Here is a 72,089-nt window from a genome sequence, read left to right on the forward strand (position 1 = left end):
TTCTGTTTGCTGGCAATTTGCTGGCAAGCCTAACGGAGTTACACAAAAATTGCCGTTAAGGTATTTTGGTCCACAAATCTAAAGAGAATTTAGATTTTAAGTCATATAAAAGACGTTTATTAATTGGATTTTCTTGCGCGCCTAGACGAGAAGTTTAGGATTCCTCTTTAATTTAATTTAATAATCTAATTGAGGAATCGAGAACTGCACTGAAAAAAATATTGTCGTGAGGTCAAAGATTTCAAGTCTTTACAATACGAATGCAAATTTTGCTTAGCATAGAAGACGCATTTCTCTAGTATAAAGATTTTTTTCCTTGGCCATAGCTCGATAAACTTTTAAATGAAGTCGTATTGTCCTTATAATTAAGTGATTTGATTTAAAAATGGATATCATAACATGAAAGAAAAAATGTTTGGGCTAAGGTCAACTTGACTTTAATAATTTAGAAAAAATCTTTAAATTTATTGAAATTGTCTTTAAATTTGTTGTCTTTTTGCATCTTGACTACAAAGCAAAAAGTCGTTCATATAGGACATGTTTTTCAACACTTTATTTTAAAGACGTTTTTTACTTGAAACACATCATAATTTCTACTAGAAGTCGAGTCTTAATTTGGAAAATAAAGTCGTCGTTAACTTGTTTTTAAAGGACTTTGATAGCATATGAAGAAAAAAAGCTGAAAAAGCGAAAAAATGAAATTTGCTTCCTAGAAACAAGTACACAAAACCCGATTTTAAAAGAGAATTGTGTCTTAAAAGTATCCTTACTTGCATTCTCCGCTTCTTTGGCTCGGAATCAATACCAAATTTTTTAAAGTAAAGACAAAATCTTTGGAACCGGACATGCTTTTTTTTCAGTGTGATCATCTTGGGGGAGTACGTTTCCTTAAACTCACCTGAAATTCTCTATCAAGTAATCCGCTTCGTTACGGGGTTTCCAAAGGCAACCATTATATTTAATCCATGGTGGTATGTATTTAACATGCAGCCCATCCGAATGTGCGACCGGATATACTTATTTTTACATCAGTTCATTGAATAAATTTTCCCATTGACAATTTCACATTTCATTTGGAAACACTCTAATTAAATTTCCATAATCCCCTTTAACTATAATGCTTCACTCAAAATCCACTTTGATGATTACCCGCCATTGACATTCGCCGACAAATGTCATTTATTGAAATACAAAAAACACTCACGAATAACAAAAGGCAAAAAGCAACAATTAACTTATTTATAAGGATTTAAACAAAAACTGAATAAAGTCAATTTACATTTTGGTATGACATTTTCAGGGTAATTTACATAAAAGCTGGCTTTTGTAATTTGATGTACTGAAAAAATAAAAGCAGAGTACTCTGGTCGTTTGTAGCAACTAATCCTCCAAAATAACAACAGCTGTAGCTAACATTGAAATCTTTGACAAAAACTATTAAAGTATCATTTAACAAGTAAACCAATACAATTTTAAGCATTATCATAAACGCACCTTGTGATGACATTAGCGCGACAATACACGGGGGCGGAAAATAAAAAGAAATTATATTAGAGTTCTCTTCAGAATTTATTTAATAAAAATAATTCACACAATTTCAATTCAATATCGCTAATAATATTTATTTTATCATACAAAAGAAGTCCTCTTTTTATACCCTTCACCACTACTGTGGTACAGGATATAATAAGTTTGTGCATTTGTATGTAAGGCCAAGAAATAGTGGTCATAGACCCATCTTTTAGTATACCGATCGGCTTAGAATTAAATTCTTAGTCGATTTAGCGATGTCCGTCTGTCTGTCCGTCCGTCTGTCTGTATATGTAATTTTGTGCACAAAGTACAGCTCGCAATTTAAGTCCGATCGTCCTCAAATTTGGCATAGTGCCGTTTCTTGGGACAGAGACAATCGCTATTGGTTTTGGAAAAAATCGTTTCAGATTTAGATATAGCTGCCATATATATTTATCCCCGATGTGGTCATAGTTAGCGTGTTTATCAACCGATGTTCTTCAAATTCAGTATATCCGAATATTTTACGAGTCTCGAAAAACTTGAAAAATATCAGCCAAATCGGTTCAGATTTAGATATAGCACCCATATATATCTTTCGCCCGATATGGACTTATATGACCCCAGAAGCCAGATTTTTGGCCGAATTTGGTTGAAATTTTGCACTGGAAGTACAATTAGTAATATAGTCAAGTGTGCAAAATTTGATTGAAATCGGTTCAGATTTAGATATAGCTCCCATATATATCTTTCGCCCGATATGGACTAATATGGTCCTAAAAACCAGAGTTTTGGCCCAATTTGGTTGAAATTTTGCACATGGAGTAGATTTAGCATTGTAGCTATGCGTGCCGAATTTGATTGAAATCGGTTCAGATTTAGATATAGCTTCCATATATATTTTTCGCCCGATATGGACTTATATGGCCCCAGAAGCCAGAGTTTTGGCCCAATTTGGTTGAAATTTTGCACTAGGAGTACAATTAGTAATATAGTCATGTGTGCCAAATTTGATTGAAATCGGTTCAGATTTAGATATAGCTCCCATATATATGTTTTTGTGATTTCGACAAAAATGGTCAAAATACCAACATTTTCCTTGTTAAATCGCCACTGCTTAGTCGAAAAGTTGTAAAAATGACTCTAATTTTCCTAAACTTCTAATACATATATATCGAGCGATAAATCATAAATAAACTTTTGCGAAGTTTCCTTAAAATTGCTTCAGATGTAAATGTTTCCCATATTTATTTACTAAAATTGTGTTCCACCATAGTGCATTAGCCAACTTAAATTTTGAGTCTATAGATTTTGTAAAAGTCTATCAAATTCTGTCCAAGTCGAGTGATATTTAAATGTATGTATTTGGGACAAACCTTTATATATAGGATGTGATATGGTATCGAAAATTTAGATCTACAAAGTGGTGCAGGGTATAATATAGTCGGCCCCGCCCGACTTTAGACTTTCCTTACTTGTTTATATCTCGGTAGTGGGAAACAATAGTGCTGATACTCTATCGTATAGCTTGAAACTTTTGATGGTATATGTTCTCAGAACGTTATTTCTTTTGTTTACAGCAACATAAAAGATTCATCTCGCCAATACAAATTGGAATTAATCGTGAACTTTTTCGTGCGACTATTTTTTACGGCTTTCGACGTGGATTAACTCAACAACAGTGCATCGAAGAACTTAATTCAATTTTTGGCGACGAGATCCCAATTCACTCCAATACGAAGTCAGAGAAGGACGTCAAAACCCAACTGATATTGCAAGATCGTCATGAGACCTATCGTGAGATTGTGACAAGGTATTAGTGGGACCACCATACATTCAATAATGCACTAACATTTGATCGTCAAAGAACTTTGTTCGCGTTGGATCCCACACAATTTGAAAATCGGTTAAAAAAGGCTTGTGTCGAAAGAAGAGCTCCTAAAATAATATCGCAGTGCTTCAAAACAGGTCTATGACATCGTGGCAGATGATGAATCGTGGATTTCCGCTTATGACGCCGAAAGTAAACAACAATCGACTATTTCACGATCAGCCAAATCCAATAAAAGTTGCTCTCTCACGAAGCAACTTTTTCCATGTCTTTTAGAAAAAACTGGGCATGTCTCAATCGTACCACTTGAAAGACACAAAACAATCATCTCCAAGTGGTACACAAACATTTGGTACAGTTTTCTTCCAAGATATCAGGAAAACCAACCGAATATGTATTACTCCTCATCACGACAATGCGAGCTCTAACACATCATCTCAAATAACTGCATTTTTGACACCTAAAGAAGGTCGTCAGCCATATAGTCCTGACTTGGCATCGAATGACTTATTTTTATTCCCGCACGTAATAGTTTTAAACCAGAGGTAAACGTTTTGCGACACATGAATAAGTGATTGTAGTATTCAGAATGACTTCTTTTAAAGATAACTCAATAATAATGGCATAAGTGCACTGATGCCCAAGTTTAATATTCGCATTCGTATTTTAAAGATATGACATCTTTGGCATCAGGACAATATTTTTTTAGTGTGCTTTGACACGCATACAAAAGTATAAGATCATTTCGACCAATACATTAAAAAAAGGTTATTTAGATTTACAGATTTTGACCTTCCCTTAAAGATTTTGGCATTGATGCCGAGCCAAAGATGCGGCTACTTTAGAATAAAGTCATTTTTTATTTCTATAGAAATTTTTGTGAAATTAAAAAAAAAAAAACAACAACAATGGTTAAAGAACAAAACCAACAATAACAAAACAAAACGAAAGAAAATTGTATTTCTATAGAAAATTTTCTCAAAATTTTATTTCTATAGAAAAATTTCTCAACATTTTATTTCCATAGAATAGTTTGTCAAAATTTTCTTTCCACGGCATATTTTGTCAAAATTTTAGTTCTATAGAAAATTTTGTCAAGATTTTATTTCTACAGAAAATTTTGTCAACATTTTATTTCTATTTTCTGTATAAAATTTAGTTAAAATTGTATTTCTATAAACAATTTTGTTAAAATTTTATTTCTATAGAAAGTTTTGTGAAATTTTTATTTCTAACAAAAATTTTGTTATGTTTTTATTTCTATACAAAAATTTTGTTAAGTTATTTTTATTTCTATGGAAAATCTGTCAAAATTTTATTTCTATAGAAAATTTTGTCAAAATTTTATTTCTATAGAAAATTTTGTCAAAATTTTATTTCTATAGAAAATTTTGTCAAAATTTTATTTCTATAGAAAATTTTGTCAAAATTTTATTCCTATAGAAAATTTTGTCAAAATTTTATTTCTATAGACAATTTTGTTAAAATTTTATTTCTATTTTCTGTAGAAAATTTTGTTAAAATTTTATTTCTGTAAATAATTTTGTTAAAATTGTATTTCTGTAGACAATTTTGCGAAATTTTTATTTCTATAGAAAAATTTTGTTAATTTTTTATTTCTATGGAAAATTTTATCAAAATTTTATTTCTATAGAAAATTTTGTCAAAATTTTATTTCTATAAAAATTTTGTCAAAATTTTATTTTTATACAAAATTTTGGCAAAATTTTATTTTTATCGAAAATTTTGGCAAAATTTTATTTCTATAGAAAATTTTGTCAACATTTTATTTCTATAGAAAATTTTGTCGAAATTTTATTTCTATAGAAAATTTTGTCAAAATTTTATTTCTATAGACAATTTTCTCCATTTTATTTCCACAGAATAGTTTGTCAACATTTTATTTCCATGGAATATTTTGTCAAAATTTTATTTCTTTAGAAAATTTTGTCAATTTTTTTTCTATAGGAAATGTTGTCAAAATTTTATTTCTATAGAAAATTTTGTCAAAATGTTATTTCTATTTTCTGTAGAAAATTTTGTTAAAATTTTATTTCTGTAGATAATTTTAATTAACTAATTAATTAAAATTGTATTTCTATAGACAATTTTGTTCAAATTTTATTTCTATAGAAAGTTTTGTGAAATTTTTATTTCTATACAAAAATGTTAATTTTTTATTTCTGGATAATTTTGTCAAAATTTTATTTCTATAGAAAATTTTGTCAAAATTGTATTTCTATAGAAAATTTTCTAAAAATTTTATTTCTATAGAAAACTTTTGTTTTTTTTTGTTTTTTTGATTTCAGCTTAAAACCATACATTGACTAAACTACAAGTGTAGCTTAACCAACAGACGAAAAGAATGTTTGTCAAATTTATTTGGGCAAAGCCCTATAGATATAGATATATATTTTGTAAAAGTTTTATTTCTATAGAAAAATTTGTAAAAATTTTATTTCAATAGAGAATTTTGTTAAAATTTTATTCCTATAGAAAATTTTGTCAAAATTTTATTTCAATAGAAAATTTTGTCAAAATTTTATTTCAATAGAAAATTTTGTCAAAATTTTATTTTAATAGAAAATTTTGTCAAAATTTTATTTCAATAGAAAATTTTGTCAAAATTGTATTTCTATAGACAATTTTGTTAAAGTTTTATTTCTATAGAATATTTTGTCAAAATTTTATTTTTATAGAAAATTTTGTCAAAGTTTTATTTCTATAGAAAATTTTGTCAAAATTTTATTTCTATAGAAAATTTTGTCAAAATTTTATTTCTATAGAAAATTTTGTCAAAATTTTATTTCTATAGAAAATTTTGTCAACATTTTATTTCTATAGAAAATTTTGTCAACATTTTATTTCTATAGAAAATTTTGTCAAAATTTTATTTCTATAGAAAATTTTGTCAAAATTTTATTTCTATAGAAAATTCTGTCAAAATTTTATTTCTATAGAAAATTTTGTCAAAATTTTATTTCTATAGAAAATTTTGTCAAAATTTTATTTCTATAGAAAATTTTGTCAAAATTTTATTTCTATAGAAAATTTTGTCAAAATTTTATTTCCATAAAAATTTTGTCAAAATTTTATTTCCATAGAATATTTTGTTAAAATTTTATTTCTAAAGAAAATTTTGTCAAAATTGTATTTCTATAGAAAATTTTGTCAAAATTTTTTTTCTATAGAAAATTTTGTCACAATTGTATTTCCATGGAATATTTTGTCAAAATTTTATTTCTAAAGAAAATTTTGTCAAAATTGTATTTCTATAGAAAATTTTGTAAACATTTTATTTCTATAGAAAATTTTGTCAAAATTTTATTTTCAAGAAAATTTGTGAAGACGAATATTTTACGAAATATACCAAAACATCAAGAATTCTACCAATCTACTAAACAGTAAAAAACCTATCATTTTTAGTAGAATTCTATCAACTGTAGCAACCGTGATTGAGATCTAGAAATTTTAGTGGACATAGAAATTTTAGTGGACATAAAAATTAAACGAGGAACCTCCTCATTAAACCGTTCTTGTTTAATGCGTGCTGGGCGCGATGGAGCTGAGTTCTGTTGGAATGTCCATGATCTGTTTGTTGGCCCAGTGTTTCAATGCTATTTTTAGGACTTTTTCGGCATTTATTTTTACCCCAAAGACGATGAATACGAGCGGGCGCCGTCCATAGGCCTCCGCATATTATCGTCGGCGGCGCTAGAGTTCTGGTGACCAATTGGAATTTTCAGCGATATTTTCTCTCGATATTTTCGGCTAACATGCAAGTTTTCAACCACTGCGAAATGGATTTCAATTAAATCTGACCTTCACTTCTTTTTATACCCTCCACCATAGGATGGGGGTATATTAACTTTGTCATTCCGTTTGTAACACATCGAAAAATTGCTTTAAGACCCCATAAAGTATATATATTCAGGGTCGTGGTGAAATTCTGAGTCGATCTAAGCATGTCCGTCTGTCCGTCCATCCGTCTGTTAAAATCACGCTAACTTCCGAACGAAACAAGCTATCGACTTGAAACTTGGCACAAGTAGTTGTTATTGATGAAGGTCAGATGGTATTGCAAATGTGTCATATCGGTCCACTTTTACGTATAGCCACCATATAAACGGACCCCTGGATTTAGCTTGCGGAGCCTCTAAGAATAGCATATTTCATCCGATCCGGCTGAAATTTGGTACATGATGTTGGTATATGGTATCTAATAACCATGCAATAATTGGTCCACAACGGTTCATAATTATATATAGCCCCCATATAAACCGATCCCCAGATTTGGCTTGTGGAGCCTTTAACAGACGCATATTTCATCCGATCCGGCTGAAATTTAGTACATGGTGTACGTATATGGTCTCTAACAACCATGCAAAAATTGGTCCACAACGGTCCATAATTATATATAGCTCCCATATAAACGGATCCCCAGATTTGGCCTGCGGAGCCTCAAAGAGAAGCAAATTTCATCAGATCCGGCTGAAATTTGGTACATGATGTTGGTATATGGTATCTAACAACCATGCTAAAATTGGTCCACATCGGTCCATAATTATATATAGCTCCCATATAAACCGATCCAGGCTTGTGGAGCCTCTAACAGAATCATATTTCATCCGATCCGGCTGAAATTTGGTACATGGTGTTGGTATATAGTCTCTAACAACCATGCAATAATTGGTCCACATCGGTCAATAATTATATATAGCCCCCATATAAACCGATCCCCAGATTTGGCTTGCGGAGCCTCAAAGAGAAGCAAATTTCATCCGATCCGGCTGAACTTAGGTACATGATGTTGGTATATGGTCTCTAATAACCGTGCAAAAATTGGTCCACATCGGTTCATAATTATATATAGCCGCCATATAAACCGATCCCCAGATATGGCTTGCGAAGTATTCAAGAGAAGCAAAATTCATCCGATCCGGATGGTGTTAGTATATGGCCGCTAAAAACCATACCAATAATTATATATAGCCGATCTCCAATCACACAAAAATTGGTCCATATCGGTTCATAATCATTGCTACTCGAGCCAAAAATAATCTACCAAAATTTTATTTCTATAGACAATTTTGTCAAAATTGTATTTCTATAGAAAATGTTGTTAAAATTTTATTTCTATGGAAAATTTTGTCAAAATTTTATTTCTATAGAAAATTTTGTCAAAACTTTATGTCTATAGAAAATTTTGTCAAAACTTTATGTCTATAGAAAATTTTGTCAAACTAAATTATATACGCGTTTGATCGATCTTTTTTGATTTAATATAACCACGTATGGACTTACAGACAATTTAGTAGACGGTGTTAGGAGGTTTTAAGATACCTTGCCATCGGCAAGCGTTACCGCAACTTAAGTAATTCAATTGTGGATGGCAGTGTTTAGAAGAAGTTTCTACGCAACCCATGGTGGAGGGTACATAAGCTTCGGCCTGGCCGAAATTACGGCCGTATATAATTGTTTATACTAGCTTTGACATTCCACTTGTAATACATCGAAATATTGGTCTCAGACCCAATAAAGTATACTTATTCAGGGTTGTGATGATATTGTCAGTCGTTTTAGCGTTTTCCGTTTGTCTTTTGAATAACGACTTTAAACTTGCAAAAAGTGGTTGTTATTGATATAGGTCGTATGGTTAGCATCTGGCCATATCGGGCCACTTTTAAGCATAGTCCCCATATTAACCGATCCCAAGATTTGACTTCCTCACTTAGATTATTCAGTCCATTGTGATACCACAGGTGGCAAAATAGTTAATACAGACCCCATATAAACCGATACACAAAGTTGCAGCCTCTTGGAAGAGCGAATTTCATTCTATCCGGTTGAAATTTGGTACATGATTTTTGTATATGGTCTATATTGGCACATAATTATATAAACCGATTCCCGGGTATGACCTCCGGAAACTCTTGGTACGTGTTGTTAGTATTTCCCTACTAACAACCGTGTAAAACTTTGTCCATATGGCCGAACTTTCGGTCATATTTACTTGTTTTTATTTAATATAGACCCCATATGGTCTAAATGTAGAAGGCAATGTTAAAAATAAAACTATACCTTGCCAACGGGTTGTGGTAACACATAAGATTCGACCTGGCCGAACTTTCGGTCTACTGTTTTCGTTGAAAATGAACAGTAAATAGCTACGTCGTTAATTTTAAATTTAGGTGAATGGATAAACCTTAAATTAATATTGATCGAACACGTGTAATTCTTTTAGAAATCGATTGCTAACTGATACTATCTACACTGATTTCAGTAAAGCATTCGAAAAAGTTAATCATGCTCTCCTGCTACGGAAGTTAGATATGATTGGCTTCAGCAATTCTTTATTGAAATGGTTTCAATCGTATTTAATCGGTCGGACACAATGTGTTAAGTTCGGCAATGCGACATCAAGATATGTCTCCGTTACGTCGGGTGTTCCCAGGGCAGTCATCTCGGGCCAGTTTTATTCTGTTTATTTATTAATGATTTACCATCGATTATAAAGTATTCTAATATACTTATGTTCGCTGATGATGTAAAATTATTTCGATCATTTAATGATCCCGTCGATCAATATTATCTACAGATTGATCTTGATAGCTTCTCCAATTGGTGTGAATTGAACTTAATGGAGTTAAATTACTCGAAATGTAAGTTAATGCGCTTCTCGAGAGGCACTGTATATGATTCAAGTTATATTATCGGTTCTACCAGGCTGGAGGCAGTTGATTCTTTCAAGGATCATGGATTGTTAATGGATCAGCGTCTGAACTTCCGTCAACACATTTTTATGGCCATTAGTAAAGCATATGTTACTCTAGGATTTATGAAACGATGGAGTAAGGAGTTTAGAGATTATTCAGTTACTAAGATATTATACACTACATTAGTACGAAGCCATCATGAGTATGGTTCCATAATTTGGGATCCATATTACACCATCCACTCGGACAAGATAGAATCTGTGCAGAAGCAATTTCTTTTATTCTGTCTACGACACAGAGGCTGGGATCCCCAGTCTTTACCATCATATGAATTTCGTTTGAATCTTATAAAATTACCCTCATTGTCAAGTCGCAGGACAATGTTAAATATCTGTTATGTAATGAATAAAATTCAAGGTGAGATTGAATCAGAGTTTCTTCTCAACAGGCTTGCCTTCAATATACCTATTAGGCCCACGAGGAATTTTGAACCATTAAAAATTCTATATCATAGAACAAACTTTGCAAATAATGATCCTTTTCGAAGATTATGCGCGCAATTCAACAAATATTTTAACCTTATCCCTTTCCGACCGTGTACGCACAATTGTGCGGGTAAGTTTATGTCTCTATAATTTCTTTAATATATGAAGTACTGCGATAAGAGCGGCAAAAAAGTAATTGTGTATGCTCTCTCTTTGTCTAAGAATGTGAAGAACCGTTATAAATATTTGTTTTTCATATTAATTTTGTAGTTTTGGCAGTGTACTTTGTGCATTTGGAAAAATTAGTGGAAGAGGTAAGTTTGCAAATAAATTAAAATTATTTAAATTGTGGAATATTTCATCAAACAAGAGTTTTCAATAAGAAAACACATTAAATATTGTATGCAAACAGTAACTTCGTGATTATTTTGTATTTATACCCTTCACCACTACTGTGGTACAGGGTATAATAAGTTTGTGCATTTGTATGTAACGCCAAGAAATAGTGGTCATAGACCCATCTTTTAGTATACCGATCGGCTTAGAATTAAATTCGATTTAGCGATGTCCGTCTGTCTGTCTGTCTGTCTGTCCGTCTGTCTGTCTGTTGATGTATTTTTGTGTGCAAAGTACAGCTCGCAGTTTTAGTCCGATTGTCCTAAAATTTGGTATAGGGTCCTGTTTCGGCTCAAAGACGATCCCTATTGATTTTGGAAAAAATCGGTTCAGATTTAGATATAGCTGCCATATATATTTTTCACCGATCTGGTCATAAATGGCGTGTATATCAACCGATCTTCCTCAAATTCCGTACATCCGAATATTTTATGAGTCTCGAAAAACTTGCAAAATATCATCCAAATCGGTTCAGATTTAGATATAGCTCCCATATATATCTTTCGCCCGATATGGACTTATATGACCCCAGAAGCCAGACTTTTGGCCGAATTTGGTTGAAATTTTGCACTAGAAGTACAATTAGTAGTATAGTCAAGTGTGCAAAATTTGATTGAAATCGGTTCCGATTTAGATATAGCTCCCATATATATCTTTCGCCCGATATGGACTAATATGGTCCTAAAAACCAGAGTTTTGGCCCAATTTGGTTGAAATTTTGCACATAGAGTAGATTTAGCATTGTAGCTATGCGTGCCAAATTTGATTGAAATCGGTTCAGATTTAGATATAGCTTCCATATGTATTTTTCGCCCGATACGGACTTATATGGCCCCAGAAGCCAGAGTTTTGGCCCAATTTGGTTGAAATTTTGCACTAGGAGTACAATTAGTAATATAGTCATGTGTGCCAAATTTGATGAAATCGGTTCAGATTTAGATATAGCTCCCATATATATGTTTTTCTGATTTCGACAAAAATGGTCAAAATACCAACATTTTCCTTGTTAAATCGCCACTGCTTAGTCGAAAAGTTGTAAAAATGACTCTAATTTTCCTAAACTTCTAATACATATATATCGAGCAATAAACCATAAATAAACTTTTGCGAAGTTTCCTTAAAATTGCTTCAGATTTAAATGCTTCCCATATTTATACACTTCACCACTACTGTGGTACAGGGTATAATAAGTTTGTGCATTTGTATGTAACGCCAAGAAGGAAAAGTCTGAGACCCATCGTTTAATATACCGATCGTCTTAGAATTAAATTCTGAGTCGATTTAGCGATGTCTGTCTGTCTGTCTGTCTGTCCGTCTGTCTGTCTGTTGATGTATTTTTGTGTGCAAAGTACAGCTCGCAGTTTTAGTCCGATTGTCCTAAAATTTGGTATAGTGTCCTGTTTCGGCTCAAAGACGATCCCTATTGATTTTGGAAAAAATCGGTTCAGATTTAGATATAGCTGCCATATATATTTTTCACCGATCTGGTCATAATTGGCGTGTATATCAACCGATCTTCCTCAAATTCCGTACATCCGAATATTTTATGAGTCTCGAAAAACTTGCAAAATATCAGCCAAATCGGTTCAGATTTAGATATAGCTCCCATATATAGCTTTCGCCCGATTTACACTCATTTGCCCACAGAAGCCAAGTTTTTGCTCCGATTTAGTTGAAATTTTGCACAGGGAGTAGAATTAGCATTATAGCTATGCGTGCCAAATTTGGTTGAAATCGGTTCAGATTTAGATATAGCTCCCATATATAGCTTTCACCCGATTTACACTCATATGACCACAGATGCCAATTTTTTGCTCCGATTTAGTTGAAATTTTGCACAGGGAGTATAATTAGCATTGTAGCTATGCGTGCCAAAGTTGGTTGACATCGGTTCAGATTTAGATATATCTCCCATATATAGCTTTCGCCCGATTTACACTCATATGACCACAGAGGCCAATTTTTAACTCCGATTTAGTTGAAATTTTGCACAGGGAGTAGAATTAGCATTGTAGCTATGCGTGCCAAATTTGGTTGAAATCGGTTCAGATTTAGATATATCTCCCATATATAGCTTTCGCCTGATTTACACTCATATGACCACAGAGACCAATTTTTAACTCCGATTTAGTTGAAATTTTGCACAGGGAGTAGAATTAGCATTGTAGCTATGCGTTCTAAATTTGGTTGACATCGGTTCAGATTTAGATATATCTCCCATATATAGCTTTCGCCTGATTTACACTCATATGACCACAGAGACCAATTTTTAACTCCGATTTAGTTGAAATTTTGCACAGGGAGTAGAATTAGCATTGTAGCTATGCGTTCCAAATTTGGTTGACATCGGTTCAGATTTAGATTTAGCTCTCATATATATGTTTTTCTGATTTCGACCAACATTTTCCTTGTAAAATCGCCACTGCTTAGTCGAAAAGTTGTAAAAATGACTCTAATTTTTCTAAACTTCTAATACATATATATCGAGCGATAAATCATAAATAAACTTTTGCGAAGTTTCCTTTCCGGGCCCCGCCCGACTTTAGACTTTCCTTACTTGTTTTTTACCAAAAATTTGGTTCCACCCTAGTGCATTAGCCATATAATATGTTGAGTCTATAGATTTTGTAGAAGTCTATCAAATTCTGTCCAAATCGAGTGATATTTAAATGTATGTATTTGGGACAAACCTTTATATATAGCCTCCAACACATTTGACGGATGTGATATGGTATCGAAAATTTAGTTCTACAAAGTGGTGCAGGGAATAATATAGTCGGCCCCGCCCGACTTTAGACTTTCCTTACTTGTTTTTAATATTTTTACGTCCGGACTTTTACCGGAATTTATCGAACTGCAACAATTGTGCGTATCCTGAAAAAACAGGATACAAGATCAAACTGAACAAACTTAATAATTTAAAATGTTCTATGTACACATAAATAACAGAATTAAAAAATTTAGGAAAATCTATCACGTGGATCGGCTATAGGTCGGAAAGGGTTATAGATCTGTCTGAGAATCGAGTAACATTAAAGAGAAACATTATCTTGCACTTGAACAGATAAATTATTTGTACATATTAGTCTGTAAGGATTTTGTATCTATAGACGTAATAAAAAAAAAAAAAAAAAAAAAAAAAAAAAAAGTCACTATATCTGACTCCGAATTATGATCTTTTTGGTGGATATTTGCACTTATTATCTAACAACCCCAGCCTTAGGTTTTTTTTTAAGTTTTGTTCAAATATTCGAAATATATATCGTATCAAAGGTATTTTTTCGAGTGGGATCGATGGAAATTAAAAAAAAATCCGCTTTGAAAAAACTCGGGGAAACTCCAGTTCTCTGAAAAAACTGGGGTTTCCTAGACCCATGAAATTAAATTTTAAATTAAAATATCGAAGTATAAAAACTTTAAATACTTCAAAACTATGCTGGATTTGAGTTATTTTTGCATAACCTGGATTTTATTATTTTTTTTTTTACTTGGAACGAAACACATTTCGATTGAATCTAACATATATGTATACCTGCACATTGCATGCACGTGTCTTTCATGTTGTACTCTCAGCATTTCAAGTTTCTAGCTATGGCACGTAAATTAGCGTGGCATGATATGGCAACATATGTGATGATGGCACCACGTTTCTTATTTTCTGTTCCGCTTAATATCTTAAGTTTTAGAAGAAAAAATAAAATTTGGTAATTAACTAAATTATTGGACTATCTAAGAACACTGAAAAAATATTTACGTGATATTAAAGATTAAGCAACCTGAAATTAACAATGCGCAAGTTACAAAATATTAAGGACAAAATTTCTTTAAAATAATGAAATTTTATTTAAAATAAAGTTTATAATTTTTGCTTCAACAATTTTAAATTTATGACAAATATTTTGAAAATTTGCCATTAAAAACGCATGTCTTTAAACTAACGTAAATTTGTCTTAAGGTAAAGAACCACATTGTTGATTTAAAGAAATTGTTTTTAAATTAACTAAAACATTAATCATTTGAATTAAAATAAAAATGCTTGAAATATAGGGTAAAACTTTGAGGACGTTATTATTTTTGATTTAAAGTTTTTTTGGAATTAAGAAAATATTTCTAACATTGAAGTATCTGATATAATTTGGGGTTTTAAACTGGAATTTGTTTGTACGAGCATATCTTTATTAATAAACCACGAAAAAATTTAATGAAAATTCGATAAATGAAATTTGTATCCTAATTATAATTTTATGGATCCTAAATTTAAAGGTCGCTAAAAAATGTGTTTATTTTAAAGAAACCGCATCTTTGGCTCGGATTCAATACAAAAATCCTTAAGTGAAGGTCAACATCTTTGGACCCATGTAAACTTTCTCTGAGAGTAGAAACAAAGTTGCTTTTACGAAAGTCAAATGGTATTTTAAAAAATTTTAAAATCACTAAATGCAGAGAATATATTTCACTAGATTCGGGTAAAATTAAGTATCTGAAATAATTACACTGAAACAAGTATATACGGCCGTCAGTTTGGCCATGCGGGATATATAGTAGACAAAAGAAAGGTCGACTATATACATATATATTCAGTTCTTGACCGGCATATATAGGGAAGAAATAATTGCCAACCGATATGAACTTTTGTGCGGTTATAGAGCCAGAATTGAAATATGGGGGTCGGTTTATATGGAGGCTATATACAATTACGAACACGAGTCTACCAAAAATGGCAGATTGTTTACTGTTATTAGATTGGTAGAATTCTTGATGTTTTGGAAGATTTTACACAATATTCCTCTTCAACTACGAGGTGCTTCATAAATTTTCTATAGAAATAGCATTTTGACAACATTTTCTACAGAAATAAATTTCTGACAAAATTTTCTATAGAAATAAAATTTTAACAAAATTTTCTATAGAAATATAAAATTTTGACAACATTTTCTATAGCAATAAAATTTTGGTAGATTATTTTTTGGCTCGAGTGGCAATCCTTATTTTTCTGTGATTGCGGATCGGTTTATTTGGGGGCTATATATAATATATATCGAAACGGGTTATATAAAATTATGGACCGATATGGACAAATTCTGGCATGGTTGTTAGAGACCTAACACCACGTACCAAATTTTAACCGGATCGGATGAAATTTGTTTCTCTTAGAGGCTCCGCAAGCCAAATCGGGGGATCGGTTTATATGAGGGCTATATATAAATATGAACCGATGTGGGCCAATTTTTGCATGGTTGTTAGATACTATATACCAACATCATGTTCCACATTTTAGCCGGATCGGATGAAATTTGTTTATCTTATAGGCTCCGCAAGCCAAATCTGAGCATTGGTTTATATGGCGGCTATATATAATTATGGACCGATGTGGACCAATTTTTGTATGGTTATTAGAGACCATATACCAACATCATGTACCAAATGTCAGCCGGATCGGATGAAATTTGCTTCTGTTTGAGCCTCCGCAAGCCAAATCTGGGAATCGGTGTATATCCCTTTCCGACCGTGTACGCACAATTGTGCGGGTAACTTTAGGTCTCTATAATTTCTTTAATATATGACGTACTGCGATAAGAGCGGCAAAAAAATAATTGTGTATGCTCTCCCTTTGTCTAAGAATGTGAAGAACCGTTATAAATATTTGCTTTTCATATTAATTTTGTAGTTTCAGCAGTGTACTTTGCGCATTTGTAAAAATGAGTGGAAGATGTAAGTTTGCAAATATATTAAAATTATTTAAATTGTGGAATATTTCATCAAATAAGTGTTTTCAATAAGAAAACATTTTAAATATTGTATGCAAACAGTAACTTCTTGATTATTTTGTGTTTTTTGATATTTTTACGTCCGGACTTTTACCGGAATTTACCGGACTGCAACAATTGTACGTATCCTGAAAAAACAGGATACAGGATCAAACTGAACAAACTTAATAATTTAAAATGTTCTATGTACACATAAATAACAGAATTCAAAAATTTAGGAAAATCTATCACGTGGATCGGCTATAGGTCGGAAAGGGATATGGGGCTATATATAATTATGGACCGATGGACCAGTTTTTGGATGGTTATTAGAGACCATATACCAACACCATGTTCGAAATTTCAGCCAGATCGGATGATCGGTTTATTAGGGGGGGCTATATATAATTATGGATCGATGTGGACCAATTTTAGCATGGTTGTTAAAGACCATATATCAACATCATGTACCAAGTTTCAGCCAGATCGGATGAAATATGCCTCTGTTTGAGCCTCCGCGAGCCAAATCTGGGAATCGGTTTATATGGGGGCTATATATAATTATGGACCAATGTGGACCAATTTTTGCATGGTTGTTAAAGACCATATACCAACATCATGTACCAAATGTTAGCCGGATCGGATGAAATTTGCTTCTGTTTGAGCCTCCGCAAGCCAAATCTGGGAATCGGTTTATATGGGGCTATATATAATTATACCATATACCAACACTTTGTACCAAATTTCAGCCAGATCGGATGAAATATGCTTCTCTTAAAGGCTCCGCAAACCAAATCTGGGGATCGGTTTATAAGGGGGGCTATATAATTATGGGCCGATGTGGACCATTTGCAATACCATCGGACCTATATCAATAACAACTACTTGTGCCAAGTTTCAAGTCAATAGCTTGTTTCGTTCGGAAGTTAGCGTGATTTCAACAGACCTTGTACCAAATTTCAGCCTGATCGGAGGAAATATACTTCTCTTATAGGCTCCGCAAGCCAAATCTGGGGATTGGTTATATGGGCGCTATATATAATTATGGACCGATGTGGACCAATTTTTGCACGTTTATTAGAGACCATATATCAACATCATGTACCAAATTTCAGCCAGATCGCATGAAATTTGCTTCTGTTTGAGCCTCCACAAGCCAAATCTGGGAATCGGTTTATATGGGGGCTATATATAATTATGGACCAATGTGGATCAATTTTTGCATGGTTGTTAAAGACCATATACCAACACTTTGTACCAAATTTCATCCAGATCGGATGAAATATGCTTCTCTTAAAGGCTCCGCAAACCAAATCTGGCGATCGGTTTATAAGGGGGGCTATATATAATTATGGGCCGATGTGGACCATTTGCAATACCATCGGAACTATATCAATAACAACTACTTGTGCCAATTTTCAAGTCGATAGCTTGTTTCGTTCGGAAGTTAGCGTGATTTCAACAGATGGACGGACGGGCATGGTTAGATCGACTCAGAATTTCAGCATGACCCAGAATATATATACTTTATGAGGTCTTGGAGCAATATTTCGATGTGTAACAAACGGAATGACCAAGTTAGCATACACCCCAGGAGGGTATAAGGGTATAAAAATATTGTTTTAATATTAACGATTATGCAACTTAAATTTTAGTCCATACGTGGTATATATTAAATCAAAAAAGATCGATCCAATACGTATATAATTCAGTTTGACAAAGTAGACATAAATTTCTGACAAAATTTTCTTCAGAAATAAAATTTTAACAAAATTTTCTATAGAAATAAAATTTTCACAAAATTTTCTATAAAAATAAAAATTTTGACAAAATATTCTATAGAAAGAAAATGTTGACAAAAATTTCTACAGAAATAAAATTTTAACAAAATTTTCTATAGAAATAAACATTTGACAAAATTTTCTATAGAAATAAAATCTTGGTAGATTATTTATGGCTCTAGTGGCAACCATGATTATGAACCGAATAAAATTTGAACAAAATTTTCTATAAAAAAAAAAATTGACAAAGACCTACATTTTATTATGAACCGAATAAAATTTTAACAAAATTTTCTCTAGAAAAAAAATTTGACAAAATTGTCTATAGAAATAAAATTTTGACAAAATTTTCTATAGAAATAAAATTTTGGTAGATTATTTTTGGCTCGAATGGCAACCATGATTATGAACCGATATAGACCAATTTTTGTGTGATTGGACCAATTTTGGTATGGTTATTAGCGACCATATACTAACACCATGGTTTTGCATGGTTGTTAGAGACCATATACCAACATCACGTACCAAATTTCAGCCGGATCGGATGAAATTTTCTTCTCTTTGAGGCTCCGCAAGCCAAATCTGGGGATCGGTTTATATGGGGGCTATATATAATTATGGACCGATGTGGACCAATTTTTGCACGGTTGTTAGAGACCATATACTAACACCATGTACCAAATTTCAGCCGGATGGGATGAAATATGCTTCTGTTAGAGGCTCCACAAGCCAAATCTGGGGATCGGTTTATATGGGAGCTATATATAAATATGGACCGATGTGGACCATTTTTTGCATGGTTGTTAGAGACCATATACCAACACCATGTACCAAATTTCAGCCGGATCGGATAAAATATGCTTCTGTTAGAGGCTCCACAAGCCAAATCTGAGGGTCCCTTTATATGGGGGCTATACGTAAAAGTGGACCGATATGGCCCATTTTCAATACCATCCGACCTACATCGATAACAACTACTTGTGCAAAGTTTCAAGTCGATAGCTTGTTTCGTTCGGAAGTTAGCGTGATTTCAACAGACGGACGGACGGACGGACGGACATGCTTAGATCGACTCAGAATTTCACCACGACCCAGAATATATATACTTTATGGGGTCTTAGAGCAATATTTCGATGTGTTACAAACGGAATGGCAAAGTTAATATACCCCCATCCTATGATGGAGGGTATAAAAACACTCAAAAATCCAAAAAATAATAATTAGGGTGAATAGTGATTTGTAACACATTGAAATATCGATTTCCGACAATATAAAGTATATACACTGAAAGAAATATTGTCGTGAGGTCAAAGATTTCATGTCTTTAAAATACGAATGCAAATTTTGCTTACCATAGAAGACGCATTTCTCTAATAGAAATTTTTTCCTTGTCCAAAAGTCGATAAACTTTTGAATGAAGTCGTATTGTCCTTATAACTAAGTGATTTCACTTAAAAATGGGTATGATAACATGAAAGAAAAAATGTTTCGGCTAAGGTCACCTTGACTTAATAATTCAGAAATATTCTTTAAAATTAATGAAATTGTCTTTAAATTTGTTGCTTTTTTGCATTTTGACTACAAAGCAAAAAAGTGTTCAAAAATAGGTCATGTTTTCAATACTTTATTTTCAAGACGTTTTCTACTTGAAACATAGCATAATTTCTACTGGAAGTCGAATCTTAGTTTGGAAAATAAAGTTGTCGTTAACTCGTTTTTACTTTGATAGCATATGAAGGAAAGGAACTGAAAAAGCGAAAAATTAAAATTTGCTTCCTAGAAGTAAGTACACAAAACCCAACTTTAAAAGAGACTTGTGTCTTATGTTAAAAGTATCTTTACTTGTATTCTCCGCTTCTTTGGCTCGGAATCAATACCAAAATTTTTAAAGTGAAGACAAAATCTTTGGAACTGGGCATGATTTTTTTCATTGTATATTCTTGATCAGGGAGAAATTTTAAGACGATAAAGGGTGATACGGTCAATATTTGGTCAAGGGAAAACGCGTGTAAATCGGTGAAATCGTTTATTTAAGAAATCAAATTAAATTTCTTTTTCAAGTTCAATTAGTATAAAATTCAGGAAAAATATTCAGTTAGGCTTTCGCTTTTCCAAATCCGAATTACCGGGCCTCACGCTTGACACCTGCCATCAGATTTTGTACAGCCACCTTGTCCACCTTCTTCGCCGCAGAAAGCCAGTTTGCCTTGAACTGCTGCTCGTCCTTAGCAGTTTTTTTGGTCTTCTTTAGGTTCGCTTGACAATAGGCCAGTATTTTTCAATTGGGCGGAGCTCTGGCGTGTTGGGAGGGTTCTTGTCCTTGGGAACCACCTGGACGTTGTTGGCGGCGTACCACTCCATGGCGTTTTTACCGTAATGGTAAGATGCCAAATCCGGCCAAAACAGTACGGAACAACCGTGTTTCTTCAGGAAAGGCAGCAGACGTTTATTCAAACACTCTTTCACGTAAATTTCTTGGTTGACAGTCCCGGAAGCTATGAAAATGCTGCTTTTCAAGCCACAGGTACAGATGGCTTGCCAAACCAGATATTTCTTTGCGAACTTTGACAGTTTTATGTGATTGAAAATATCTGCAACCTTTCCCCCTTCCTTTTGCCGTATAAAACTCCTGTCCCGGAAGCTGCTTGTAGTCGGCTTTGACGTAGGTTTCGTCGTCCGTTACCACGCAGTCAAACTTCGTCAGCATCGTCGTGTACAGCCTCCGGGATCGCGCTTTGGCCGTCGTATTTTGTTTATCATCGCGATTTGGAGTCACTACCTTCTTGTAAGTCGATAGTCCGGCTCGTTTTTTGGCTCGATGCACGGTTGTAGACGATACACCCAGCTTATTTGCGGCATCTCGGAGAGAGAGGTTAGGGTTTCGCTTCAAACTACCGGCAACTCTGTTTGTCGTCTCAGCGACTTCCGGTTTTCGATTTCCCCCCGTTCCAGACTTCCTGGCTGTCGACAAACGTTCCCCAAACACTTAATTACATTTGTAACGGTTGATTTGACAACTTTTAGCGATTTTGCCAGTAGCTCGGATTTTCGCGATGCGCGAACAAAATTTTGATACGCTGCTCTTCTTGCTTGGACATTTTGACAACTGTAGAGTGAATTCCAAAATCAAAATAGGAGCAACATTCTACACACACACACCTTCAAAATGAGGGGTGCTCAGGTTTTTTAAATGCAAAATTGAAAGAAATACGTCAAGTTTATATTGACCAAATTTTGACCGTATCACCCTTTATAACCACGCCCGTCTATCTGTCTATCTGCCTGTTGCAGTGTGACCACATCTCAAACAATTTTGCTGCTAAATCAGCATTGAAGTAATTCTAAAAAAAAATTTTTAGAAATAATATTACATTCCCCAAAAAATAATGCTAAGTTCTTTATTAGCGAAATTATCACTTAAAAGGTTTTTTTTTTTAATATTTGTATTTAATGTTGCTTTGGAAATATATTTCATAAGAATTGAAGGACGTCATGCCACGTATTTTTTAGCCATGTTCCGGGAGATTACATTGTTTTTAACCTGAACCTGTAGGTTGAAAGGATTGAAAACCTTCGTTCATCAAAATGTTATAATAAATAAGAATATATCCATTTTGTGAAGAATAGAGGACACATATATATGAAATTCAAATATGGAAAAAATTTGCTAACTTTTTGAAGTTGTAGTTGGTTTGCAAAATTGAATTAAAATCAATTAAAAAATACGCCAAGTGTGGGGCAGATTTAAGTAAGAAATTTTGCGAAATCAAGGGACCGATTCAATATTTCAGTGCAATTAATACATTACTTTCTGTGAATAAAAATTGTTCTCCTTACTTAAAGAAAAAATGTGCCTTACTTCAAAGACATGCTATGATGGAGGGTCGCAAATTGCAAATATTATGAACTTTCATTTAATTGTCCAAATTGTGTTTGCCAAAATTTAGTTTGAATAATCTTTCAAACTAGGTCAATATATTTTTCACTGTTACAACCCAATGTTTTTGTAATGTAATGTTTTTTATATTTTGATAAAGTTGTAACATTGTTAAAATAATCATTACAAAAACTTTCCTAATGGATACCAAATTCTCCAGAAATTTTTAAAACAAAATTAACTCTTCTCATATTCATGTTCAAGGCATAGCTCTAACAACAAACGATAGTGTTTTGTTGTTGGTAAATTTTTCATAATTTTGTTTGTGGGAATTCATCTGCAATCTGGTATGGATACACAAGCTAATAAGGGAATAAAAGGATGTAACTGTCACCACCGTCACCTATTTTGAAGCTATAATATTACAGGATGTTTACTAATTTCCCACATGAGCATCTAACAGGAAATTTAAAAATAAGCTAAACTAAGCCATTTATTAGAACCCACATGCACATTGAATGGTGCATGAAAACATTGCCATATGGATACCAAGAAGGGTAGTGTATGGATTTGTACATAAAACAAAATTGTCCTATTTTGCAAAATAACATATATTCCCAAAACAACACTATCTTGGCGAGACCTTGAACGTATCCTTGAAAAATCGAAACTACTAATTAAAAAACAAATCACATCGATATTTACATATACCTCTAATACATATGTATTGCCCGATATATCATAAGTACAGAAGGGAGAAAATGCATACAATAAGTCTCAAATATTTTTACAACATCAAGAAGAAAACGAGATAGAGCGGGAGAGGGGGTCCGATATTCGGAATCGCAAGTTGCAAGAATTTAGTTTACTTATAAAGAAAACAAGTATATACGACCGTAAGTTCGGCCAGGCCGAAGCTTATGTACCCTCCATCATGGATTGCGTAGAAACATCATCTAAACACTGCCATCCACAATCGAATTACTTAAGTTGCGGTAACGCTCGCCGATGGCAAGGTATCTTAAAACCTCCTAACACCATCTTTTAAATTGTATGTAAGTCCATACGTGGTATATATTAAATCAAAAAAGATCGATCCAATACGTATATAATTCAGTTTGAAAAGTAGACATAAAATTTTGACAAAATTTTCTACAGAAATAAAATTTTAACAAAATTTTCTATAGAAATAAAATTTTCGCAAAATGTTCTATAGAAATAAAAATTTTGACAAAATTTTCTATAGAAAGAAAATTTTGACAAAAATTTCTACAGAAATAAAATTTCAACAAAATTTTCTATAGAAATAAAATCTTGGTAGATTATTTTTGGCTCGAGTGGCAACCATGATTATGAACCGAATACAATTTTAACAAAATTTTCTCTAGAAATAAAATTTTAAAAAAATTTTCTATAGAAATAAAATTTTGACAAAATTTCCTATAGAAATAAAATTTTGGTAGATTAATTTTGGCTCTAGTGGCAGCCATGATTATGAACCGATATGGACCAATTTTTGTGTGATTGGACCAATTTTGGTATGGTTGTTAGCGACCATATACTAACACCACGTACCTAATTTGAACAGGATCGGATGAATTTTGTTCCTCCAAGAGGCTCCGGAAGTCAAATCAGGAGAATGTTTTATATGGGGGCTATATATAATTATGGACCGATATGGACCAATTCTGGCACGGTTGTTAAAGATCATATACTAACACCATGTTCCAAATTACAACCGGATTGGATGAAATTTGCTTCTCTTGGAGACTTCGCAAGCCATATCTGGGGATCGGTTTATATGGGGGCTATATATAATTATGAACCGATGTGGACCAATTTTTGCATGGTTGTTAGAGACCATATACCAATATCATGTACCAAATTTCAGGCGGATCGGATGAAATTTGCTTCTCTTTGAGGCTCCGCAACCCAAATCTGTGGATCGGTTTATATGGGGGCTATATATAATTATGGACCGATGTGAACCAATTTTAGCATGATTGTAAGAGACCATATACCAACATCATGTACCAAATTTCAGCCGGATCGGATGAAATTTTCTTTTCTTTGAGGCTCCGCAAGCCAAATCTGGGGATCGGTTTATATGGGGGCTATATATAATGATGGACCGATGTGAACCAATTTTTGCATGGTTGTTACAGACAGTATGCCAACACCATGTACCAAATTTCAGCCGGATCGGATGAAATTTGCTTCTCTTTTAGGCTCCTCAAGCCAAATCTGGGGATCGGTTTATATGGGGGCTATATATAATTATGGACCGATGTGGACCAAACTTTGCATGGTTGTTAGAGACCATATACCAACACCATGTACCAAATTTCAGCCGGATCGGATGAAATATGCTTCTGTTAGAGGCTCCACATGCCAAATCTGACGGTCCCTTTATATGGGGGCTATACGTAAAAGTGGACCGATATGGGCCATTTTCAATACCATCCGACCTACATCGATAACAACTACTTGTGCCAAGTTTCAAGTCGATAGCTTGTTTCGTTCGGAAGTTAGCGTGATTTCAACAGACGGACATGCTTAGATCAACTCAGAATTTCACCACGACCCAGAATATATATACTTTATGGGGTCTTAGAGCAATATTTCGATGTGTTACAAACGGAATGACAAAGTTAATATACCCCCATCCTATGATGGAGGGTATAAAAATTGAGATTCTATTGGAATTAAATTTGTTTGTATTCGAACTTCTTATCAAAGAGAACTATTGCCAATATTTAAATTTGTATGTTTCGGAATAATAAAATATCGCTATTGTCGGCAAATATGCTCACAACGTTATCATGAATCAACTTACTGATGATCGTCTATCACGGTTTCCATTCGATCCAAAAATAATCTACCAAAATTTGGAGAAAATTTTACCAAAAATTTTGTCGAGTTTTTATTTTTGTTTAAACATTTTGCCAAAACTTTTTTTCTATAAAAAGTTTTGTCAAAATTTTATTTCTATGGAAACTGTTGCCAGAATTTATTTCTATAGAAAATTTTGACAGAATTTTATTTCAATAGCCCATTTTCTCAAAATTTTATAACTATAGAAAATTTTCTCAAAATTTAATTTCAATAGAAAATTTTGTCAATATTTTATTTCTATAAAAAATTTTGTCAAAAATTTTTTTTTAACATTTTGTCACATTTTTTTTCTGTAAAAAATTTTGTCGAAATTTTATTTCTATAGAAAATTTTCTCAAAATTTTACTTCTATAGAATATTTTCTCAAAATTTTATTTCCAATGAAAATTTTCTCAAAATTTTATTTCTGTAATAAATTTTATTTCTGTAGAAAATTTTGTCAAAATTTTATTACTATAGAAAATTTTCTCAAAATTGTATTTCCATAGAAAATTGTGTCACAGTGTTATTTGTTCAAAAATTTTGTCAACATTTTTTTTTTTTTTTTTTTGTAAATAGTTTTGTCGAAATTTTATTTCTATAGAAAATTTTCTCAAAATTTTATTTCTATAGAATATTTTGTCAAAAAATTTTTTTGTTTAAAAATTTTCTCAAAATTTTATTTCTATAGAAAATTTTGTCAAAATTTTATTTCAAAAGAAAATTTTCTCAAAATGTTACTTGTATAAAAAATTTTATCAATATTTTAATTCTATAAAAAAATTTTGTCAAAATTTTATTCTGATAATTGGTTGATAGTTTTGCTGCAAGTAGAGGATGCTGATGAGGAATGTGGTAATTCCGAAACGTGCGTCCATCCAACCATCTTGCAGTCTATAGGGCTTTGCCCAAATAAATTTGACAAACATTATTTTCCTCTGTTGGTTAAGCTACACTTGTAGTTTAGTCAATGTATGGTTTTAAGCTGCAATAAAAAACAACAACAATGCCGAAATTTTTTATGTTTAAAAATTTTGTCAATTTTTTTTTTTTTCTGTAAAAAATTTTGTCGAAATTTCATTTCTATAGAAAATTTTGTCGAAATTTCATTTCTATAGAAAATTTTCTCAAAATTTTATTTCTATGGAAAATTTTCTCAAAATTGTATTTCCATAGAAAATTTTGTTAAAATTTTATTTCTATAGAAAATTTTGTCGAATTCTTTTTTTATTTAAAAATTTTCTGAACATTTTATTTCTATAGAATATTTTCTCAAAATGTTATTTCTGTAGAAAAATTTCTCAAAATTTTATTCCTATAGAATATTTTCTCAAAATTTTATTTCTATAGAATATTTTCTCAAAATTTTATTTCTATATGAAATTTTGTCAAAATTTCATTTCTATAGGAAATTTTGTCTATAAAAAGTTTTGTCGAAATGTTATTTCTATAGAAAATTTTCTCAAAATTTTATTTCTATAGAATATTTTCTCAAAATTTTACTTCTAAAGAAAATTTTGTCAAAATTGTATTTCTATAGAAAATTTTGTCAAACCAAGTGAGACGTGGTTAGAAAGTTCGCATTGTCGTGGTCAAGAGTGTCCGTTTTCGGCGATTGGGATTCCCAAGTTCATGGAAGAAAACTGGTAAACAAATGGCTGTGTATCACTCAGATTCGACTGTTCTGTGTTGTTCTAGTGGTCCTATTGCGACATGTTTAGTTTTTCCGAAGAAAAAACAGGAGATTGGTTGTTTGGAAGGGCTTCGTTAGCGAACAACTTTTGGTGGATTTGGCTCAGATTGAAACACCCATACAGTCGACTGCTATTTACTATCGGGCCCATACGCGTAAATTCACAATTCATCGCCTGTCATGAGGCCATGGAGTATTTCGAAGCACCGCTATCGTATTTTGGGAGCTTTTTTTCGTCTAATCGAGAGGGGTATTTTTTGAGCATTAGACAAATTGTGTGGTATCCAAGGCGAACAATTTTTTTTTTTCATGCAATATTGCTAATAATTAAGTTGATCTAAATCTCACGATAGATATCATTACGATCTTGCAATATCAGTTGGCACACAGCATTAATGGTTTTCGGAACAACAAATGATTTTGGACGACCTTCACAAAATTCGTCCTGGAGTGAACTACGACGTCAGTTGAGTTCTTCATACCTTCGATAAACACTGTTCCTTGACGGAGCTTTATCGCCAAACTGAATTAAGGTCATCCGTGCACTGTCACCGAGTTAATCAACTTCGAAAATAAAAAATAAAAATGGGACGAAAAATGTTTAAAGTTTAATTCAATGTTTTGCGCGAGATGAATCGTTTATGTTTCTGTAAACAACACAAATAGCGTTCGTATGTCAAAACGTTCTGAGTACGTATAACCTCAAAAATGTCAAGCTTTACGATCAAGCTAATACCGGCTACATAAAAGCAACATCGTATAAGGAATTTCAGGTGGATTTGAACAGCTGCTCCAATGAGCAGCATTTTTATGTAGACTACATCGAAACCTGAAACGATATAACCCATCTTCTTATAAGATCACATATAGTCGGAAATTGATATTTCGATGTGCTACAAACAGATTGGGAAACTTTCTATAGTCCGTTAACCAATCTGTGGTGTTGTGCATACAATCCAAAAAAAAATTGAAGTTCTTCTAAAGGGACAACATTTTGGACGACCTCCTAAAGATGTTCTTTATTTTAACTACACAGAAAGTTCTTTTAATTCTATTTTTATATCTCCCTTTCTCAAATTTTTAATTTCATTTTGTTTTAAATTTTCAATAGATTAAAAACAGAAAAAGAATTAATAAAATGGAACAGAATGTTTAAATTTGTTGATAAAAATGATAAATCCATTCTAGAAAAATGGCGAATTTTTGAAAATATTTGAGGAGGTCAAACGTTTCAGACAAGTGTAAGAATGCATTAAAAATTATTATAAATATTATTTATTTGGCAAAATATCACAAAACTTTTTAATTCACATTCAAAACACTGAATTCAGATCACACCCTAAAAAGTGATTCAAATTCTGGGCAATGGCTATTGAAATGGTGGACATCCGTTCTATGACAAGCCCACGTTAAATTCATCGCTTCTGCTCCAATATTCAGGATCCAAAAAGAACATTTTCACTACTTTTTTGACGACACTGTTTTGCAGGGTTCATATTCAGACATCTGTTTTTAATATAAAAATTTATTGTAACTGTATTCTAAGAATTAATTCAACTTTTTTCTTATTCAATTGTGCATTCATCTACAAATAAATGTAGACGTTCAAAAAACAGACAGCTTAAAGTTCAAATAACTAAGTGTCACGTTTAATTTAAATTCCGTCATTTGTTATAGCTGGAAAAAATATTCAGTTATTTTCATATTAATAACGCATTGAAAAACATGAAGGAAATATTACTGAATGGAGTGGATATAGGGAAGACGTAAACAGGACAATATTTTTCTTAAAAATTCTATGAATTTTAATATTTCAAAAATACTACAATTCTAGGACGACTTAAATGGATTTTCTCTTATTATTTACATATTATTTTATTACTTTAACTCCCCTGGAGCAAAGCCCATTTCCATGTCATTTGGTTTGGAGAAGTTCACCACTGCGGTATTACAATGGACTTAATAGTCTTAGAGAGCCTGAAATATCGGACTGCCACTATACATAACCTATGCCTTCTTTCTTCTTGACTGAACTGATTCCAATGTAACGCTAGCTTTATAAAACGATTTTAGATATTATTTCCGGAGCTTCTTGTAGATGCAAAATTCATCCGATTTGGAATTTGGTACACGATGTCAGTATATGCTTCCTGCAAATCATTCCAAAAATTAATTGTAATCGGTTCCTAATAATATATATAGTCCCATATAAACTGACCTGTAATTTCGAATTTGGTACACGATGTCAGTATATGCTTCCTGCAAATCATCCCAAAAATTGGTTGTAATCGGTTCCTAATAATATATATAGCCCCATATAAACCGACCTGTAATTTGACTTCTGGAGCTTCATGGAGGAACAAATTTCATCCGATCCGGTTGAAATTTGGCTTTCTAATTACCATGCGAAAATTCATTCATATCGGTTCATAATTATTTATACTCTCATCTATATAAACCGATCAAGAACTGAGTTGGCTTATATAGGTATTTAAGCCTTAGCCTTGTTTGCCTAACATAAGTCTGCAGGAAAAAAAAGTTTCCTACCTCCCCTACATTGCCAAAAAATATCCCCTACAATTTCCCTTACAATATTTTTCGTTAACTTTAAACTAAATGCTATGTATATTACGTAAACATAAAATTTTGTTAAAAAATTCTATAAAAAAATGTTGACAAAAATTTTCTATATAAATAAAATTTTGAGAAATTTTTCTATAGAAATTTTTCTATATATTTGACCAAATATTGAGAAAATTTTCTATAGAAAAAAAATGTTAAAAAATTTTTTATAGAAATAAAATTTTGACAAAATTTTCTATAGAAATAAACTTTTAAGAACATTTTTTTAGAGAAATAAAATTTTGAGATTTTTTATAGAAATACAATTTTGAGAAAATTTTCTATAAAAATAAAATTTTGAGAAAATTTTCTATAAAAATAAAATTTTGAGAAAATTTTCTGTAGAAATAAAAATGTGACAAAATTTTCTATAGAAATGCAATTTTGACAAAATTCTCTATAGAAATAAAATATAGAAAAAATTCTCTATATAGAAATAAAATTTTGACAAAATTTTCTATAGAAATAAAAATGTGACAAAATTTTCTATAGAAATACAATTTTGACAAAATTTTCTATAGAAATAAAAATGTGACAAAATTTTCTATAGAAATACAATTTTCACAAAATTCTCTATAGAAATAAAATTAAAAAAAATTCTCTATCGAAATAAACTTTTGACAAAATTTTCTATAGAAATAAAATTTTGACAAAATTGTCTATAGAAATAAAATATTGACAAAATTTTCTATAGAAATAAAATGTTTACAAAATTTTCCATAGAAATAAAATTTTGACAAAATTTTCTATAGATATAAAATGTTTACAAAATTTTCCATAGAAATAAAATTTGACAAAATTTTCTATAGAAATAAAATTTGACAAAATGTTTTATAGAAAAAAAATTTTTTTGACAAAATTTTCTATAGAAATAAAATTTGACAAAATGTTTTATAGAAATAAAATTTTGACAAAATTTTCTATAGAAATAAAATTTCGCCAAAAATGTCTATGAAATATAAATGTGACAAAATTTTCTATAGAAATACAATTTTGACAAAATTCTCGATAGAAATAAAATATAGCCAAATTCTCTATTGAAATAAAATTTTGACAAAATTTGCTATAGAAATAAAATTTTGACAAAATTTTCTATATATTAAGAACATTTTTTAGAGAAATAAAATTTTAAGAAAATTTTTTATAGAAATAAAATTTTTAGAAAATTTTTTAAAGAAATAAAATTTTGAGAAAATTTTCTATAAAAATAAAATTTTGAGAAAATTTTCTATAGAAATAAAAATGTGACAAAATTTTCTATAGAAATACAATTTTCACAAAATTCTCTATAGAAATAAAATTTAAAAAAAAAATTCTCTATAGAAATAAACTTTTGACAAAATTTTCTATAGAAATAAAATTTTGACAAAATTTTCATAGAAATAAAATGTTTACTAAATTGTCCATAGAAATAAAATTTGACAAAATTTTCTATAGAAATAAAATTTGACAAAATGTTTTACAGAAATAAATTTTTGACAAAATTTTCTATAGAAATAAAATTTCATTTCATGTTAGCCTGATACCGAAACAGGCAATTGACGTCCAAATGCATTATATCTAATTATACAATTATTTTTCGAGCTTTATGGACAGATATAGATTAAGGAACATGGTTAATAGAGCCATTGAAAAGAAAACGCCAGATACTTTCTTTTCAATGGCTCTATTAACCATGTTCCTTAATCTATATCTGTCCATAAAGCTCGAAAAATAATTGTATAATTGGAAATAAAATTTCGACAAAAATTTCTATGAAATAAAAATGTGACAAAATTTTCTATAGAAATACAATTTTGACAAAATTCTCGATAGAAATAAAATGTAGACAAAATTCTCTATAGAAATAAAATTTTGACAAATTTTTCTATAGAAATACAATTTTGACAAAATTTGCTATAGAAATAAAAATTTGACAAAATTTTCTATAGAAATAAAATTTAGACAAAATTCTCCATAGAAATAAAATTTTGACAAAATTTTCTGTAGAAATAAAATTTGGACAAAATTTTCAACAGGAATAAAGTTTTGACAAAATATTTGTTTGGTAGATTTGTGGTAAGATTTTTTCAAATTCATGGTTACCACACATTGTCTTCTAGATCCACCAAAATGTAAAAATTATTATAAATTGTGTTGAGTTTTCACTCCTCCATTGTGCCCATACGTCCCCACAAGACCCTAAATGTTAGAAAAAACCTACTTGTAGAGAATTCCCCCTACTTTTGGCAACACTGACTGCAAGTGTTATCACAACCCAAACAGATCGATTATGGATGGCAGTATTTAGGAGAACTTTGTAAAAAATGTATGGTGAAGGGTACATAAGATTCGGCCTGGCCGAACTTTCGCCCATATATTTTTGTTTGAAGGTCCTTTTAGCTGGGATAGTTATTTGCATGCGTTTTGAAAACAAAAAAACTGTTTAATTCAACGCAGTCTATAAATTAAACAGTTTTTTTTCAAAAGTCCACAGAACTTTTTTAAACAGAGTATTGGAAATTACGTACTCTACTCTACTAGTATGTGTGTAACAGGTGAATTGTTTAAATAAATCTTTAACACCATTATTGCATTTGCGTACATTTCCAATGTCATTCTCTTCATGGACCACAATGCGTATGATATATAATAATTTTATGTGGAAGAATACATTACGTATACGCAACGGAATCTGTAACCACATTTATTATCATCATCATCATCGCCATCGTCATCTTTAACATTACCATCATCAGCAATGAGTGATTTTTTATACCATCGCCGACATTTTGTATGCTCATTTTTAAAGCCCAGACCAAACAAAATAATTGAAGCAACAACCAAAACATTTTTTTGTTTTTCGTGTCACATACTTTATCATTGTTCATTTTTGGGTGAGAATTGCGACGATACTAGGGCAAGGCCGCAAGTGTGCGTTAAAGCCATTTGTTAAAGTAGTCATTAGTCTTATTTAAGTTCATTTCGCTATATAACGAAACCCCTCCAGGGTTTAGGTTAAAGACGGCGAAAAATTGCTTAAGGCAAAGTGAGTGGTGTGACAGCAATGAAATTCCATGCACGTGGCATGGGATTTTAAGCGAATAAGCTGAACGTTTGGTTTAATTAATTTCAAATGTTTTCCCTTTTCCTTATCTATCCGCAAAGGGATGAGGGTGAACAAGTGATTATGTATTGCCTAGACGTTCAAGTAGCGATAACTCTTTTCTGATTTAAAGTTAATTTCGAAACGAAATTAATTTAGTATATATTAAATATATTGAAGTGACGTTTTGTGAAGTGATAGGTTGTTAACTATATGAAGTCGTGTACCTTTCATAAAAACCATATTACGTATATAGCTAACAATTATCACAGCGTTGGAACAAATTATGTCTTCCAAATTGCCAAACAAAAAATCCATCATATGCTGCACGAAAAGGGATCTTGGGTATTTTAGATTTAATTGTAACTCGTGCCAAAGTTAATCTATTAAAATTTGAAGAAAATTTTACAAAAAATCTACCAAATTTAAAACAAAAAAAAAAGGTTTTATTTCCACAGCAAATTTTATTAAATGTTATTTCTATAGAAAATTTTGTTAAAATTTTATTTCCATAGAAAATTTTGTCAAAATTTAATTTCAATAGAAAATTTTGAAATTTTTTTGTATAGAAAATTTAGTCAAAATTTTATTTCTATAGAAAATGTTGCCATTTTTTTTTTTTTGTATAGAAAATTTTGTCAAAATTTTATTTCTATAGACAATTTTATCAAAATTTTATTTCTATTGAAAATTTTGTCAAAATTTTATTTCTATAGAAAATTTATCAAAATTTTATTTCTATAGAAAATTTTATCAAAATTTTATTTCTATAGAAAATTTTATCAAAATTTTATTTCTATAAAAAATTTTATCAAAATTTTATTTCTTTCTTATTATTTCTATAGAAAATTTTGTCAAAATTGTATTTCTTTACAAAAATTTTATACAAAATTTTGTCAAAATTTTATCTCTATAGAAAATTTTGTCAAAATTTTATTTCTATAGAAAATTTTACCATTTTTTTATTTCTATAGAAAATTTTGCCACTTGTTTTTTTTTTTAATAGAAAATTTTGTCAAAATTTTTTTTTCTATAGACAATTTTATCAAAATTTTATTTCTATAGAGAATTTTATCAAAATTTTATTTCTTTCTTATTATTTCTATAGAAAATTTTATCAAAATTGTATTTCTTTACAAAAATTTTATTCAAAATTTTGTCAAAATTTTATCTGTATAGAAAATTTTGTCAAAATTTTATTTCTATAGAAAATTTTGCCAAAATTTTATTTCTATAGAAAATTTTGCCAAAATTTTATTTCTATAGAAAATTTTGCCAAAATTTTATTTCTATAGAACAAATTTTATTTAATTATTGTCAAAATTTTATTTAAAACAAAAAAATTATTGGTCAACATTTGTATGCAAAAATTTATCATTTTTTTTAATAGAAAATTTTATTTCTATTGAAAATTTTGTCAAAACTTTATTGTTACAGAAAATTTTGTCAATTGTTTTTTTCGTAAAGAAAATTTTGTCAAAATTTTATTTCTTTCGTTTTGTTTTGTTATTGTTGGTTTTGTTCTTTAATCATTGTTGTTGTTTTTTTTTTTTTTTTTTTGATTTCAGCTTAAAACCATGCATTGATTAAACTACAAGTGTAGCTTAACCAACAGAGGAAAAGAATGTTTGTCAAATTTATTTGGGCAAAGCCCTATAGACTGCATGATGGTTGGATGGACGCACGTTTCGGAATTACCACATTCCTCATCAGCATCCTCTACTTGCAGCAAAACTTTCAACCAATTATCAGAATAAATTCAGGCAGTTCATTAAACCCAACAATGAACCACACTTGAACCTTCCGAAAAAAAGGTTTTACAGTGATAGCCGGCTTATGCCGAAATAAATTCGTACAAACATATTTCTTTTCCTTTGCCACCGTCAAATCATCGATTTGAGTGCAGTTGGCTGGGTATTATTTTGAGCGTGCTTCCTCTTCTTTCATTCGTTTTGTTTTGTTATTGTTAATGTTGGTTTTGTTTTTTTTTTTTTGTATAGGAAATTTTCTCAACATTTTATTTCTATAGAAAATTTTCTCAACATTTTATTTCTATAGAAAATTTTATCAAAATTTTATTTCTATCGAAAATGTTGTCAAAATTTTATTTCTATATAAAAATTTATCAAAATTTTATTTATTTCTTATTATTTCTATAGAAAATTTTGTCAAAATTTTATGTCTACAGAGAATTTTGTCAAAATTGTATTTCTATAGAAAATTTTCTTCAAAATTTTATTTCTATAGAGAATTTTGTCAAAATTGTATTTCTATCGAAAATTTTTGTCAAAATATTATCTCTTTAGAAAATTGTGCCAAAATTTTAATTCTATAGAAAATTTTTCATCATTTGATTTCTATAGAATATTTTGTCAAAGTTTTATTTCTATAGAAAATTTTGCCAAAATTTTATTTCTATAGAAAATTTTGCCATAATTTTATTTCTATAGAAAATTTTGTCAAATTTTTTTTTCTATAAAAAATTTTGCCAACATTTTATTTCTATAGAAAATTTTGCCAAAATATTATTTCCATAGAAAATTTTGTCAAAATTTTATTTCAATACAAATTGTGTCAAAATTTTATTTCTATTGCAAATTGTGTCAAAATTTTATCTCTATAGAAAATTTTGCCAAAATTTTATTCCTAGAGACAATTTTGTTAACATTTTGTTGCTATAGAAAATTTTGTCAACATGTTATTTCTATAGCAAATTTTGTCAAAATTTCATTTCTATAGAAAATTTTATTCCTAAACATACATTTTATCAAAATTTTATTTTTTTTTTGTATAGAAAATTTGGCCAAAACTTTATTTCTATAGAAAATTTTTCAAAATTTTATTTCTACAGAAAATTTTGTAAATTTTTTTTTTTAGTAAAGAAAATTTTGTAAAAATTTTATTTCTATAGAAAAAGTTGTAAAAATTTTATTTTTATAGAAAATTTGCCAACATTTTGTTTCCGTAGAAAATATTGTCAAAATTTTACTTCTATAGAACATTTTGTCGAAATTTTATTTCTATAGGAAATTTTGCCAAAAAATTTATTTCTATAGAAAATTTTGTCAAGACTTTATTTCTATAGAAAATTTTGTCAAAACTTTATTTTGTCAATTTTGTTTTTTCTTAAAGAAAATTTTGTCAAAATTATATTTCTATAGAAAATTTTGTCAAAATTTTATTTCTATACAAAAATTTTATCAAAATTTTATTTCTATAGAAAATTTTATTCATTTTTTTTCTATAGAAAATGTCGCCAAAATTTTATTTCTATAGAAAATTTTGTCAAAATTTTTGTTCTATAGAAAATTTTATTAAAATTTTATTTCTATAGAAAATTTTGGCAAAATTTTATTTCCATAAAAAATTTTGCCAAATTTAGTTCTATAGAAAATTTTGCCATAATTTTATTTCTTATTTATTTATTATTATTTCTCTAAAAAATTTTGTCAAAATTTTTTTTCTACAAAATATTTTGTCAAAATTTTATTTGTGTAGAAAATTTTCGTCAAAATTGTGTTTCAAAGAAATACATTTTTTTCTATGAAATAACATTTTTTGTCAAAAATGTAGTTAAAATTTTATTTCTAGACGAAAGGTACAGAAAGTACAGAAATAGTTTGTTGTGCAATATTTGACATTTTTTGACTCAAAGTATCATCTCCATCCAATATCGTTTGCAATTCGGCATCTTAAAACTTTTTGGTGGTCTTCCAAGTTCTTAATTTCTCACATCAAAATCAATTTTTCTGAACCATTGAAATCATTTTTTGCATGTTGCTTCTGATATAGCATGCTTTCCGCAAGTCATCACATTCTGGTACATAAGTAGACATTTTTAACACGATGAAAAAATATGATGTTGTCTGTTCAATGACTTGATGTATACTAAATATTTTTCACACATGTCATAACAAAAAAAAAATAAGAGCTCGTTCACAACACATGTTCCCTATCGTGACATTTGTATCTTGACGCTCACTTCATACCGGTATACCAGGTATGCAATAACATATAAAACCTTATTTCACAGGGTTTGTAAATAAATATGGTATCGGTGTCTAGAACCACCCGTAACCTTCAAAATGTCAGGTTAGATGGTGGTCCCCCTCCACATTCTTAAATCACTCCATATTTATTTTATCACTTTCATCCACCTGTTTTGTAAATTTCAAGTAAATTGGAAACGTTTAGCCGTTTCATTATACTTAAAAAGTGTAGGGTCTTTGCCTAGAAGCCAGCCCCAATCTTCAAATCGGAGAACTTAAGTCAAAAGGAGAAAGTCCCCTCCTATTAAATATTTTGATGTCACTACCTGCACTGACAAAAATGATGTCCGGTTCCAATGATTTTGCCTCTGCACTAATGATATTGCTATCGATTCTGAGCCATAGAAGCGGAGAATTGAAGTAGGAACCCTTTTAGTCAAAATTTTTTATACCCAGTTTTATGTCGAATCACTTAACTATAGGGACAAAAAGACTTAATTAAAAAGTTTAGCGACTTTTGGTCAAGGAACAAAGCTTTATATCAGAGAAATGCGTCTTCTATGCTAAGCAAAATTCACATTCGTATTTTATAATAATAATATAATTGCAATAAACATTACAATATTTTCGTTGACCGGAAAGATTTCCTTTATTTTCCCTCACATTAAACAATTGTTAAAAGTAATGTTTTAAAATTAGACCATTCTTTATTGCATCTCCTCGTCCCTACTAAAATCCTATTGTTATCCCATCAAATATTTGGAACATTTCCGATGGCATTTGAAGCACTTTAGAAGATTACCCCACAGCAGGTGTAAGCTGATAAACACAAAAAGGATACAAGTTTTGCTATACTAATTTCCATGTACTTAAATATTTAAAGTAAGGGACAAAAACAAAATCCTGAGTTAGGATTATTGCTAGACCTTCAAAAAAGTTGTAACAAAAATGTTTATAAAATATTCCATCAAATATAAAAGGATTGGTGAGAGAGAAATATTTCTTTTTTTTTCAACATCCCAAAGCACTTAGCTTCCCTTCAGGGACATGGTAATTAAATTTTTTCCCCACGTTTGTCTATCTACTCTCATTTAATATGAGCTTCCTCATTGAGAGGAATTCTCATTCTCCTTTACAATAATCGTATTGAGAATTTCTCTCGTGTTGTGTGTGTGTGTTTTTGTGTTCTTCATTAGGATTCCATGTCGTTGGTCTCGCACATGGTTGACTTAGCAAACCAACCAAACCCTTTTTGCTTGAACTCGTGTAATTAGCTGAGTTTGCAATGTTCTGCCTGCCTGTCGAAGACAGGTGTGTTGGTGTTAGCCACATAAATAACATCACGTTCAGTTCATAAATTTTATATCATTAGCTGGCCCTTTTAGTGTGCTAGCAAATGTTCAATGTCAAGAGTCAATATTTCTCGACTCTTCCTTGGGTTTTTTTATTCAATTTCGGATGAACATCACCATCACTGTAGCAGAAGTTCAAACAGCGGCTGTGGCAACACAAGCACTCTCTTAAAAACTTTAAGGCCCCCATAAACATACAAAGTTAATGTAATTGGTTTATAAATGGTTGAGATACTTTTATGATTTTATTTATGCCCAGCTGAGCATTTGTAAGAGTAATGTCCTTAACTATGGAGGGTTGGATGGAAAACTGAATAATGTACAAGCAAGCGATACCAGGATTATATTCTCCGAATCGTCTTTGCTGAGTAGAGGGGACAGTGAGAAATGTTAAATAAGTAAAGGCATATTCAAAAAGGTGTCAGCAACATGTCAAACGTGAAGAGATATAAAAATTTCGCTAAAGGAGGTGTGAATGCTATATCCTCGTTTCGTTGTGGTAGTTTGGGTAAATAAATTTTGTTTTAAAGATTCTACCAACACAAACAACAGGTACGGAGGATTTCCAGTCTTGTCATTCTGGTAGTAATACAAAGAAGTATTGATTTCTAACCCTAAAGTATATTTTCTTACTCAGTGTTAAATATAATATGTACATAAAAAGATCTTGTTGTGATCTGAATATTAAGCCTCTATTTAGAAGAGAATGTACTTTAAAATTAATGACTTGCAAAGAACCTCCAAACTTATAAAATTAAAAAACGCTATAAAATATGCTTTACCAAGGGCAAATTAAAAGGGGTACGTGATTAAAATCCTAAACACGTCTCCAATTATGACAGTGATTAAATTCGTGAGGAGTCTTGAAAATTTATATTTGATTTAAACGGTCAGTGTAAATTTGAACGTGAATTTTGTCACGCACAAAATATCTTCTTTACGTCACACAAATTCCAGTGGTATGTATTGAATTAAGGTTAGGTATAGAATGTGGCTTATATGTATAGCACCCACCTTCAGGTCGTTTGTTTTTTTTTCGAAATCTATCGTCTGACAGCTGACATATTTATTTCAGTGAAAGTTATATTGATTGTTTAAAAGTTTACAACATCATTTTAATCTATTGCATTCAAAAATAAAGTTATTCCTAAATTCCAATCCTTGTTTTATATTTAGGTGGAAAACCAGTGGTCAGCATTTAAATGTGAATAAATCTATTGTTTCTCATACCAATGCTTTTTACCGTGATACTCGAACTGTTGCATTGCGTCTAAAAAGTGGACGAAATGAAACGGTAACAACACCGAAAATTATCCCAGAAGCTAAGTCTAGAATTGAAAACCACGTCAAGATGGTAGAAAACTTGTGACCCGAACAAATCGAGAGAGAGGATGCAACCACGATTGCAATAATTGGTAGAATTCTACCAAAAATGGTAGGTTAGGTTAGGTTAGGTGGCAGCCCGATGTATCAGGCTCACTTAGACAGACACTGGAAAGAAATTAGGGAATTCGTTAGAGACATGGGATTTCTTGAATAAAAGACGGGAAATAAGAAATTGTAGCACACACCAACTTTGGTTTAAGTGAATTATCCCAATTTGTTCTGATAATTGGTTGGTACTTTCGTTGCAAGTAGGATAGGTTAGGTGACAGCCCGATGTATCACCACATTGGTGAACTTCTCTCTTATCACTGAGTGCTGCCCGATTCCCTGTTAAGCTCAATGACAAGGGACTTCCTTTTTATAGCCGAGTCCGAACGGCGTTCCACATTGCAGTGAAACCACTTAGAGAAGTATTGAAACCCTCTGAAATGCCACCAGCATTACTGAGGTGGGATAATCCACCGCTGAAAAACTTTTTGGTGTTCGGTCGAAGCAGGAATCGAACCCACGACCTTGTGTATGCAAGGCGGGCATGCTCCCTACCAAACAAAAAAAAATAAATAATTGGTAGATTCTTTACTGTTTGGTAGAAAAAAAAACTTTTTATGTTTTGATAGAATTTGCAAAATTTTGATTCAAAAAAATAATTCTATAGAAATAAAATTTTGGAAAAATGTTCTATATAACCGAAAGTCAAAAACTTTCAGGCTCATACGCGTAAAACTACGATTCATCACCTCTCACAATGTCATAGACGAGTTTTGAAGCACTGCGATCCTATTATAGGAGCATTTCTTTTCAAGAGACATTTTTTGAGCATATGACAAAGTGTGTAGGATCTAACACGAACATATTTTTTGACAGTTAAATCGCTCCTTGACGAACTTCTTGAAGGTTGTCCAAAATCAAATGTTGTAAAATCGGGTGTAAATTTTACCAAAAAACTACCAAACAAATCTTATTTTAAAAAATTTCTATAGAAATTTTTTTACCATTTTATTTCTATCGAAAATTTTGTCAAAATTTTACTTCAATAGAAAATGTTGTCAAAATTTTATTTCTATAGAAAATTATGTCAAAGTTATATTTCTATAGAAAATGTTGTCAATATTTTATTTCTATAGAAAATTTTGTCAAAATTTTATTTCTATAGAAAATTGTCTCAAAATTTTATTTTTATAGAAAATTTTGTCAGAATTTTATTTCTACAGAAAATTTTGTCAAAATTTATCTCTATAGAAAATTTTCTCAATATTTTATTTCTATAGAAAATTTTAGTTTTACAGTAAATTTTGTTACAATTTTATTTCTATAGAAATTTTTGCTAAAAATTTATTTCTGCAGAAAATTTTGGCAAAATTTTACTGCAATCGAAAATTCGTCAAAATTTTATTTCTATAGAAAATTTTGTCAAAATTTGATTTCTATAGAAAATTTTGTCAAAATTTTGATTTCTATAGCAAATATTGTTAAAATTTTGATTTATATAGAATGTAAGGAAAATTTTGTCAAAATTTTATTTCTATTGAAAATTTTGTCAAATGTTGTCTCTATAGAAAATTGTGTCAATAGTTTATTTCTATACAAAATTTTAGTTCTACAGTAAATTTTGTTACACTTTTATCTCTATAGAAAATTTTGCTAAAAATTTATTTATGCAGAAAATTTTGGCAAAATTTTACAGCAATAGAAAATTTTATTTGACTAAACTACAAGTGTAGCTTAACCAACAGAAGAGAAGAATGTTTGTCAAATTTATTTCGGCAAAGTCCTATTGACTGCAAGATGGTTGGATGGACGCACGTTTCGGAATTACCACATTCCTCATTAGCATCCTCTGCTTGCAGCAAAACTATCAACCAATTATCAGAATAAATTCAGGCAGTTCACTAAACCCAAAAGTGAACCACACTTGAACCTTCCGAAAAAAGGGTTTACATGATAGCCTGCTGATGAAGAATTCCACAACGTGCGTCCATCCAACCATCTTGCAGTCTATAGAGCTTTGCCCAAATAAATTTGACAAACATTATTTTCCCCTGTTGGTTAAGCTACACTTCTTGTTTAGTCAATGCATGGTTTTAAGCTGAAATCAAAAACAACAATAATGATTGAAGAATAAACCAACAATAACAAAACAAAACGAAAATTTTATTTCTATAGAAAATATTTTTAAAATTTGGATTTATATGGAAAGTTTTGTCGAAACTTTATTTCTATAGAATATTTTGTCAAAGAAAATTTTGTTAAATTTTTATTTCTTTAGAAAATTTTTCAAGAACTTTTTCTATAAACGATTTAGTTAACATTTTATTTCTATAGAATATTTTGTCAAAATTTTATATCTATAAAAAATTGTGTCACATTTTTAGAATTTTAGAAAATTTTGTCAAAATTTTATTTCTATAGAAAATTTTGTCAAAATTTGATTTCTATAGAAAATTTAGTCGCAATTTTATTTCTATAAAAAATGTTGTCCAAATTTTATTTCTATAGAAAATGTTGTTAAAATTTGGTTTTATAAAGAAAATTTTGTGGACGAAATGAAACGGTAACAACACCGAAAATTATCCCAGAAGCTAAGTCTAGAATTGAAAACCACGTCAAGATGGTAGAAAACTTGTGACCCGAACAAATCGAGAGAGAGGATGCAACCACGATTGCAATAATTGGTAGAATTCTACCAAAAATGGTAGGTTAGGTTAGGTTAGGTGGCAGCCCGATGTATCAGGCTCACTTAGACAGACACTGGAAAGAAATTAGGGAATTCGTTAGAGACATGGGATTTCTTGAATAAAAGACGGGAAATAAGAAATTGTAGCACACACCAACTTTGGTTTAAGTGAATTATCCCAATTTGTTCTGATAATTGGTTGGTACTTTCGTTGCAAGTAGGATAGGTTAGGTGACAGCCCGATGTATCACCACATTGGTGAACTTCTCTCTTATCACTGAGTGCTGCCCGATTCCCTGTTAAGCTCAATGACAAGGGACTTCCTTTTTATAGCCGAGTCCGAACGGCGTTCCACATTGCAGTGAAACCACTTAGAGAAGTATTGAAACCCTCTGAAATGCCACCAGCATTACTGAGGTGGGATAATCCACCGCTGAAAAACTTTTTGGTGTTCGGTCGAAGCAGGAATCGAACCCACGACCTTGTGTATGCAAGGCGGGCATGCTCCCTACCAAACAAAAAAAAATAAATAATTGGTAGATTCTTTACTGTTTGGTAGAAAAAAAAACTTTTTATGTTTTGATAGAATTTGCAAAATTTTGATTCAAAAAAATAATTCTATAGAAATAAAATTTTGGAAAAATGTTCTATATAACCGAAAGTCAAAAACTTTCAGGCTCATACGCGTAAAACTACGATTCATCACCTCTCACAATGTCATAGACGAGTTTTGAAGCACTGCGATCCTATTATAGGAGCATTTCTTTTCAAGAGACATTTTTTGAGCATATGACAAAGTGTGTAGGATCTAACACGAACATATTTTTTGACAGTTAAATCGCTCCTTGACGAACTTCTTGAAGGTTGTCCAAAATCAAATGTTGTAAAATCGGGTGTAAATTTTACCAAAAAACTACCAAACAAATCTTATTTTAAAAAATTTCTATAGAAATTTTTTTACCATTTTATTTCTATCGAAAATTTTGTCAAAATTTTACTTCAATAGAAAATGTTGTCAAAATTTTATTTCTATAGAAAATTATGTCAAAGTTATATTTCTATAGAAAATGTTGTCAATATTTTATTTCTATAGAAAATTTTGTCAAAATTTTATTTCTATAGAAAATTGTCTCAAAATTTTATTTTTATAGAAAATTTTGTCAGAATTTTATTTCTACAGAAAATTTTGTCAAAATTTATCTCTATAGAAAATTTTCTCAATATTTTATTTCTATAGAAAATTTTAGTTTTACAGTAAATTTTGTTACAATTTTATTTCTATAGAAATTTTTGCTAAAAATTTATTTCTGCAGAAAATTTTGGCAAAATTTTACTGCAATCGAAAATTCGTCAAAATTTTATTTCTATAGAAAATTTTGTCAAAATTTGATTTCTATAGAAAATTTTGTCAAAATTTTGATTTCTATAGCAAATATTGTTAAAATTTTGATTTATATAGAATGTAAGGAAAATTTTGTCAAAATTTTATTTCTATTGAAAATTTTGTCAAATGTTGTCTCTATAGAAAATTGTGTCAATAGTTTATTTCTATACAAAATTTTAGTTCTACAGTAAATTTTGTTACACTTTTATCTCTATAGAAAATTTTGCTAAAAATTTATTTATGCAGAAAATTTTGGCAAAATTTTACAGCAATAGAAAATTTTATTTGACTAAACTACAAGTGTAGCTTAACCAACAGAAGAGAAGAATGTTTGTCAAATTTATTTCGGCAAAGTCCTATTGACTGCAAGATGGTTGGATGGACGCACGTTTCGGAATTACCACATTCCTCATTAGCATCCTCTGCTTGCAGCAAAACTATCAACCAATTATCAGAATAAATTCAGGCAGTTCACTAAACCCAAAAGTGAACCACACTTGAACCTTCCGAAAAAAGGGTTTACATGATAGCCTGCTGATGAAGAATTCCACAACGTGCGTCCATCCAACCATCTTGCAGTCTATAGAGCTTTGCCCAAATAAATTTGACAAACATTATTTTCCCCTGTTGGTTAAGCTACACTTCTTGTTTAGTCAATGCATGGTTTTAAGCTGAAATCAAAAACAACAATAATGATTGAAGAATAAACCAACAATAACAAAACAAAACGAAAATTTTATTTCTATAGAAAATATTTTTAAAATTTGGATTTATATGGAAAGTTTTGTCGAAACTTTATTTCTATAGAATATTTTGTCAAAGAAAATTTTGTTAAATTTTTATTTCTTTAGAAAATTTTTCAAGAACTTTTTCTATAAACGATTTAGTTAACATTTTATTTCTATAGAATATTTTGTCAAAATTTTATATCTATAAAAAATTGTGTCACATTTTTAGAATTTTAGAAAATTTTGTCAAAATTTTATTTCTATAGAAAATTTTGTCAAAATTTGATTTCTATAGAAAATTTAGTCGCAATTTTATTTCTATAAAAAATGTTGTCCAAATTTTATTTCTATAGAAAATGTTGTTAAAATTTGGTTTTATAAAGAAAATTTTGTCAAAACCTTTTTTCTATCGAATATTTAGTCAAAGAAAATTTTGTAAAAATTTTATTTCTGTAGAAAAATTTTACAAAATTTTATTTCTATAGAAAATTTTGTCAAAATTTTACTTCTATAGAAAATTTTGTCAAAATTTTACTTCTATAGAAAATTTTGTCAAAATTTTATTTCTATAAAAAATTTTGTCAAAATTTTATTTCTATAGAAAATTTAGTCGCAATTTTATTTCTTTAAAAAATTTTGTCCAAATTTTATTTCTATAAAAAATGTTGTTAAAATTTTGTTTTATATAGAAAATTTTGTCAAAACCTTTTTTCTATCGAATATTTTGTCAAAGAAAATTTTGTCAAAATTTTATTTCTATAGAAAAATTTTACAAAATTTTATTTCTATAGAAAATTTTGTCAAAATTTTATTTCTATAGAATATTTTGCCAAAATTTTATTTCTATAGAAAATTTGGTTAATATTTTATTTCTATAGAAAATTTAGTCAAAAACTTATTTTTATAGAATATTTTGACAAAATTTTATTTCTATAGAATATTTTGTCGAAATTTCATATCGTTAGCAAATTTTGTCAAAATTTTATTTCTATAGAACAACATTTTATTTCTTTAGAACATTTTGTTAAAATTATATTTCTATAGAATATTTTGTCAACGACAATTTTGTCAAAATTTGATTTCTATAAAAAATTTTGCCAAAATTTTAATTCTATAAAAAATTTTGTCAAAATATTATTTTTATAGAAAATTTTATCCAAATTTTATTTCTATAGAAAGTTTTCTCAAAATTTTATTTCTATAAAAAAATTGTAGAGTACCTCTTAGTTGGAAAGAAATAATTTGCAAAATCTACCAAAACATCACGAATTCTTACATAGTAAAAGATCTACCATTTTTGGTACACGGATGAAAAAGACTGTTTTTCATATGTTTGGCTATAAACATTATATGTTTGGAACACAAATTTTTAAACACAATATTTTTGAGTGCAAGCATATAATATTCATAAACTAGCATAACATGTTTGGGACATATATGTTAATATGTTAGAACATATTATGTTTGGGACATAAAATGTTTGTAAATATAATATGCTTGGATGCAAACATATATTAATTTAGAAATAGCCTATAAACATATATGTGTTTAGTAGCTTGGAGCGCTATTTAACAGAGAGCGATATTGAATTAAGTTGGTGGTTGTTGCTTGTTATTACAAAATTAACATTTTATTTTTCCTTGGGCAATTGATCAGCTACTTCTTTGATCCTTACAAACTGTGTGGTCCGCTGTAAAATTAAAATTAAAAAAAAATCATACAATTGAATAGTTTCTTCTACAATGTTTGTATTACAGAAAAAGGTGCTAAGAACTAAAAAATCTCGAGGAAGTGAGAAAGATGTGGGGGAATATACAATTGGGCAGAAACAAAATTTTGAGCATTCAGGTCGAAAACCTATGTTGTTAGCACCTATATTACCTGTTTATTTTCATAATTCATTATGATTGTAAATATATAAATAAATAAATAAAATTTTGAGCACAATATTGTTTGGGAGAATTTTTTTAAGCATATAATATTTTTGGGTGCAAAATGCTTCCAAACATATTATATGTTCACATAATAACATATTGTTTTTTGGAAGACAACATTATTGAATTTGGATGCAAAAATACAAAATGTTTGGAACTTAGACTACCCAAACATATATTGTTTAGACCAATATGCTTTCAAACATATTATATATTGGAAGAGATCAAACATGTAAATGTTTGGGCAATACCCAAAAATGTATATGCTTGAAGCAAAATATGTTTGGGAGTATATGTTATAGAAGCGATTTTTTGTGAGCGTGTAGGATTCTACCAACTGTGGTAATCGTGGCTGGATCCCACATACAATTTGTCATCAGCTCAAAAAGAGTCGTGAATTGGTCGAAAGAAATGTCCCAAAATACGATCGCATAGCTTCAGAACATAGTGACAGGTAATGAATCGTGGATTCCACACACAAAAATTTTTTTTTCTGATTCAATCACGAAATTAATTGATCCAATTAATTTTTTAATTGAAATGTCTTCAATCACGTAAATAATAGTATCAATCACAGTTTTAATTGGGCATAGAAAAAATTCTTGATTAAAATATTAATTGATGTCATTAGCAATTTTCAATTAATTTTTTAATTGATTCAATTAAAAATTTAATTGATTGTGAATGCAAACCCCAATTAATTTTTTATTTAAAAAGGTAACTATTTTCAATTACTTTCTGAATTGGTTTAGAGTTTTTATTTGGATTAAGAAATGTTCATCACTTTTTTTAACTGACTTAGTCTTCCGAATTTGATTAAAAAGTTAATTGTATCAATTAATTTTTTAATTAAAAATTTTAAAATTTTCAATCATTGACTTAATTAACTTTATGTTCTATCTTGATTAAAAAGTTAATTGTATCAATTAATTTATTAATTGAAAAAATATTCAACTTCAATTAACTTTTTAATTGGAAATATTTTGGTGATATTTTTTTCTGTGCATGGATGTTTTAAGATAAGCCAAATCGAACAAAAATTGCTCGCGGTCGAAGCACTTTCAAGCAAATGATCATTTGTGTGTTTTTTTTTTTTTTTTGGAAAGCTGAACAAGTCGCAATTGTATCACCAGAACAACGAAAAAATGTCAATTCTGAGTGGTACGTAACCATTTGTTTGCCAGTTATCTTCCAAGAAAACATGAAAACCAACCGCCGAAGACGTATCACTTTCCCCACCACAACGCGAGCGCTCACACCTCGGTGCGAACAACTACAAATTTGAGCACTCAAAGTATCCGCCGTAAAGTTCTGATTTGGCACAAAATGATTATTTCCATACGTAAAAATAAAAATGATACGTCAACATTTTTTAACACCTATTTTGGAGATGTTTCAAAAAAACTGAAAGTGCTTCGACAATTGATCCATGCAAAAGTGTATATATATTAAAGGGGAATATTTGGAAAAACAATAAATTGATTTTCGATTATTAATATTTGTTTTTATTCTCTAATCCAGAAATATAAAATGTAACCCTCTTACAATCGATCCTGAATATATCTACTTTGTGAGGTCTGAGTCTAATATTTCGATGTATTTGTCTTCATTGAGGGTATAAAAATATTGATATTGAAATATTAAATATTGAATATCTAAAAATAGATAAAATTTGTCCCAAATTTAGAATCGATACAAAAATTTTTTGGTTTTCTCTGAGATTCGGAATCTGATAAATAATATAACAAATAATTCAATCATTGTAGTTTATGCCTAACACTTATACACTTGAAGTCATCATTTACAGGAATTACATTAAAAAAAAAATGTACAACTATTTTACTTACCATCAGCCATGCAAGAAATTTCTGAAATTATAAACACATTTAAAGATATTTAATTAGTTTTATAGATTTTAGTAATTCTTTAAAGTTGTTTGTTTTTATGATATTAATATAATTCACCAATACACTCACACATATCTCGCTTAATAAATTATTGCATTAAAAAATATATTTTTAGAATAACCCAAATTAGAAATCCTCATCAATCGTTGACATTTACATTGACAGAATGACACAATTTCATTCGAACTCAACCCGATTACTAATCAAATCACTGCTCTCTCGTAATTTGTACAGTTTTCAAAAAAAAAAAGAAATTCTTTTTTAAAGTAAGTGGCATTTTGGCAACTCGCTTTGCTTTGATGATGTGGGCAGTTCATCAAAATCCAATCCATCATGCCCATATTGAATTACCTCTTTTGTTTGAAAACCAAATGTTTCAGTTACCAAAGGCAACGTTGCTTAGGTTGCTTTGTAAACAAGGTAGCAGTGTTCGGTGTAATCAATCCCAAAGGATAAAAGGAGTAAAATTAGACGAAAAGCGTATCCATATTTCATATGGTCAGAGAATGAAATACTAACTCGCCTTCATCACAGAGTTAGTTTAACTTAAGTTGGTGGCCTATTGTTGCAGACACATTTAGGTTCAGCTGTAAATTACGATATAACAGATAATGCTAACGCTGTATCATTTAGTGGACATTTTGCCATTTTTTAAGCATTAACACTTTTCGCTTTTTATACCCTCCACCATACACTGAAAAAAAAGCATACTCGGTTCCAAAGATTTTGTCTTTACTTTAAAAAATTTGGTATTGATTCCGAGCCAAAGAAGCGGAGAATACAAGTAAGCATACTTTTAAGACACAATTCTCTTTTAAATTTAGGTTTTGTGTACTTGCTTCTAGGAAGCAAATTTTAATTTTTCGCTTTCTCAGCTTTTTTTCTTCATATGCTATCAAAGTCCTTTAAAAACGAGTTAACGGCAACTTCATTTTCCAAATTAGGACTCGACTTCCAGTAGAAATTATGCTATGTTTGAAGTAAAAAACTTCTTTAAAATAAAGTTTTGAAAAACATGTCCTATATTTGAACGATTTTTTGCTTTGTAGTCAAGATGCAAAAAGACAACAAATTTAAAGACAATTTCATTAAATTTAAAGAATTTTTCTGAATTATTAAAGTCAAGTTGACCTTAGCCTATAATTTTTTTCTTTCATGTTAAGATACCCATTTTTAAGTCAAATCACTTAATTATAAGGACAATACGACTTCATTGAAAAATTTATCGACTTTTGGACAAGGAAAATATCTTTATTTTAGAGAAATGCGTCTTCTATGCTAAGCAAAATTTGTATTCGTATTTTAAAGACATGAAATCTTTGTCCTCACGACAATATTTTTTTCAGTGTAGGATGGGGGTATATTAACTTTGTCATTCCGTTTGTAACACATCGAAATATTGCTCTAAGACACCATAAAGTATATATATTCTGGGTCGTGGTGAAATTCTGAGTCGATCTAAGCATGTCCGTCCGTCCGTCCGTCCGTCCGTCTGTCCGTCTGTCCGGCTGTCCGTCCGTCTGTGGAAATCACGCTAACTTCCGAACGAAACTAGCTATCGACTTGAAACTTGGCACAAGTAGTTGTTATTGATGTAGGTCGGATGGTATTGAAAATGGGCCATATCGGCCCACGTTTACGTATAGCTCCCATATAAACCGATCCCCAAATTTGGCTTGCGGAGCCTTCCGGAGCAGCAAAATTCATCCGATCCGGTTGAAATTTGGTACGTGGTCTAAGTATACGGTCTCTAACAACCATGCAAAAATTGGTCCATATCGGTCCATAATTATATATAGCCCCCATATAAACCGATCCCCAGATTTGACCTCCGGAGCCTCTTGGAGGGGCAAAATTCATCCGAATCGGTTGAAATTTGGAACCTGATGTTAGTATATGGTCTCTAACAACCATGCAAAAATTGGTCCATATCGGTCCATAAATATATATAGCTCCCATATAAACCGATCCCCAGATTTGACCTCCGGAGCCTCTTGGAGGAGCAAACTTCATCCTACCCGATTGAAATTTGGTACGTGGTGTTAGTATATGGTCTCTAACAACCATGCAAAAACTGGTCCATATCGGTCCATAATTATATATAGCTCCCATCATTAGCGTAGCTAGACAATTTTCCTAGGGGGGGCTATAGCCCCCCTAGCTAAAAATTTATAGACTGAACTTAAAGGTTCAATTATTGTTTTATTTCATAAAAAGAATACAAAAATAGACATCAAATTAATATATAATAAAGCAACTAAAAGTAGTTCCACACTTTTCCTGCAGAAAAATTGATATTTGTTTTAAAGGCAAAACTTTAAAAGCACTTCCAAAAATGTCCTCACAAAGAAGTTAGTTGTATTAACTACACAGGTAGTTTTTTACTTCAGTTTTTTTCATATTTTAATGCGTAATTTTTGTTTTCTTTTTTCAAATAGTTTAAGAAAGAGTAAGAATAAATAAAATGGTAAAAATTATTCAAATTTTGCTAGACAAAATCCTAAATCCATTATAGAAAAATCGATAATTTTTGAAAATATTCAAACAAGAATACATTAAAAATCATAAAAAATATAAAAATTATTATAAATTAATGTTTCTTGAAGCTCGAGGTCTTTATAAATATTTATATAATTCTAACAAAAGTTCGACCAAAAATCAAATAAAAACCGAATAAATAAAAATTATTTATTTGGCAAAATATCACACAACGATATGGATCACACCGTAAGAAGTGATGCAAATTTATTGCAACGGCTGTTGAAACGGTGGACATTCGTTCTATGACGAGTTTCTATTACATTCATCGCTTCTCCGCCAATTTTGCACCACTTCCGGACACAAAAATAACATTTTCACTTCTTTTTTGGCGACGCTTTTTTGCAGCATTATTAAGATATTAATTTATGAAAGAATAGTTTTAATACCATTACTATTTTTTATTTTTTACTAAACCAGACTAAACAATATAATAAAGGCGCTTTACAGCCTGTTTATGTATGTCGAATGAGCTCTGTGGATCGACTAAAATGGAAACAAACAGCTGAATTTATACCAAAAAACAGCTGTCTCTATGCATTTCAGTCGATCGATTGAACTCGTTCGACATACAGAAACAGGCTGTTAGTTATTCAACTAAACCATAAGCTAAATCACAGCTCTATTTCATAAATATCAGACTTCAAACATTGCCATCGGCAACTGCTACCACAACCCAAGTAATTCGATTGTACATGAAAGTCTTTAGCGGAACTTTGTTCGGTTTTTTTTATTTTTTAATTTTTATAAGAATGTAAAATCGTAAATAGGTTTTCAAATTCTGGGGGGGGGCTAAATTTTTTCTGGGGGTCTAAGCCCCCTCCCCAGAGGCCTTCCTACGCTTATGGCTCCCATATAAACCGATCCCCAGATTTGACCTCCGGAGCCTCTTGGAGGGGCAAAATTCATCCGATCCGTTTGAAATTGGGTACCTGATGTTAGTATACGGTCTCTAACAAGCATGCAAAAATTGGTCCATATCGGTCCATAATTATATATAGCTCCCATATAAACCGATCCCCAGATTTGAACTATGGAGCCTCTTGGATGAGCAAAATTCATCCGATCTAATTGAAATTTAGTACGTGGTGTTAGTATATGGTCTCTAACAACCATGCAAAAATTGGTCCATATCGGTCCATAATTATATATAGCTCCCATATAAATCGATCCCCAGATTTGACCTCCGGAGCCTCTTGGAGGAGCAAAAGTCATCCGATGCGGTTGAAATTTGGTACATTTCGTTAGTATATGGCCTCTATGTAAAAGTTTTGTAAAAAGTTTATTTTTATAGCAATATTTGTCAACATTTTTAGACAATTTTGTCAACATTTTATTTCTATAGAAAATTTTGTCAACATTTTATTTCTATAGAAAATTTTGTCAAAATTTTATTGCTATAGAAAATTTTGTCAACATTTTACTTCCATAGAAAATTTTGTCAACATTTTATTTCTATAGAAAATCTTGTCAAGTTTTTATTTCTATAGAAAATTTTGTCAAAATTTTATTTCTATAGAAAATTTTGTCAAACTGAATTATATACGTATTTAATCGGCTTTTTTTTTGTTTAATATATACCCCTTATGGACTAACTTACAATTTAGAAGACAGTGTTAAAAAGTTTTACGATACCTTGCCATCGGCAAGTGTTATCGCAACCCAAGTAATTCGATTGTGGATGACAGCCTATAGTAGAAGTTCCTACGCAATCCATGGTGGAGGGTACATAAGATTCGTATATACTTGTTTTAATTCTTTTTATATTGAAATAGCAGGTTTTTTTTAAGTGGATAACCAAGCCATGAGGAACTAAAAGAAAGAACAGAGTACCCGTTTATCCAGAATACGTTCAAATTTGCGCAACACTGACATCAGTTGATTGACATCACTGACATCAGTAAATTGTTCAACTACAGACCAAAAATTGTTTCATACAGACCATCTCTGATTCTGCAAAGTAGACAGAAAAAAGTTGGATATCATCTCACGGTAGCGGTCACCATTCACAGTTGCGTTACGATTCACATCATCATTGAATAGGTATGGTCCAATAAACCGCACTAAACTGTGACTTTTTTTGATGTATTAGTAACTTTTCAAAGCTTCTGGCTGCTCTTCACTCGTAAATCGGCCATACTGAGCCAAAAATGTGCTCAGTCATTGAACAAAATTTTTTGATAAATATGTTGATCCCTAAATTGAACCTTAAATTCTGCGTTACGGTAGATTATTCGGCTTCAATTCTTTCAAGCCTTGTGTGTGGAAAGGCTTCAAACCTAAATCATTCCGCAATATTTTCCACGTTGTTGAGTAGCAGAGGTCCACTTTCTGCGAACGCCTACGAATCGATGATTGATGGTCATCATAAACACTGACGGATACAGCTGCGATACTCGCTTCAGGTCGCATTCTACGTAAGCGTGTTGGTAGCTTAATGTCCCACCATACAAATTTGGTGCGAAATTTACACAGAAAAAAAAATATCATCAAAATATTTCCAATTAAAAAGTTGATTAAAGTTGAAACTTTTTTCAATTAATAAATTAATTGATACAAATAACTTTTTAATCAAGATAGAAACCTTGAGTTAATTAAGTCAATGATTGAAAATTTTTAATTAAAAAATTAATTGATAAAATTAACTTTTTAATCGAACTCGGAAGTCAGTTAAAAAAATGGTTGATTTTTTTCAAAATAATCAAAAAATTAACTTTTAAATCAAACTATGGGGGATATACATAAATGTATATCCCCCATAGTATGGACCAAATTTTGCATGTTTGTTAGAGACTATATACTAACACCATGTACCAAATTTCAGCCAGATCGGATGAAATATGGTTCTCTTAGATACTCCGCAAGCCAAATCTGGGCGGTCTGTTTATATGGGGGCTATGCGTAAAAGTGAACCGATATGGCCCATTTGCAATACCATCAGATCTACATCAATAACAACTACATATGCCAAGTTTCAAGTCGATAGCTTGTTTCGTTCGGAAGTTAGCGTGATTTCAACAGACGCACGGACGGATATCCCCGTAAAAAATTTGGAAGTTGTTCCACAAACATTTTTTTAAAGCCCATCCCAGAATCCCCCATCGAGTTTTTTCAACTTCCGATGCAGTCCTTCTGGACAAGTCCACAAACATTTCTTCTAAAGCACATCTTGGGATCCCCCAATGATTTTTTCTACTTCCGATGCAGTCCTTGTGGACAAGTATTAGAAAGAACGCAATCAGACTATTTCAAGTGCAAATTTTAAACAATTAAATTTTGCAAAAAAAAAAAATAGAAAATTGTAAAAAAATAAAATAAAATAAAGAGAAAATTAATAAAAAAAAATAATAATAATAAAAAAATAATTTCATCCCCGCTGGAATTTGAAATTGTGCCGTTTGAATTTTTCGCTTCCATGGAAATTCTTTTGAGAAGGTTTTGCAAATGACGAAAATTTTTGTTGTTGATTTTTAATGGAAAAAAAAATATATTTATACGAAAATATATGCCGAAAATAAAAAAATAAAAATGATGCATAACATAAAATAATATTTTTTTTTGAAAAACATTTGATAAAAAATTGCCGCTGGTGAGATTTGAACCTGCGTTTCTTATTTTTTCGTCCATACTAATAAAGAACATCTCGAGAAGCAATTAGAATGTTATTCCTTGGTGTCGTATTTCGATCATATCACAAACATTTTAATTTAACTTTCGACGCTCTATAATCAATGGCGTTTGTGGCTGAGTGTGCTAAGGCGTTCTGTTAAGGTGCCAGCAAACCCAGGTTCAACCCCTGGTCGGAGCGAAAAAGTTTTTCAAATTGTAAAAATTAGATAATAGGAAAATAATTGTGTAATAAAACATATGGATGAAAAAAAGTGAAATTGGTTGAAAAAAAATTGTTTTTTTTTTCGCTTTTTAAATTTCTTCATTCAAATTAACTTCCAGGGCACAACTTCTAAAGCAATGCAAAGGATCCAAAAAGGGAGTGCTTCCGTCCTACGACAAGCCCATGTAAAATTCATTGGAGATGATCCAAGTTTGCACTACTTCCGGATCACAGATTGGGGATCCAAACTACTTTTTTGAAAGCTCGTTTTATGCTGGGAGTGAAAAAATACTCGAAACATACATCACCAATTTAAACCACACACAAAGAACATTTCATTAAAATTGAGCTAAAGAAAATGCTCCTTTGATTATTATTGATATTCATTTACAGTACGAAACGTTACATTGATTGACAGAAAATTGGATATAATAGCAAAAAATGTCGTTGTATTAACAAATTTGTTTAATTGGCGCACATTTCGTTAATATAACGAAACTTTTTCTATCAGTGCAACGTTGCCATAGAAATAATAGCTAAAAAATCACCCTTTATTACACGTAACTTTGTCATTACTGGTCGTGATTCTGGCCAAGGTGAAATTCTGAGTCGATCTATCATTGTCCGTCTGCCTGTTTAAATCAAGAACGAAACGAGCTATCGATCTGAAACTTGGCACAAGTAATATTAATTGATGTAGGTGATATTAGACCATTTTTAGGAATAGGCCTCATAAAAACCGACCCTTAAATTTGAATTCTGGTGCCTTTTCGAGGAGTAAATTTCATTCACATAACAAATTCGTCAATATCTGTCCATAATTATAAAGAGCCCCCATATAAGCCAATAACCAAATTCGACTAGCAGAACCTTGTAATCGGTAAACCTTGTAATCGGTTTAAACAATGTGGCCTATATATAGGTATTTAACTGAAAAAAAGCATGCTCGGCTCCAAAGATTTTGTATTTATACTAACGATCTTGGCATTGATTTCCGAGCCAAAGAAGCGGAAAATTGAAGCACGGATACCTTTAAAACACAATTCTCTTTTAATCTAGAGTTTTGCGTGCTTGATTCTAGAAAAAATCTAATTTATTTGTTTTGTTTTTCAGCTTTTTTTTCTGCACGTGCTATCAAATTTTTTTACTAACGTATTAACGGCTACTTAAGTTTCCGAATTCAGACTCGACTTCAAGTAGAAAATAGTAAAAACTCTTTTAAAAAATGTGTTGAAAAATATCTCCTACTTTTATACCCTAAACCATAGTGGTCAGGGTATAATAAGTTTGATCGGCCAAAAAATGTGCCTACCAGAAATATTGATTTTAGACCCCATAAAATATATACAGATCGACTCTGCATCACCTCGTGAGTCGATCTAGCGCTTGGTGTCCGTCTGTCCATGTATTTGTTGTTCACAGGATTCCGTTCGCAATTATTAACCGATTTGGATGAAATTTGGTACAGGGTGTTTTTTGGGCACAAGGACGAACACTATTGAATTTGGAAGAAATCGGATCTAATTTAGATATAGCTCCCATATATATGTATCGCCCGATTTCGACAAAGGGAGTCACGTTGGGTTTTTTTACAAACCGATCGTCATCAAATTTTGCACATAGTAAACTTTTTCATCACTATTTAAGTCTGCAAAATTTCATCGAAATCAGTTCAGGTTTAGATATGGCTCCCATATATATGTATCGCCAGATTTTGAAAAATTTACCCCTAATAACCTTATTTTTGACAATAGGGGCCTCATTAATTAACTGGTCGTACTCAAATTTTACACAAGGTAACCTTCTGTGGTATCAATCATACCTGCAAAATATTATACAAATTGGTTCAGATTTAGATATAGGTCCCATATATCGCTCATTTTGTCATATTTGGCCATAATACTCTTATTTATTAACCTATGTTATTCAAATTTCAAATTTTGATATACTAGCTGATCGTATTTAGACTTACATGTAGCTCTTACATGATAATATTGTCCGATTTTTACAAATTTGGATTTATTACCCACAACTAATTGTCCGATTTCCTCTTTTTTAATAATGGACTCAATATTAGTGGCATACTAACACTTTTGGTGCAAAATAAACTATAGCTCCTAATATTAGATATTTCTGCTCAGATTGTGACAAGACTCCCATAAGCATGTACCCCTGTTTATTTTCTCCAAACCTATACCAATGATACCCCACAAATGCTTATGTTTACTACTCCAGTAGGGGTGGTTTAGGGTATTATATAGTCGGTCCCGCCCGACTTTCCACTTTACTCACTTGTTCAAAATTGTTTTGCTTTGTAGTGAGGATAGAAAAAGTCAACAAGCTTAAAACCCCATAAAAAATAGCTTCCAAAAACTTAAATTGGATTCCCAATTTGTGATCCGGAAACAGTACAAACTTGGATCATATCCAATGAATTTTACATGGGCTTGTCATAGGACGGAAGTACTCCATTTTTTGGAACCTTTGCATTGCTTTGGAAGTTTATTTGGATGAACAAATTTAAAAAACTACAAAACAATTTTTTTTCCAATCTCATTCTTTATTATACCCTCCACCATAGGATGGGGGTATACTAACTTTGTCATTCCGTTTGTAACACATCGAACTATTGCTTTAAGACCCCAAAAAGTATATATATTCTGGGTCGTGGTGAAATTCTGAATCGATCTAAGCATGTCCGTCCATCCGTCTGTTGAAAGCACGCTAACTTCCGAACGAAACAAGCTATCGGCTTGAAACTTGGCACAAGTAGTTGTTATTGGTACGTGGTGTTAGTATATGGTCCATATCGGCCCATAATTATATAGACCCCATATAAACCGATCCCCAAATTTGACTTCAGGTGCCTTTTGGAGAAGTAAATTTCATGCGATCTGGTTAAAATTTAGTATGTGGTGTTAGTATATGGTATATAACAACCATGCCAAAATTGGCCATATCGGTCCATAATCATATATAGCCCCCATATAAACCGATCCCCAGATTTGGTTTTGGAGCCTCTTGGAGGAGCAAATTACCCTATTTCAATTCAGGCTCTCTAAGTACCGTGCAAAAGTCCATATCGGTTCGTAATTATTTGTAGACTTACCTATATATATTTCTTGCTTTATATATATCACGAATGGACTAACTTATAATTTAGAAGACGATTTTAAGAAGTTTTAAGATACCTTACCATCGGTTAGTATTACCATAGCCGAAGTAATTCGATTGGGGATGACAGTCTTTCGTAGAAGTTTCTACGCAATCCATGGTGGAGGGTACATAAGACACTTTTATTTTCTTATTATCAAATTTTTACATATTAAAAAACTTCTTCGCTTCCACCAGGGGTTGAACTGTTGGCACCATAACAGAACGTTTAAGCACATTCAGCTACAAAAGCCATTGCACACGATGCATCAAAACGTTTATTCAAATGTTTGTGATATGAACCTCGGCATGACATTCTAACTACTTCTTGAGATGTTCTTTATTATTTTGAATGAAAAAAAAAATAAAGAACGTTTGTTCAAATCTCACCAGCGCAAAATTTTTTATTAAATATTTTTGTATAAATATATTCTTATACCCTGCGCCACACTGTAGAACAGGGTATTATAAGTTAGTGCATATGTTTGCAACACCCAGATGGAGACGAGATACACATGGTGTCTTTGTTAATAATGCTCAGGGTGGGTCCCTGAGCCGATCTAGCCATGTCCGTCTGTCCATCCGTCTGTCTGTGAACACATTTTTGTGATCAAAGTCAAGGTCGCAGTTTAAGTCCAATCGCCTTCAAATTTGACACAAGTTCCCCTTTTGGGTCAGAATAGAACCCTATTGATTTTGGAAGAAATCGGTTCAGATTTAGATATAGCTCCCATATATATCTTTCGCCCGATATGTACTTAACATAATGGCCTCTGTTTTTTGGGATGCGCATGGAATAATTTTTATCGATTATCTTGAGAAGGGAAAAACCATCAACAGTGACTATTATATGGCGTTATTGGAGCGTTTGAAGGTCGAAATCGCGGCAAAACGGCCCCATATGAAGAAGAAACAAGACAACGCACCGTGCCACAAGTCATTGAGAACGATGACAAAATTTCATGAATTGGGCTTCGAATTGCTTCCCCACCCACCGTATTCTCCAGATCTGGCCCAGCGACTTTTTCGTGTTCTCAGACCTCAAAAGGGTGATCGCAGCGAAAAAATTTGGCTGCAATGAAGTGGTGATCGCCGAAACTGAGGCCTATTTTGTGGCAAAACCGAAGGAGTACTACCAAAATGGTATCAAAAAATTGGAAGGTCGTTATAATCGTTGTATTGCTCTTGAAGGGAACTATGTTGAATAATAAATACGAATTTTAAGAAAATAATGTGTTTTTCTTTGTTAGACCGGGGACTTATCAGCCAACCTGTTATATAGCACCCAACACATTTGACGGATTTGATATAGTATCGAAAATGCGGATTTACAAAGAGGTTTTTATTAAAAAATCTACAAAAATTTGTAAAGCCTTCTCAAAAGAACTTCCATGTAAGTGAAAAATCAGACGGCACTGGTTCCAATCCCAGCGCGGATGATTTTTTTTAACTTTTTTATTGATTTTCTATTCTTTTTGCGAAATTTAAATGACCAAAACGTAAATTGCCACTTAAAACGACCTAGTTAATTCCGTACTTTCTAAGACTTGTCCAAAAGGACTGCATCGGAACTGGAAAAACTCGATAAGGGATTCCATGATGCGCATTAAAAGAAATGTTTGTGGAACAACTTCCAAATTTTTGATGGGAGCGATTGCATTAATTTTAAAGAATTTTTCAGAATTATTAAAGCCAAGTTGACCTTAGTCAAACGAAATTTTCTTTCAGGTTAAGATTTTTAACTATAATAACAAAACCACTTCATTAAAAAGTTTATCGTTGTTTGGATAAGCACAAAATATTATATCAGATAAATGCCTCTTCTACTCTAAGCAAAAATCTTTCTCGTATTTTAAGGATATGAAATCTTCAGCTTCACGACAATATTTTGAGTGTTTCAAAGCTTCTCTAAGTGGTTTCAGTATGGAGCGCCATTCAGACACGGCGGTCCCTTGTCATTGAGCTTAACATAGAATGGGGCAGCACTCAATTCACAGAAGTTCACCATTGTGGTATCACAATGGACTGTATAGTCTAATTGAGTCCGAAATATCGGGCTGCCACTATATCTAACCTATGGGTTAACTTACAATTTAGAAGACAATTTTAAGAAGTGTTAAGATGCCTTGTCTTTAGTAGGACTATGTTCGCAATCCATGGTGCATAGTACTAATAATTTAGGCTGCACGAACTTTCGGACGTACATATATGTGATTATTTTATTATTATTTTGTTTAAAACCAATTTTCAAACCTATTTATTTGAAAACATCTTAATTCGATTTTCTTTGGATGTTAACCTATTGCGATTGTCATACCTATATGTTCTGCATTTATTTTTTATCCATTCGATTAAAGATTCTCTAGAGGTTAATACGGAATTCAAATCGATGACAGAGGCAATATAAAATTTTTTTTAATCCTATTTAAATCTTAACTTTAATTATATATAAGTAATGACTGCATGACAGCAGGGATTTGCTCATCATTCTCTCCTTGGACTGATAGTGTAAGGAGACTTACCTACATACGATCTTTTAAGATACCACCATGTGCCAAACAAATTGCCAATCAGTGTAGAATGTTATCTCTATGATTTCTTTTTATGAACATCACCCTGTTCAGCTTGTTGCCTTTATCCTCATGAAATGTTTTAATTAAATTTTACTGAACATGAACATAGTAATCTTCATCAACATCATCATCAACATGTTCTTTGTAGATTCTTAAAAAAAAGCTTTATTTTATTTATTTATTTATTTTTTTTTTGCTTCCTTGTTATGTTGCACACAAAATTCATTATCCCTTAAGAGATTATCGTCCATATTGTATGATGTATGATAATGGAGCGTTGTCGGTCGTTAAGCCATATGTGCTTAAATAGAAATATATGAACCATTTTACAGTCAGTTAAGCGAGTAATAATGAAATGAAATGAAACGTGTGCATCGCAAAAAAATTAAATATTTAAATTTCTCCTTATAGATTGTTTTAAATAAATTTGACTGAGAAAAGACTTTATGTGTAAATTACGTCATGTTTCAAGTAAACAACAGCTTAAAAAGTCTTGATGCTTTGGTCAACTTTCAAAAAACCCATTTAAACAATAATAACGATTTGTTTCCCATTTTTTTTGTTTCCCATTTTTTATTTTCAAAAATTGACCTCACTTCAAAAAATTATTCTTTGGTGTAAAAATATCCATTTGAAAGTCGAATTCTCTAACTCTAAGAACAGCAAACCTTCATTCAAAATGTTATAGACTACTTCGACTAGAAATAAAATGTTGACAAAATTTTCTATAGAAATAAAATTTTGACAAAAACTTTCTATAGAAATAAAATTTTGCCAAAATTTTCTAAAGAAATAAAATTTTGACAAAATTCTCTATAGCAATAAAACTTTGACAAAAATCTCTATAGAAATAAAATTTTGAAAAAATTTTCTATAGAAATAAAATTTTGACAAAACTTTCTAGTGAAATAAAATTTTGACAAACTTTTTTATAGAAATAAAATTTTGACAAAATTATCTATTGAAATAAAACTTTGACAAAAGTTTCTATAGAAATAAAATTTTGACAAAATTTTCTGTAGAAATTAAATTTTTGACATAGTTTTCTAAAGAAATCAAAATTCTCACAAAATTTTCTATAGAAATAATTTTCTATAGAATTTCTATAGAAATATATATTATTTCTATAGACATAATTTTTTTACAAATTTTCATATAGAAATAAAATTTTGACAAAATTTTCTATAGAAATAAAATTTTGACAAAATTTTCTATAGAAATAAAATTTTGACAAAATTTTCTATAGAAATAAAATTTTGACAAAATTTTCTATAGAAATAAAATTTTGACAAAATTTTCTATAGAAATACAATTTTGACAAAATTTTCTATAGAAATAAAATTTTGACACAATTTTCTATAGAAATAAAATTTTGATAAAATTTTCTATATAAATAAATTTTTGACAAAATATTTTATAGAAATAAAATTTTTTGACAAAATTTCCTATATAAATAAAATTTTGACAAACTTTTCTATAGAAATAACATTTTGGCAAAATTTTATACAGAAATAAAACTTTAACAAAATTTTCCTTAGAAATAAAATTTTGACAAAATTTTCTATAGAAATAAAATTTTTACAAAATTTTCTATAGAAATACATTTTTGACAAAATTTTCTACAGAAACAAAATTTTGACAAAATTTTCTATAAAAATAAAATTTTGACAAACTTTTCTATAGAAATAAAATTTTGACAAAATATTCTGTAGAATAAAATTTTAACAAAATTTTCTACAGAAATAAAATTTTGACAAAATTTTCTATAAAAATAAAATTTTGACAAAATTTTCTATAGAGTAAAATTTTGACAAAATTTTTTATAGAAATAAAATTTTGACAAAATTTTCTATAGAAATACATTTTTGACAAAATTTTCTAAAGAAATAAAATTTTGCCAAAATTTTCTAAAGAAATAAAATTTTGCCAAAATTTTCTAAAGAAATAAAAATTTGCCAAAATTTTCTATAGAAATATAATTTTGACAAAATTTTCTATAGAAATAAAATGTTGACAAAATTTTCTACAGAAATAAAATTTTGACAAAATATTTTATAGAAATAATATTTTGACAAAATTTTCTATAGAAATAGAATTTCGACAAAATTTTCTATAGAAATAAAATTTTGACAAAATTTCCTATATAAATAAAATTTTAACAAAATTTTCTATAGAAATAACATTTTGACAAAATTTTCTAGAGAAAAAAAATTGACAAAAATTTCTATAGAAATAAAATTTTGATATTGACTAAAGTACCCAGCAAAAAAAGAGCTTCCAAAAAAGTAGTTTGGATCCCCAATCTGTGATATGGAAGTAGTGCAAACTTGGATCATCTCTAATGAATTTTACATGGGCTTGCAATAGGACGGAAGTACTCACTTTTTGGATCCTTTGCATTGCTTTAGAAGTTGTAACCTGGAAGTTAATTTGAATGAAGAAATTTAAAAAGCAAAAAAAAAAAAAACATTTTTTTTCAACCAATTTCACTTTTTTTCATCCTTTTTTTTGTTACACAATTATTTTCCTATTATCAAAATTTTCTAAAGAAATAAAAATTTGCCAAAATTTTCTATAGAAATATAATTTTGACAAAATTTTCTATAGAAATAAAATGTTGACAAAATTTTCTATAGAAATAAAATTTTGACAAAATATTTTATAGAAATATTTTGACAAAATTTTCTATAGAAATAGAATTTCGACAAAATTTTCTATAGAAATAAAATTTTGACAAAATTTCCTATATAAATAAAATTTTGACAAAATTTTCTATAGAAATAACATTTTGACAAAATTTTCTAGAGAAAAAAAAATTGACAAAAATTTCTATAGAAATAAAATTTTGACATTGGCTAAAGTACCCAGCAAAAAAAGAGCTTCCAAAAAAGTAGTTTGGATCCCCAATCTGTGATATGGAAGTAGTGCAAACTTGGATCATCTCTAATGAATTTTACATGGGCTTGCAATAGGACGGAAGTACTCACTTTTTGGATCCTTTGCATTGCTTTAGAAGTTGTGACCTGGAAGTTAATTTGAATGAAGAAATTTAAAAAGCGAAAAAAAAACTTTTTTTTCAACCAATTTCACTTTTTTTCATCCTTTTTTTTTTTTTTGTTACAAAATTATTTTCCTATTATCTAATTTTTACAATTTTAAAAATTTTTTCGCTCCGACCAGGGGTTGAACCTGGGTTTGCTGGCACCATAACAGAACGCCTTAGCACAATCAGCCACAAACGCCATTGAACATAACGCTTTGAAAGGTCAATTCAAATGTTTGTGATATGATCGTAATACGACACCAAGGAATAACATTCTAATTGGTTCTCGAGATGAAGGAAAAAAATAAGGAACGCAGGTTCAAATCTCACCAGTGGCAATTTTTTTATCAAATATTTTTCTAAAAAATTATTTTTTTATGTCATGCATCGTTTTTATTTTTTATTTTCGTCATATATTTTCGTATAAATATATTTTTCCATTAAAAATTAACAACAAAAAAATTAAAAATTCTCGTAATTTGCAAGACCTTCTCAAAAGAACTTCCATGGAAGCGAAAAAGTCACACGGCACAGGTTCAAATCCCAGCGGGGATGAAAATTATTTCTTTTAAATTATTTTTTTTTACTTTTTTATTAATTTTCTATTTTTTTAGTTTTTTTTATTAGTTTTCTATTTTTTTGTAAAATTTAATTGTACAAAATTTGCACTTAAAATAGCCTGATTGTGTTCTTTCTAATACTTGTCCACAAAGACAGCATCGGAAGTAGAAAAAAATCATTGGGGGATCCCAAGATGCGCTTTAGAAGATCAATGGATCAATTTTTGCATGATTAATAAAAGCTGTATGTTAATAGTGAAATTTATGAGAACATCCCCGCTTTTTTCATTTTGTAAATATATATATATATATATATATATATATTCTTTGCTTTCTCAAAATATTGTAATTCATAAACTAATCACAGGCATTTAATTCTAGTAGCTCTACCTAGTATATGCCAGACTGAGTTATTTATGAAAAAGGTAAGGATGAAAGTAAATATTTCAAAGAAAAATTCAATTCAATGAATATCTTAAGTTAAATAGAAAAGCTCTCTAGGTACATACATACTTATCAATTTCTATAGTAATTCCACACTCATGCACTGTCTAATGAACTTTCCAATTTTTTTTTTTTATATTATTGTGGACTTAATGAAAGTTTAAATTATATTAAATTTTTTTCGGATATTTCACTACCATCAATCAAGTTTATTAGCAACAATATTATACTTCATAGGAATGTTTAAAGATGATCTTCATAAAAATGCTTATATTAAATTAAATTTTTATTACAATAATTCCAAAAATTTGATTTCCATGACATTCAACAAAATTTAATCTCAATGTTGCCCATTGAGTTTATTTTAATTCATGCATTAACTACGGTAACCGGTATAAATAAGTGCAAATTACTTTATCAACCTGCTATAATCATATATAGAAAAAAATGGTTCCTCTAGGGATAAGAGCGAATATAAAAAGTACGATGCTAATTCGTTTAACTGAAATTTGATTTAATTTTCATTTAGCCACACGTTTCACAAGCAGTGAGTTGATTATTTTAAACTGTGATTAACCGCACGGCAGCATCGCCCTAGCATCTAACGTAATAATAAAGATAATACAAATTATCTTTATTATACTGGTTATTATTATAATACAGCCATTAAAAATAAAGTAGAAAATAAACCTGAAATAAAATGTTTGCTACAAACATAAGAGTGTGAAGAGAAAAATAAAATACAAACTTTTTTAAAGACACTCGATGAGATTGCATACTAGTACATGGGAGATATTGTGATTGCAGACAATGTGTGATGTAGATTAAAGAAAAAGTTTCTATCTTTGAAATTTGGCAAAAAAAAATCTAAAGCCAAGTGGCCAGATCACTGCTTTTCGAGCGTTCGTTCATCGTTAGCCTATGGCAAATTGCCTTTGACATTTCAGGGAGTTTGATGACAGATATTCTCCCCAGCAGAGCAGTTCAAGTAAGTAAGGAAAGTCTAAAGTCGGGCGGGGCCGACTATATTATACCCTGCACCACTTTGTAAAATTTGGCTGATAAGTCCCCGGTCTAACAAAGAAAAACACATTTTTTTTTCAAAATTCGTTTTTATTATTCAACATAGTTCCCTTCAAGAGCGATACAACGATTATAATGACCTTCCAATTTTTTGATACCACTTTGGTAGTACTCCTTCGGTTTTGCCTCAAAATAGGCCTCAGTTTCGGTGATCACCTCTTCATTGTAGCCAAATTTTTCCCTGCGAGCATCCTTTTGAGGTCTGAGAACAAGAAAAATCGCTGGGGGCCAGATCTGGAGAATACGGTGGATGGGGAAGCAATTCGAAGCCCAATTTATGACTTTTTGCCATCGTTCTCAATGGCTTGTGGCACGGAGCGTTGTCTTGGTGGAACAACACTTTTTTTCATAAGAGGCCGTTTTGCCGCGATTTCTACCTTCAAACGCTCTAATAACGCCATATAATAGTCACTGTTGACGGGTTTTCCCTTCTCAAGATAATCGATAAAAATTATTCCATGCGCATCCCAAAAAACAGAGACCATTACTTTGCCAGCGGTCTTTTGAGTCTTTCCACGGTTCATCGGTCGCTGTCCACTCAGCCGACTATCGATTGGACTCAGGGGTGTAGTGATGGAGCCATGTTTCATCCATTGTCACATATCGACGGAGAAACTCGGGTGTATTACGTTCTTGTTTTTGGTAAAATGTGAGCTCGCGCGGCACCCATTTTGCACAGAGCTTCCGCATATCCAAATATTGATGAATGATATGACCAACACGTTCCTTTGATATCTTTAAGGCCTCTGCTATCTCGATCAACTTCATTTTAGGTCATTCAAAATCATTTTGTGTGTGGATTTTTTTGATGTTTTCGTCGGTAACCACCTCTTTCGGGCGTCCACTGCGTTCACCGTCCTCCGTGCTCATTTCACCACGTTTGAATTTTGCATACCAATCAATCATTGTTGATTTCCCTGGGGCAGAGTCCGGAAATTCATTATCAAGCCAAGTTTTTGCTTCCACTGTATTTTTCCCCCTCAGAAAACAGTATTTTATCAAAACACGAAATTCCTTTTTATCCATTTTTTTTCACAATAACAAAAGTTGATTCACAAAAGACGCTCTATCTCACAAACTAATTGACTTACAGACGTCAAATTTTGACACGAATCATTTGAAGGTTGGTACTATATAAAAATAATATGCATTTAATACTAGCGACGCCATCTATGTGTCAGACCGGGGACTTATTAGCCAACCTGTTATCATACCGTCGTAAACGTATGTCAGGCCAAAGGTGAATATGATAAGATGCTACACCGAAACAAAAGTGAACTGTTTTATAGAAAGAATGAACTACCTCGCACTAAAATTGAACTAAATTTTACTCCACATTTTGAGATTTCCACAAAGCGTTGTTAAAACCAGGAAATTTTAATGCCCTGTTGTACTTTTTAAATACAGTTCACGAAATTACATCATCTAATAGAAGAAAAAATTAACTAAAAGTAAAGAAGAAAATCATTGGCGCCAGATCATGACCATTTTAACCACACAGTATGTTAGTTCATTCTTACTATTTTTGGAAATCGTACGAAAATCTTCTTTTGCTTTAGTCCATATTGAACTTATGTGTACGGTCATTGAACTTTATACTCACGTTTAGTTCATAAAATTTTTGAGACATACTTAAAAAAAGTAAGATTTCATTAAGCTGTGGAAAATTTCGATAAAAATAATAAAATTTAACTACAAACAAATAAATTTTTTGCAATAAAAATAAGTTAAATTTAGCGTGTACCATTTTTTGGATCTACTCATATCTAACTGTATCCAATTAGATCTCTCAATTTAATAGCGGATGGCATCGGTGACGGATTTGCGACGAAATATAGATAAAATGATTGTTGGATTCATATTTTTATACCCTCCACCATAGGATGGGGGATATATTAACTTTGTCATTCCGTTTGTAACACATCGAAATATTGCTCTAAGTATATAAATATTGCGCAAAGTATATAAATTCTGGGTCGTGGTGAAATTCTGAGTCAATCTAAGCATGTCTGTTCGTCCGTCCGTCTGATGTAGGTCGGATGGTATTGAAAATGGGCCATATAGGACCACTTTTACGTATAGCCCCCATATAAACAGGCGCTCAGATTTGGCTTGCGGAGCCTCTTGGAGGAGCAAAACTCATCCGATCCGGCTGAAATTTGGTACATGGTGCTAGTATATGGTCTTTAACAAACATGCAAAAATTGGTCCACATCGGCGCCTAATTATATATAGCTCCCATATAAACCGATCCCCAGATTTGGTTTGCGGAGCCTCTAAGAGAAGCAAATTTCATCCGATCAGGCTGAAATGGTCTCTAAAAACCATGCAAAAATTGGTCCATATCGGTCCATAATTATATATAGCCCCCATATAAACCGATCCCAGATTTGTCCTCCGGAGCCTCTTGGAGGAGCAAAATTCATCCGATCCGGTTGAAATTTGGTGCGTGGTGTTATTATATGGTCTGTAACAACCATGCACAAATTGGTCCATATCGGTCCATAATTATATAGAGCTCCCATATAAACCGTTCCCCAGATTAGACCTCCGGAGCCACTTGGAGAAGCAAAATTCATCCGATCCGGTTGAAATTTGGAACGTGGTGTTAGTATATGGCCGCTAATAACCACGCCAAAATTAGTCCATATCGGTCTGTAGTTATATATAGCCGATCCCCAATCACACAAAAATTATTCCATATCGGTTAATAATCATGGTTGTCACTCGAGCCAAAAATAATCTACCAAAATTTTATTTCTATAGAAAATTGTGTCCAAATTTTACTTCTATAGAAAATGTTGTCAAAATTTTACTTCTATAGAAACTTTTGTCAAAATTTTATTTCTTTAAACAATTTTGTCAAACTTAATTATATACGTATTTAATAGGCCTTTTTATACCCACCACCATAGAATGGTGACGGGGGTATAATAAGTTTGTCATTCCGTTTGTAACACATCGAAATATCGATTTCCGACTATATAAAGTATATATATTCTTGTTCAGGGAGAAATTCTAAGACGATATAACGATGTCCGTCTGTCTGTCTGTTGTAATCACGCTACAGTCTTCAATAATGAAGCAAATGTGCTGAAATTTTGGACAAACTCGTCTTTTGTCTGCAGACAGGTCAAGTTCGAAGATGGGCTATATCGGTCCAGGTTTTGATATAGTCCCCATATAAACCGACCTCCCGATTTGGGGTCTTGGGCTTATAGAAATCGTAGATTTTATCCAATTTGCCTGAAATTTGAAATCTAGAGGTATTTTATGACCATAAAGAGGTGTGGCAAAAATGGTGAGTATCGGTCCATGTTTTGGTATAGCCCCCATATAGACCGATCTCCCGATTTTACTTCTTGGGCTTATAGAAACCGCAGTTTTTATTCAATTTACCTGAAATTGGAAATCTACAGGTATTGTAGGACCACAAATGCGTGTGCCAAAAATTGTGAGTATCGGTCCATATTTTGGTATAGCCCCCATATAGACCGATCTCCCGATTTTATTTCTTGGGCTTATAGAAACTGCAGTTTTTATTCAATTTACCTAAAATTGTAAATCTAGAGGTATTGTAGGACCACAAATACGTGTGCCAAAAATTGTGAGTATCGGTCCATATTTTGGTATAGCCCCCATATAGACCGATCTCCCGATTTTACTTTTTGGGCTTATAGAAACCGCAGTTTTAATTCAAATTACCTGAAATTGGAAATCTAGAGGTATTGTAGGACCACAAATACGTGTGCCAAAAATTGTGAGTATCGGTCCATGTTTTGGTATGGTCCCCATATAAAACGACCTCCCGATTTGGGGTCTTGGGCTTATAGAAACAGTACTTTTCATCCAATTTGTCTGAAATTGGAAATCTAGAGGTATTTTAGGATCATAAAGAGGTGCGTCGAGAATGGTGAGTATCGGTCCATATTTTGGTATAGCCCCCATATAGACCGATTTCCCGATTTTACTTCTTGGGCTTCTAGAATCCGAAGTTTTTATCCTATTTGCCTGAAATTGGAAATCTAGAGGTATTTTCGGGTCATAAAGAGGTGTGCCGAAAACGGTGAGTATCAGTCCATATTTTAGTATAGCCCCCATAAGAACGATCTCCCGATTTAACTCCTTGGGTTTCTAGAAACCGTAGTTTTTATCTGATTTGCCTGAAATTGTAAATATTCTGATATTTTAGGCTCACAAAAACGTGTATCGGATTAAGTTTTTATCGATCCATTTGATAATGCCTCCATATAGACCGACTTCACTTCTTGAGGGTGTAGAAGGCGCACCAGATTTTACTTCTACAGATTTAAGATTTCAAATCAAGACGTTATTTTATAATTTTCTTGCACACTTACAAGAGATGTTAATGATTCCTCTAAAACTCAAACAAAAATGTTTCTTATAAATCCAGAATCTGATATAGTCCTCATAGGTGAAATCTTTAAATTTATCTTCGGGAAGTGTCCTCAAGCCCTCCTGAAATTTCAAAGGAAACCCTAATATTTGGTTCATGGTGGTGGGTATTTAAGATTCGGCCCGGCCGAACTTACTGCTGTATATACTTGTTTAGTTTAATATATACCACGTATGGACTACCTTGCAATTCAGAAGACGGTGTTAGTAAGTTTTAAGATACCTTGGCATCGGCAAGTGTTACCGCAATCCAAGAAATTCGATTGTGGATGACAATCTTCAGTATAATTTTCTACGTAATCCAGGGAGGAGGGTACATAAGCTTCGGCCTGGCCGAACTTACGGGCGTATATACTTGTTTTTTCCATAATTCCATACGAATAACTTTCCCCCTTTTTTTCTGGACTCCCATTGTGTACATAATTCAACATAATTCCATCATAAACAAGATAATATATCCAATACGTGTATAAAATAAATGTCATTGTCATTCAACTACTTTCAAGGTAATAGATAAATTTAATTTGGTTTTATTTTCATTTTCTCCTAATGTCATCTTTCACTGCCATTGCTCAAAAATGCCATTCAAACAGCAGGACAAGTTAGCCAATGGAGTTAAAGAAAAAACCCTGAATTTAAAAATAAATTTTCCTTGATTTCATTTCTCACTCGGCAAGCTCGGCAAGAAGAAATTGTGAATCAAACATACATATGTACGTTTCAGTGCTGCATTCAACAGTCATTCCCAATTCATGGGACAACATTATCTACTCTCTGTGATGTGTCAGTTAAGCAATTTGTTAATGACAGTTACACCCGGATAGTGTAGATGGACAGACAGATGGACGGACGAATAGAGACACACACGCACACACAACATCGATATACACACATGACATGAGCATTGTGATGAGTAAGAGACTGAAATCTGAATCCACTATTGTATTTGATGCTGGAGAACTGTTGCTGGAAGCTAATAAAAACCTTACTAAGGAAGGAAACATATGCATATAGGAAACGGATACAAAAACAAACAGAAAGCTTCTCTTTACAAATACATTTAGAAAAACATGGATGTTTTAGTTTGTTGTAACACTCGATTGGCCAAGAGAATTCAAGAACTGCTGATGGTAAATATTATGGGCCGCCGCACAGTGCTTCCAAATCGCTTTTTTGGAAATAATTCTCTAACTTTTGAATGGAAAAAGATATCAACATAATTTTTTCTTTATATGAAATCTGAGGCCATTATCAAACATCTTCGATTTAACGAAAATGCTTTTCGTCATAAGGAAACACCAAAAAATCAGCAATATTTGACGATTGTGAGAATTGCTTAAGTCCTTAGGAAATGTCAACAAATGTACGGCATTCCAAAGATATGTTGGTTCCCTCAAATGTTTGGAAACACATATTCAATGGCCGGATAACTAGGTAAAGTTAGGTTAGATAGAGTGGCAGCTCCGCTAGGGGAAATGGATCTACCCCAGAACCGGTACAAGACTACTCCCTGGTGTGAATAGACCAGTCTCAGTTCTGGTCGAAACGTATGGAAGGGACCGGTCACTTTAACACGGGTTTGTCATTGACGGGGATAAATGTACACTGCAGGACACGGCTTGGACTCATTCCAAAGTACATGAGCTGGGACAAAAAAAAACTTTTGGAATATGTTGACCCATAGGTAAATGTTTAGATGTTACTATGAACACTACCTATGCCTGGCTCATCTTGAAACCGGAGACTGGAAACAAATTATGCAATTCATCTAAGAAGTTACAGCACACAAATATTGACATGAGTGTATATAGGCACCCATAAGACAGCGAATCTTGGATCCGCTTTTTAATCTAACCTAATCTAGATATATCAAGTTCACAATTTTTAAGGATTATTTAAAGTAATATTTTTTAAGTGCCTCTGTAGTTTAATTTTGCCAAATGCTTATTAACCCTATCGGTTATTCTATGCCATATGGCATAGTCGCTTTTCAGTGACCATTTTAAGTAGAGTTATGGTTTTTATTGTTTTTGTATTTTTATGTGTTTCCTTCAAATTATTGCAAAAAACAATTAGTTAGAGGACCAAGTATATTGTGAAGTTTCAGAAAGCGCAGGCACCCTCGAGTTTCACATTTTAGCAAAAAAAGATCATTTCGTTCTTTTATATATTTTATTACAAAAATTACTTTTTTGATAACTTTATTTAAGTTGTTTAGTAGATAATCATTCCTTCGATTGGTGTAAAAAAAGCTGGATTCCTAAAGTAGTTCAATAAGGCTGTACGATTTTTTTTATATATCGCGTATTGAGGAAATTTAAATCACAAGGCTATGCTCTCTCATTCATTCATCTACGAAAAAGCGACGAATGAACACGTAATAAGATGTCTAAATTAAAAAAAAAAAACGATCAAATAGAAAATCTTTGGCCTTGGTTAATTATGATGACTCAGATTTATCTGACTTTGATGAT

The sequence above is a fragment of the Haematobia irritans genome, chromosome 3 (genome assembly GCF_050003625.1).
Source record: "Haematobia irritans isolate KBUSLIRL chromosome 3, ASM5000362v1, whole genome shotgun sequence".
Lineage (NCBI taxonomy): Eukaryota > Metazoa > Arthropoda > Insecta > Diptera > Muscidae > Haematobia > Haematobia irritans.